Genomic DNA, 72,089 nt, shown 5'->3' with positions numbered 1-72,089 from the left:
AAGGGCCTGTGTTGTGGTGTGGAGAGATAATTTCACATTCATGGGGGGTTCCGGGGTACTGTAGGTTGTCGGCTAAAAAAGTGTGGGTCTTTGTCCTTTTAACAGCGATGTGCCGTCCCTGCAAAAGAAGGGTCCATCTAGCTGCTCTTATCTGACTAACTGTACCGTCCTTGAGTCGTCCTTCCAGTACAAGTTGGGTGGGGGGGTGTTCTGTGAGGATTGTGATGGGGTTCAGTCCAGTAATGCAAGAACAATACTGTACTGACCAAAAAACTGCGAGCAGGTGCCTCTCACAGGCTGAAAATCCCAGCTCCACAACATCTAAAACTCTGGAGGCATAAGCCATGGGCCTTAACTGTTCGTGCCGTTCCTGGAGGAGCACGGCCGAAAGGGTGCGGTCTGTGGTCGCTACCTCTATAGCGTAAGGGGAAAGCGGGTCTGGAACTTGTAGTGCAGGGTCTGCTATGAGTACCTGTTTCAAAGAATCCACAGCATCCGTATGCTGCAGAAGCCATTCCCAGGGGGCTCCTTTCTTTAGGAGGTCTGAGAGGGGTGCTGCCTTGCTGGCGAAACCATCAATGAGGTTTCGGCAGTCGCCAACCAGTCCTAAAAACGACCGGAGGGCTGAAACGTTCTGGGGAAGGGGCAATTTAGCAATCGAGTCAATCCTTTTATGCACGATCTCGCGTTTACCATGTGTGATAATTGTTCCCAAATATATCACCTTGTTTTCCAAAATCTGGGCCTTTTTGGAGTTAACTTTACATCCGATTGCTTGTAGGAGATCCAGGAGTTCGGACAGAAGCTCGATGTGCTCTTCCTTTGTGTCTGTCTGCAGTAGTAGGTCGTCTACGTACTGGACCAGACATTCGGGGGGAGAAAATTAGGCTAAACCATTTGCCAGCTGTCGGTGGAAAATGGAGGGGGAGTTGTGGAATCCTTGTGGAAGGCATGTCCACGTGTACTGTTGATTTTTAAAGGTGAAGGCAAATTTGTACTGGCACGCCTTTGCCAATGGAACGGACCAGAATCCATTACTGATATCCAAAACCGTAAAGTATCGGGAATTAAGTCCCTGCTTGAGCATGGTCTCGGGACTTGTTGCTACTGTGGGGGCTGCTGCGGGGGTGATTTTGTTGAGTTCCCGGTAATCGATGGTCAGTCGCCATGATCCATCGGGCTTTCTCACTGGCCAAATCGGGGCATTATTAGTGGAGGCTACTGATCTAAGTACACCCTACTCTAATAAGCAGTCGATAACGTTTGAGATTTCTCCCTCTGCCTCTTGGGGAAATCCATATTGCTTCTGGGGTCTAGGGTCAGGTCCTGTGATTTGTACTGAACCAGTCATCCGGCCACAGTCGTGTTTGTGGGTCGCGAATGCTGACCTGTTCTTTTGCAGAACAGCCCTAACCTGCTTGTCCGTGTTAAGCGTGGTCGGGTTAAACCAAAATTCGCCTACTGCGCTAATTTTGTTGGCGTATTCTCCTATTGTGAGCGTTGCGAGGGCTCTTGCAGATTTTGCCATTTTCCGGACACATTGATTGACTGGATCAAAGGAAAGGTTGTGGGAATTCATAAAGTCAATTCCCAAAATGTGTTCTGCTGTGTGGGGTAGATCGACTAAGACTACGGGGTGCTTGGTGGTGATGGTGCCGATTTGAATGGGTACAGGGGCTGTGATGTGTCCCTGCTGTGAGTGGCCTGTGAAGCCGCTGAGGGTGATGGTGGCTGTAGTGGGCCACGTGTCCTTTTGAAACATGGTGGAGGAATTTATTGTGGTGCGGGACCCTCCTGTGTCCCAGAGAAATTTGATGGGCTGTCCCCGAATCTTTGCTGCAACTACTGGTCATCCGAACCTATCCCAAAGGGTGTTGCAGACCCAACTGGGGAGCCCGAACACCGTCAGTCCGTTCCGTTCAGGTCCGTCTGATCTGAACGGGTGCTCACACTATGTATGGGCTCTGTCTTATTCTTACTTAGAGTGCCCATCTGCTGGGCTCTCTGTGGCTTTCGTGGGGCATTGCACTCTCTTGCAAAGTGTCCTAAATGTCCACAGTTGTAACACTCCTGTGACTTTTGTGGGGGGGCTGTTCTTGCCTTCATTTACCCAGGTGGGGTTCTGGTGTGTTTTAACTGCTTGTATGTCAGCTTCTGCCTGCTGTTCTTCGGGATTTTTGCCTGCGGGTTTGTTTTGTACAGACTGCTCCCAGGCGCGGGACAATCTTTTTACGACCCATTTCTCATTATGAGCCTCCTCTGAGGGATCATAATTCCCGCAACCTTTTTGTCCTGTTTCTGTGGCATGGGAGATAAGGGTGTGGGTCCATTTGTCTGGGGACAAATCACTAAAAGTCGTCACTAAAACAAATGGAAAATGTACTGCTGATAAACCAATCAGGCAGCTATCTGATAGAACTAGAGATTGGCCAGAAACATTGATCATAAATGGATCAGAGGTACAATTTAAATTGGTCACTGGTGCACACGCCAATCTGATCACAGAATCGGATTTGGGTAAAGTAGAAACCTGTCCAAAATATAAAAAGACACATTGTGGATTAACAGACTACAATGGAAATGAAATAGCAACAGAAGGTTCATGCTACCTCATAGTTCAGAGTGGTGCCATCAAAATTCCACTTGATTTTGAAATTGTGGATGACACAAAATCCTCACTTCTTGGAGTAGATGCTTATGTCCAGCTCAATTTGAGTTAAAAAATCCACACAGCCAAATGTTTCACTGGTTCCCTTAGCAACAACATTGTGAGAAAATTCAAGCATGTGTTTAATGGAATGGGGACATTACCATTTATCTACAACATCAAACTTAAAGATAGTGCCAAATCTGTCATTCATGCTCCCAGACAAGTACCAGTCCCTCTTAGAGAACGATTAAAGGAAGAACTAGATAGGAAGCAGCAGAATGGCAACATATCAAAAGTTACCGATCCAACAGACTGGGTAAGCTCAATGGTCTGTGTTAAGAAACCAAATGGCAACCTCAGAATCTGTATAGATCCCAAGGATTTGAATGAGAATATAAAAAGGGAACATTATCAGATTTCAAAACGTGAAGAAATTACAGCAGAAATGGCACATGCTTAATTCTTCACTAAACTTGATGCGTCTAAGGGATTTTGACAACTATGTTTGAATGAAAAGAGTAAACGACTCTGCACTTTCAACACTCCTTATGGTCGATATTGTTTTCATAGACTGCCCTTCGGCATCATTTCAGCTTCTGAAATATTTCATCGTGCCATGGAATCAATCATTGAAGGCATTCCAGGTGTACGTGTGTATGTGGACGATGTCATCATATGATCCAATACACAAGAAGAGCACTGCGAGAGACTACTAAAAGTTCTCACCAGAATTGACTCCTATGGACTTCAACTAAACAAAGAAAAATGCCTACTTGGCATTCAAAAACTAAAATTTTTGGGAGATATCACCTCAAAAGATGGAACGCAACCTGACCAATCAAAAGTCGAAGCTGTTGGTTAAATGACAACGCCAAAAGACAAGAAAGCCGAATTGAGAATGCTCAGGGTTGTCAACTTTATGGGGAAATTCATTCCGAACCTATCAAGTAGGGGAACTGAACTGTTAGGTAATTTGGACATTTTGAATTCTCCCTCTGTGTACCCGGACAGGCGCTGGAATGTGGCGACTAGGGCTTTTCACAGTAACTTCATTGCAGTGTTGATGTAAGTCTACTTGTGACAATAAAGAGTATTATTATTATTATAAACTAAGAAACCTGATAAAGAAAAATGTTGCATTCAGCTGGTCTACACAACATGAAGCGGTGTGGCAAGATCTAAAGTCATCTTTAATCACTGCACCAGTTTTAGCATTCTCGACTCAACACTAAAATATCAACACATGCAAGTCAAAATGGTATTGGCGCAGTTTTACTACAAAAAGCAAATGATGATTCGTGGAAGCCTATTGCGTATGCATCTCGCTCCATGATGCAAACTGAGCAAAGGTATGCTCATATTAAAAAATAGTGCCTAGGTCTCTTGACAGGCATCACTAAATTTCACTACTATGTCTATGGACTGCCACACTTCTTTATTGAGACAGATCACCGTCCGCTGGTCAATATAATAAAAAAAGGTTTAAATGACATGTCGCAGAGACTTCAATGCATGATGCTGAAGCTACATCGATATGACCTTGAATTAATATACACACCAGGGACAAATTTAGTACTTGCGGATACGTTACCCAGATCCACAATGCAGAGGATGACAAAGTTGTTGAAGTTGTACTCAGTAATGAAACATAAGCCAACTTCATCACAGCAATGCTATCTGTTACAGATGCAAAACTACAAATAATCAAGGCAGAAACTCTACGAGATGCGACACTTCAGCAAGTGGTACAATATCTACGTACTGACTGGCCCAAAGGAAAATGTGCAAACTTTCGCAACATCAGAGAGGACTTGACAATCATAGACGACTTTCTACTGAAAAGCGACCGTATAGTAACTCCATCTTGTCTTAGACAAGACATTCTTGCACAGATCCACAAAGGACATCAAGGCATTGAGAAATGTAGAAAACGAGCACGGCAATCAGTGTATTGGCCTGGCATCAACAAGGATATAGACAACTACATTCAACAGTGTCGGATATGTCAAACACACCAACCGGCACAATGTAAGCATACCTTAATGGAAAGCAAACGAGTTACTCAACCAAGGACTAACGTTGCAAAGGACATATTTTACTTTCAACGCTGAGATTATTTGTAATCATCGACTATTACTCAATTTTCCAGAAGTTATCAAGTTATCCGACTCAACAACACATTCAATTGTCAAGACAACAAAGGATGTATTTGCCAGACATGGCATATCCATTACTGGTGTCACAGACAATGGACCATGTTTTAGCAGCCGAGAGTGGTTACAAGTCACTAATAAATATAACTCCACACATGTAACTTCTAGCCCACTATACCTGTTGTGCTTTCTTTTCTTTACTCTTTTACTCTGTCCTTTCTGTGGCTCTTTTCCAATTATGGCAATCAGTGAGGTTGCCCTTCTTTCTTTGGATATCGATATTATATTGCTCAGGATGTGACTAGTGGGGTTATACACTGTTCGGTCCTTGGGCCTCAACTATTTACAAACAATATTAATGACTCAGATACAGCGATAGAAGGTTCAATAGAATTTGCAGATGACACTAAAATAGTTAGGAAATTGGGCCAAAATGTGGCAGATGGAGTTTAACATGGATAAGTGTGAGGTCATCCATTTTGGTCGGAAAATTTGAAAGGCAACTTTTTATCTAAATGGGGAGAGATTTCGGGGTCTGAGTGTCCACATGCATGAGTCACAGAAAACTAACACGCATGTACAGCAGGTAATAAAGAAAGGAAATGGAATGTCAGCATTTATAGCTCAAGGAATAGAATAAAAAAATAAGGAAGTGTTCTTGCAACTGTACAAGGCATTGGTGAGGCCGCACCTGGAGTATTGTACAGAGTTTTGATCCCCTTATTTGAGGAAAGATGTAGTGGCATTGAAGGCAGTTCAGAGGAGGCTCACTAGATTGGTTCCAGAGATGAGGGTTTGTCTTGTGAATAGAGATTGAGCAGTTTAGGCCTATACTCTTTCGAGTGTAGAAGATGAAAGGAAATCTAATTGAGGTACATAAGATGATAAAACGTATCGATACAATAGACGTGGAGCGGATCTTGTGGCGCATTCTAGAACGCGAGGTCATAGTCTCAGGATAAGGGGTAGCAAATTTAAATTAGAGCTGAGGAGAAGCTACTTCTCCCAAAGGGTCGTGAATCTGTGGAACTCGCTATCCCAGAGTGCAGTGGATGCTGGGACAGTGAGTACATTTAAGGAGGAATTACACAGATTATTCATTCGTAATGGGTTGAAGGGTTAAGGAAATCGGGCAGGATGCTGATATTGAGGCCACGATGGGATCAGCCATGATCTTATTGAATGGTAGAGCAGGCTCAAGAGGCTAAATTGCCTACTCCTGCTCCTAGTTCTTATGTTCTAAGAAAGAACTTATTCTGCCTAATTTCACCTTCCAGCTTTTGGTCTGCAGCCCAGTTGGTAACAGCACCTCAAGCACAAATCTGGTGTTTTTGATTAATAAAGGGATCAGGGACTATGGAGAGAAGGCAGAGAATGGGTGATGAGGAACATGTTTTTTTATTCATTCATGAGATGTGGACCATTGCTGGCTGGGCCGTCATTTATTGCCCATCCCTGAGGGCATTCAAAAGTCAACCACATTGCTGTGGATCTGAAGTCACATGTTGGCCAGACCAGGTAAGGATGGGACATTTCCTTCCTTAAAGGATATTAGTGAACCAGATGGGTTTTTATGACAATCGACAATGGTTTCATGGACATCATTAGACTTTTAATTCCACATGTTTTATTGAATTCAAAAGTTACCATCTGCAGTGGTGGGATTCGAACCTCAGTCCCCAGTGCATTACCCTGAGTCTCTGGATTGCGAGCCCAGTGACAATACCACTGCACCACTGCCTCCCCTATCAGCCATAACTGAATGGCGGAGCAGACTCGATGGGCCAAATGGCCGAATTATGCTCCTATATCTTATGGTCTTATGGTCTAAATGGCGTAGCTAATGATTGGGGATATGCAATTGTCAGTGGTGTCTATATCCCATTAAATAATTTTTTTCTACAGGCAACTTGCCTCAGCTGCAAACTTCTCTTTGGTCTGCGTTGAGGCAATGAAACAAAAATGACTCCTAGTCTTGAGAGTTTAGTGGGTAAGACAAAAAACAGAAATATTGGGAATCCACTAAACATAACAGTAATGAGCTGAGTGCTCCTTTAAATAATGCTTCCAGTCAATCAGTGCCTATGTCCTGAGGGCTCAATAGAATCCCTACAGTGCAGATGGAGGCCTTTCGGCCCATCAAATCTGCACAGACCCTTTGAAAGATCACCCACTTTCCAGCCTATCCCCGTAACCCCACATAAACGGCACATCCCGGGACACTAAGGAACAATTTTATCATGGCCAATCACCCTAAACATGTGGGGCTGGATTCTCCGCAGCCCTGCACTGAAATCGCGTTTGGCGTGGGGGCGGGGAATCCAATTTCAGGCCGCAATTGGGCTTGGCGCCGGTCTGGCGATTCTCCAGGACCCGGGAATCGACATGTTCACGGAGCACGCTGCGCAGCTGGGGCCCATTGCCAGAGGCCCGCCCAGCAATACTCCGCTCCCGACGGTGTGGTTCTAACCACCTATCACTGTTCGGGAAGCTCGTGTGGCGGCTGCGGACTCAATCCGCAGCCGCCCTGGTGGGGGGGCGGGGTGATTGGACTCCCGGGGGGCCTTATGGGCAGCCGGGGGACAGATTGGGCCAGTTGGATCTTCTGGAGTGCGGCCGATCGGGTCTGAGTCCTCCATGGCGTTCGGTGTGGCCGCTGGAGGCCGCCACCATGCTCATGCGCGGACTCGAAACCAGAAGTGCGGGGGCCCGTAGTGGCAGCTAAAACTGAGTGAATCACTCTGGGTCCCTGCTAGCCCCCTGCAGGTGAGTGAATCAGCTGATCTTTTTTATAGGAAACTCCGGAGTGAAACACCAGTGTTTTTACGCCGGAGTGGGGACCAAGCCCCATTTTGGGAGAATCCAACCAGGGACTGTGGGTGGAAACTGGAGGACCCGGGGGGAAACCCACGCAGATATGGGGAGAAAGCGCAATCTCCACACAGAGAGTCACCCAAGGCTAGAACTGAATACAGCCCCACTTCTACCTTGCTAGGCTGAATGAAAATAACCACATTGTGAATGCTGCCTTAAAGTTTGGTTTTCATTTGATTAAAATTGTGGCACACTATTAAATCCTTTGTAATTCATTTTTGCATCACCTCTTCCACAATGAACACAAAGACTAAATACATTGGCTGGGATTCTCCCTTTTGGGGATCAAGTGCCCACGCCTGCCGGAAAACGGGAGAATCAATCCGGACATTTTGCTCGAAGGTCTGGGTGATTCTCTGTTTTCCAGGGGGCTAGCAGGACCCCGGCATGTGTCCCGCAGCTCTGGCTGCCAGCGGGGCCCTGCTGTCCAGACCGCACAGCCACTCATGCGCACGGCGGCCGCAAGCGGGTCCGCGCATGCACGCAGCAGCCCACTTCTGCGTGGGCGCGGCCGACATGGCGGAGCCACACAGCAGGCCCGCGCGGAGTAGGGTAGGTTCCCCCCAGATTGCGATGGCCCGCCGATCGGGGGCCCCCGATCGCGGACCAGGCCATCGCTGAAGCCCCCCCTCCGGAGTCAGATTCCCCCGGCGCCCCTCCAGGACCGCTACCACGGCTGCGGGTCCGTGCTTCCGCCGGGTGGTACCAGATGTACACCACGCTGACGGGAGTTCGGCCGGTCGACCGTGGAGAATTGCCATGGGGACCTTTAAAGCGGACCACGACCGGCGCCACGGCGACCACGCGGGCGCGATTGGCGCAGATTCTCCGGTCGCCAGAGAATCGGCGGCCCGCTGTCGGAGTGGCGTTGCGGGAATTTCTTGCAACGCCGGCAATTCTCCGACCTGCCATGGGTTCGGAGAATCCCGGCCACTATCTATGACTTACTGAACTTTTGTAAGAATTTAGTGCCACTTTAACTGTCCCCTCCCTGATCTAGACCCCTCCCAATGTTTCCCCCCTATCCCACTAGAATATCTTGCCTTCTGACCTGTCAAAGCTGCCCCCAACCTGCCACCCCAACCCCCAAATCCCCTCCCTGCCCCAGGGGATACTCCTATCCCCACCAAGAGATGCCTAGACATAACTGCATCCTGAGCTCCTGCCATGTTGTCTGTGAGATTTGGTGTAGACCCAGCAATGATCTTGGCTCCCAATGGCACTACTGGGTCTAGCGGGCTGCCAGCTGACACAGCTAACACACTCCAGACCAACCAACATCCTGGTAACCTTCTTTGCACTCTCTCAAAAGCATCCGTGTCCTTCTGGTAGTGTGACAACCAGAACTGCATGCAAATGTGACCAAACTAAAGTTTTATACGACTGCAACATGACCTGCCAACACCTAAACTCAATTCTCCGGCCGATGAAGGCAAGCATGCCGTATGCCTCTTGACCACCTTATCCACCTGCATTCCCACTTTTGTGGAACTATAGACCTGAATGCCCAGATCCCTCTGTATGTCAATGCTCCTAAGGGTTCTGCCATTTACTGTATAATTCACACCTGAATTTGATCTTCCACAATGCATCTCGCATTTGTCCAGATTGAACTCCATCTGCCGTTTCTCTGCCCAACTCTTCAATCTATACATATTCTGCTGTATTTTCTGACAGTCCCTTTAGTATCTCCAAATCCACATATCCTAGTGTCATTTGCAAACTTGCTAATCAGACCATCAACATTTTCCCCAGGTCATTCTTACATATTACAAACAACAGTTGTCCGATCACTGATCCCTATGGAAAACCACAAGTTACAGATCTCCATTCTGAAAGACCCCCTTCCACTGCTACTCTCTGTCTCCTGTTGCCAAGCCAGTTCTTTATCCATCTAGCTAGCGCACCCCGAATCCCATGCGACTTTACCTTTTGTACCAGTCTGCCATGAGGGACCTTGTCAAATGCTTTACTGAAGTCCATGCAGACGATGTCCACAGCTTTTTCCTCATCAATTAATTGTGTCACCTCCTCAAAAAACTCTATCAAGTTGGTAAGACATGGGGCGGGATTCTCCGCCGGCAGGATTTTCTGTTTTTCGGCGCCCGGGGGTTTCCCTACGTGCCCCACAATGGGAAACCCCATTGACCGGCCAGTGTAACAGAGAATCCCTTGAGTGGGCCTACTCTTTTTCCTTGAGTGGGCCTACTCTTTCCCTATCTACCCTCTTGCTCCTTATGTATATGTATAAAAGACCTTTGGATTTTCCTTGACCCTGCTTACCAATGACATTTCATGGCCCCTTTTGGCCCTCCTAACTCCCCGCTTGAGTTTGTTCCTACTTTCCCTGTATTCTTCAAAAGCTTTGTCTGTTTTTAGTTGCCTAGACCTTATGTATGCTTCCTTTCTCTTTTTGACTCGTATCAAAATTTCCCCTGTCATCCATGGTTCCCTAATCCTGCCATTTCTCTTTCATTTTCGCAGGGACAAGCCTGTCCTGCACTCTAATCAACTGGCCTTTAAAAGATTCCCACATATCAAAGAACAAAGAACAAAGAACAAAGAAAAGTACAGCAGAGGTACAGGCCCTTCGGCCCTCCAAGCCTGTGCCGACCATGCTGTCCGTATAAACTAAAATCTTCGACACTCCCGTATCAAATGTGGATTTACTCTCAAAGATCCACTCCCAGTCCACATTCTCCAGGTCTTGCTGAATTCTGTTGTAGTTGGCTTTCCCCCAATTTAGCACCCTCACTCAAGGACCACTCTTGTCCTTCTCCATGAGTATTCGAAAACCTAGGGAATTATGATCACTATTCCGAAAATGTTCTCATACTGAATCTTTGGTAACCTGGCTGGGTTCATTCCTCAGTAGCAGGCCCAGTAAGACCCCTCCCTGGTTGGACTATCAACATGAAGCACGGACTTCCGGGTGCGGCGATGACCAGCTGAGTCGCACGTTTCGGCAGCTCCCGGTGGAACGGACTTTTGGGCTCTTAATAGGAGCCCCATCGGCAATTTTAACGGCTAAAAGCACTGTGCGGTAAACCATAAGGGAATCCCCCCTGGACACGGATGGAAAAAGGAGAGGAAAGTGGCCGGATTGCGGTGGATCCTTTAGAGCAGCGGCAAGGAAGGTAAGCAAAAACCAAGATGGCGTCGGAAGGTGGCAGTTTAATATGGGGCCCTGAACAACAAGAGTTCTTGAAGCGCTGCATGGAAGAACTTAAAAAGGAGATGAAGAAGGAGCTGCTGGCCCCAATATTACAGGCGATTGAAGGGCTAAAGGATGAGCAAAAGACCCAGGAGCAGGAGCTTCGGGCCGTGAAGGCAAAGGCTGCCGAGAACGAGGATGATATACAGGGCCTGGTGGTGACGACGGAGATGCACGAGGCACACCACAAAAGGTGTGTGTGAAAGGCTGGAGGTACTGGAGAATAATGCGAGGAGGAAGAATTTAAGGATTCTTGGTCTTCCCGAGGGTGCAGGGGGGGCGGACGTCGGGGCATATGTGAGCACGATGCTGCACTCGTTAATGGGATCGGAGGCCCCGACGGGTCCGTTGGAGGTGGAGGGAGCTTATCGAGTTATGGCACGAAGACCGAGGGCTGGAGAAATTCCCTGAGCCACAGTGGTGCGATTTCTCCGATATAAGGACAGAGAGATGGTCCTCAGATGGGCAAAGAAAACTCGGAGCAGTAGGTGGGAGAACGCGGTGATCCGCGTATATCAGGATTGGAGTGCGGAGGTGGCGAGAAGGAGGGCGAGCTTTAATCGGGCCAAGGCGGTGCTTCATAAAAGGAAGGTCAAATTTGGAATGCTGCAGCCGGCAAGACTGTGGGTCACACATCAAGGGAAACATCACTACTTTGATACGGCGGATGAGGCATGGACATTTATTGTCGAAGAGAAATTGGAATAAGTGGGTTATATAAAAAAAAGAACGTTTGAGACAAAGTGGTGGGGCGAATATGGGGGGCGAAGAGGGGGGAAAAAGGGGGGAGAGGAGAGATGATTTTTAAGTTGTTAATCCTGTGACCCAGTAACTTTTCTCTCTTCCCCTTGTTGTGGGGGAGGGAGGGAGGGAGGTGGAGGAGCTGGGGGCGTCGGCCATTGGGGGCGGGGCCAAAAGGGAAGCGCGGGCTTTGTTCCCGCACTGTGATAATTATGGCGGGAACAGGGAAGCAGGAAGGAGGGGGCGTTGCACAGTGCGAGCCGAGGTCACGGGGGAAGCCGAGGTCGGCCAGAGTTTGCTGACTTCTGGGAGCAACATGGGGGGTGCAATTACGCTAGTGGGGGATCTAGCGGGGGGTGGGGGGGTGGGGGGGGACTAACTGGGTTGCTGCTGCTGGGGAAAAGGGGGAGCTGGTATGGGGCGGGGTGGGCGGGGCGGGGGGGCGCCACCTGGGGGGGACACAGCTACGTGGGAACCGGGTGAGGAGCTGGTTAAAAAAAGGGGATGGCTAGTCGTCAAGGGGGGGGGGGGGGTAAAGAGCCCCCCAACCCGGCTGATCACGTGGAATGTGAGAGGGCTGAACGGGCTGATAAAGAGGGCACGGGTACTCGCACACCTAAAGAAACTTAAGCCAGATGTGGTTATGCTACAGGAGACGCATTTGAAACTGATAGACCAGGTCAGACTACGCAAAGGATGGGTGGGGCAGGTGTTTCATTCGGGGCTAGATGCGAAAAACAGGGGGGTGGCTATACTAGTGGGGAAGCGGGTAATGTTTGAGGCAAAGACCATAGTGGCGGATAGTGGGGGCAGATACGTGATGGTGAGTGGCAAATTACAGGGGGAGGCGGTGGTCTTAGTGAACGTCTATGCCCCAAACTGGGATGATGCCAACTTTATGAGGCGCATGCTAGGACGTATCCCGGACCTAGAGGCGGGGAAGCTGGTAATGGGTGGAGATTTTAACACGGCGCTGGAACCAGGGCTGGACAGATCGAGGTCCAGGACCGGAAGGTGGCCGGCTGCAGCTAGGGTGCTTAAGGACTTTATGGAGCAGATGGGAGGAGTAGACCCCTGGAGATTTAGTAGACCTAGGAGTAAGGAGTTTTCGTTTTTCTCCTATGTGCACAAAGTTTATTCACGGATAGACTTTTTTGTTTTGGGAAGGGCGCTGATCCCGAAGGTGACGGGGACGGAGTACACGGCTATAGCTATTTCGGATCACGCTCCACATTGGGTGGACTTGGAGATAGGGTAGGAAAAAGAACAGCGTCCACCCTGGAGAATGGACATGGGACTATTGGCGGACGAGGGGGTGTGCTTAAGGGTGAGGGGGTGTATTGAAAGGTACTTGGAACTCAATGATAATGGGGAGGTCCAGATGGGAGTGGTCTGGGAGGCACTGAAGGCAGTGGTTAGAGGGGAGCTGATATCAATCAGGGCACATAAAGGAAAGCAGGAGTGTAGGGAACGGGAGCGGTTGCTGAAAGAACTTCTGAGGGTGGACAGGCAATATGCGGAGGCACCGGAGGAGGGACTATACAGGGAAAGGCAAAGGCTACATGTAGAATTTGATTTGCTGACTACGGGTAATGCAGAGGCACAGTGGAGGAAGGCACAGGGTGTACAGTACGAATATAGGGAGAAGGCGAGCAGGTTGCTGGCCCACCAACTGAGGAAAAGGGGAGCAGCGAGGGAGATAGGGGGAGTGAGAGATGAGGAGGGAGAGATGGAGCGGGGAGCGGAGAGAGTGAATGGAGTGTTCAAGGCATTCTATGAAAGATTATATGAAGCTCAGCCCCCGGATGGGAAGGAGAGAATGATGTGTTTTCTGGACCAGCTGGAATTTCATAAGGTGGAGGAGCAGGGCAGCACAGAGCGGTGTCAACTCGATAAGTTGAATGATCTTATGTGCTGCAATAACCCGATGATTTGTGATTAGAGAATTTGGATTGTTCTCTGTTACATAAAAGAAGATTGAGACGAGATTTTGTAAAAGATGTTCAAAATCTTGAGGGGTCATGACAGAGTAAACCGCAAGGAGTTGTTCCCATTGGTAGAAGAGTTGAGAATCAGAGGACCCCGATACAAGGTGAATGGCAAAAGAAGCAACAGTGTCATGAGGGAAAACCTTTTTGTGCAGCAAGTGTTTCGGATCTGGAATGCACAGCCTATGAGTGGTGGAGAGAAATTCAAGTGATGCTTTCAAAAGGGAATTCGATAAACACCTGAAGAGCAAGAATTTCAGGGTTATAAGGGAGAAGATGGGGAAGTGAGACTAGATGAGTTGCTTTTGCAGAGAGCCTGTTCAGACATAATGGGATGAATGGCTTCCTTTTGTGCTGTGACTATTAAGTTATTCGTTAATGAATGGAGCTAGGTTAGCACACGGGCTTCTTTGATTTCTTGGAATGATCATCAGACAAATTTGGTGAAAGTTTCCTACATCTATCCTTTGACTCAGTGAACATCAGGATTGTATATTAAAGCAGTTCCTACAAGTTCCTTTTAAGCTTCAGTCCAAAACACGATCTGAAGTGCAACTTCCTAATCCCACAGATATCATTGGATGTGAACAGTTTTGGTCTCCTTATCTAAGGAAAGATATGCTGGCATTGGAGGCAGCCTGGAGAAGGGTCAGTGGGTTGATCCCGGGTATGAAGAGATTTTCAGAAGAGGAGAGGTTGAGTAGGTTGGGCCTATACTCACTGGAGTTTAGAAGAATGAGAGGCGACCTTACGGAGACGTATAGGATTCTCAGGGAGCTTGACATGGTAGCTGTTAAGAGGTTGTTTCCCCTTCTGTGAGAGTCTAGGATCAGAGGGCATAAACAAAGAGTAAGAGGTCACCCATTTCATAGAATTTACAGTGCAGAAGGAGGCCATTCGGCCCATCGAGTCTGCACCGGCTCTTGGAAAGAGCACCCTACCCAAGGTCAACACCTCCACCCTATCCCCTTAACACAGTAACCCCACCCAACACTAAGGGCAATTTTGGACACTAAGGGCAATTTATCATGGCCAATCCATCTAACCTGCACATCTTTGGACTGTGGGAGGAAACCGGAGCACCCGGAGGAAACCCATGCACACACAGGGAGGATGTGCAGACTCCGCACAGACAATGACCCAAGCCGGAATCGAACCTAGGACCCTGGAGCTGTGAAGCAATTGTGCTATCCACAATGCTACCACAAGACAGAGATTAGGAGGTATTTCTTCTCTCAGAGGGTACTGCAGAGAGCTGTAGAGGCTGGGTCATTAAGGATCAAGGAGGAGATAGATTTTTAATCAGTAAGGGAATCAAGGGTTATGGGAATAAGTTGGGAAAGTGAAGTTGAAGATTATTAGATCAGCCATGATCTTATTGAATGGCGGAGCAGACTCGATGGGCCGAATGGTCTACATCTGTTCCTGCATCTTATGGATGGGACGATTTATTGCCTTTGTGATGGTTGGGGCACACTACACTATCACTTGTGTTGTGTTAAATTGACAGTTGTATGTTGGAAGTGGAAGAATGCTCCATTTCCTAGTACTCCTACTATTCTCCCTGTTGAGTTCAAACATTGTGGGGAAAAAAGTCTCAATTCATAAAATTTTAAAAATGTATTTTGTTCAAGTTCTTTTGGAACATTAGAAACTTAAAGCAGGCACGGTGGCGCAGTGGTCTGCACTGCTGCCTCACGGAGCTGAAGACCCGGGTTTGATCCCAGCCCCGAGTCACTGTCCGTGTGGAGTTTGCACATTCTCCCCGTGTCTGTGTGAGTCTCACCCCCACAACCCAAAGATGTGCTGGGTAGGTGGATTGGCCACGCTAAATTACCCCTTTATTGGAAAAAAATAATTGGGTACTCTAAATTTCTAAAATTGAAAAAGAAACTTAAAGCAGTCCCAGCAGGTTATCTGGATTCTTCCTAAACTCAAAAAACATTCCTTTGGAAAAACAAAAGAATTTTCCTATAACTTATGTGACGTTTCCTTTACTTTATTATTTTTGATTTGTTCATTCAGGAGTTATGAGGACAGATTAACTTGTGGAATTTAAGCTAACAATGAATGTCCTGTGCAATATCCTGTGTTTGTCATGTGTAATTTTCCCTTTTTATTAAATGACAGGCCTTCCAAAACAGAACAGAAAGACTCAAAGAAGGAAAACCTGAAACCTAAAAGAGAGAGAAAGACAGACTTAAACAGGCATAAACCATTCGGTCTGACAGCTTGGGAGCCAGTTGATGATGTGTACCGGATCCAGTATTATCCAAAAAAAGTGCACGACATTGAGACAGCAATTGACATGCTGAAGAAGTTTCAGGAGTTAGACTTTACTTACCCCAGGCAACCTGTTTATATTGATCTTCAGCTTGTCATGAAGCTGGAAAAGAAGGTGAAGTTTGCAAGCCTGTGTTTTACATTTTTGAGTAGAAGCTTGGAGTTCTAGAAAACTTTACAACTTTAAAGAATCATCCAAATTACTTGATTTTAAATTAGCTTTTTGATAAGTAACTGAGTAAGTTTCTTCAAATGTGTCTGTGTTTTTGGGTGTGCCACGCGAAGATTAAGCTTGCTGCCATTAGGTATGTTTCATTGGAATACTTGCATTCAGAACAAGTTGAGGTCGCAATTTCTTCTATTTCCCAGACCATTCTGTTAAATACAAATATTTGGAAAAACTCCTGATGAATCCTGGTGCATTCTCTCAGGATTACTGTCTCAAGATCAGTCCCGATGTCTTCACATATCTGTAGAAACTCTTTGTGTCAGTCTTTATGTTCTCTGCATGCTTCCTTTCATACTGTACTTTCCCTTTTTTAATCAATCCCTCCGTCCTTCTTTGCTGAATTCTAAACTGCCCCCAATCCTCAGACCTATTATTTTTCTTGGCCATATGTGTGCTTCTTCCTTGTATCGGATACTATTTCTTATTTCCTTTGTAAGCCATGGATTGGCCCTCTTAGCCCCTTCGGTTTTGTGCCAGACAGGAATGAACAGTTGCTGTCGTTCCCCCATGCGTTCCTTGAATGTTAGCCATTGTCTATCCACTGTCATCCCTTTAAGTAACTCTCCCCAATCTATCAAGGCCAACTCACGCCTCATATCCTCATTAAGATTCAGCACCCTAGTCTCCGATTCAACTACTTCACTCTCCATCTTGATAAAAAATTCCATCATGTTATGGTTGCTCATCCCCAAGAGGTCTCGTACAGCCAGACTGGCAATAATTCCCATCTCATTACACACTACCCAGTCTAAGATGGCCTGCTCTCTAGTTGGTTCCTCCACATATTGGTCAAGAAAACCATCCCATATACACTCCAGGAATTCCTCCTCTACGGCATTGTGGCTAATTTGATTTGCCCAATCTATGTGAAGATTAAAATCACCCATGATCACCGATATTCCCTTATTACATGCATCACTAATTTCTTGCTTAATGCCATTCCCAACCTCACCAGTGCAGTTCGGGGGTCTATATATGACACCCACTAATGGTTTTTGTCCCTCTCTCTCCGCGCTCTTTATTGAAGTCTCGCCCCTCTCTCTCTCCATGCTCTTTATTGAAGTCTCGCCCTCTCTCTCTCTATGCTCTTCATTGAAGTCTTGCCCTCTCTCTCTCCATGCTCTTTATTGAAGTCTCTCCCTCTCTTTCTCTGCGCTCCTTATTAAGGTCTCGCTCTCTCTCTCTCCGCGTTCTTTACTGAAGTCTCACCCTCTCTCTCTCTCTGTGCTCTTTATTAAGGTCTCAACCTCTCTCTCTCCGCGCTCTTTATTGAAGTCTCACCCCTCTCTCTCTCCATGCTCTTTATTGAAGTCTCGCCCCTCTCTCTCTCCGTGCTCTTTATTGAAGCCTCGCCCCTCTTCTCTCTGCGTTCTTTATTGAAGTCTCGCCCTCTCTCTCTCCCTGCTTTTTATTGAGGTCTTGCCCTCTCTCTCTCCATGCTCTTTATTGAAGTCTCTCCCTCTCTTTCTCTGCGCTCCTTATTAAGGTCTCGCTCTCTCTCTCTCCGCGTTCTTTACTGAAGTCTCACCCTCTCTCTCTCTCCGTGCTCTTTATTAAGGTCTCAACCTCTCTCTCTCCGCGCTCTTTATTGAAGTCTCGCCCCTCTCTCTCTCCGTGCTCTTTATTGAAGCCTCGCCCCTCTTCTCTCTGCGTTCTTTATTGAAGTCTCGCCCCTCTCTCTCTCCATGCTCTTTATTGAAGTCTCTCTCTCTCTCCGCGTTCTTTCTTGAAGTCTCTCCCTCTCCGCGTTCTTTATTGAAGTCCCTCCCTCTCTCTTTCCGCGTTCTTTATTGAAGTCTCACCTGCTCCCACAGCAGTGTTTACCTGAGGTCTCCTAATTCCAGTTAAAGCTACAGGCTACCTTGTAGTATTCTCAACTTTTGTTCCCTTTTTGGACTCTTCCTTCTGAACTCCCACCAGTCCCATGGGCTTTTCTTGAAACTTCCAACATGTTGAATGAAGGTGTCCCTCTTTTTTTACAGCTAACACCTAGGATTCCGAATCTCACCTCGACACTCAGTATCTTATTTTATGGTCTAAGGAGAAGATCTCATGGCATTCCCAGCTTTCCATTCTTTACCTTGGCTTCTTGGGTGGCACAATAGCACAGTGGTTAGCACTGTTGCTTCACAGCGCCAGGTACCTGGGTTGGATTCCCGGCTTGGGTCACTGTCTTTGCGGAGTCTGCACATTCTTCCCGTGTCTGCATGGGTTTCCTCCGCGCCCTCCGGTTTCTTCCCACAAGTCCGGAAAGATGTGCTTATTAGGTAATTTGGACATTCTGAATTCCCCCTCTGTGCCGGTGTGTGGTGGCTAGGGGATTTTCACAGTTACTTCATTGCAGTGTTAATGTAAGCTTACTTGTGACAGTAATAAAGGTTATAATTGCCTTCCTTTCACTCTCCCACTTCCTATCCTTTTCAAAATGCTGGGGTGACGGAACAAAGATTTAAATCTATGGATTAGCTCATACTCGTCAGCCATTACTGCTGCCTGTCTGGCAATCGTCACCCTCTGGTCTTCAACATGGGCTGTTATTATATAAGGTTGGGAATTTTTAAATTTCTCTAAAAGAAGGACCTCTCTCAGAACCTCATAGGTAGTTGCTATTACCAATGTTCGTACCCATCTGTCAAAATTATTCTGCTGAACCCTTTCAAATTCGGCAAACATCTGTCCCGGCTGTTGCCTTAAATCCCAAAACGTTTGCCTATATGCTACGGAAATTACACCATATGCACGCAGAATATTCAAACTGCAACTAAATTCTCTCCAGCTCAATTTTCCCACCGGATAATGTCCTTGATGCTCCACTGCCTCATGTTCTCTCCTGCATTCCGAGCATCTCGTTCAACTTTAAATGCTACGCAATTGCATCAGTTAACTCCACCTTCCTGGCTCTAGCTAGTACTTCTACTTTTCATTCCCCTGCCAATTCGACTTGCTTTTCTTTTTGAAGCTCTTTTAAGTAAACCAGAAACAACTCATCCACCTGAAGAAAACTCTTAGCAGCTTCCAGAGCCATCCCGTTATATTGCTCTTTTTGTTTCAATTTATACTGTAACCCAAACTTCGCTGTCCAGCCTTCCAAAGATCCTGGAACCGAGCCCCTAAATTATGTGGCAACACCCTAGACTAGTGCATGGTCAATTCCAGCCCCACTTGCCCTGGAGTCACAACACAAGTCAATTAACCAATAGTTTTACCATACAATTCCAAAAGTGCGAAGCACATTCAATCACTATATTTTTTTCAATCTTAATTTCAGTTTCAACTAAAGTGTACTACTCTTTTCAGGTGTGGCGTAATTTATCACCCTTTTATTTAAAAACTGTTTCGATTAAGTTAGTTTTAATAATGGATCCAAGTCAATTTGAGAACCCTGGACTGATTTCTCTTTTAAAGCTTCTCATTAATATTTTCAGAAGAGGAAGTAAATAATTTTAAACTATTATCAACTGAAGAAATCCTAAGTGTTTAGATTGTGATTTGTTCAGTTTAATAATTAACAGTACAAAGTCTTACAACACCAGGTTAAAGTCCAACAGGTTTGTTTCGATGTCACTAGCTTTCGGAGCGCTGCTCCTTCCTCAGGTGAATGCAGAGGTCTGTTCCAGAAACACATATATAGACAAATTCAAAGATGCCAAACAATGCTAGGAATGCGAGCATTAGCAGGTGATTAAATCTTTACAGATCCAGAGATGGGGTAACCCCAGGTTAAAGAGGTGTGAATTGTATCAAGCCAGGACAGTTGGTAGGATTTTGCAGGCCAGATGGTGGGGGATGAATGTAATGCGACATGAATCCCAGGTCCCAGTTGAGGCCGCACTCATGTGTGCGGAACTTGGCTATAAGTTTCTGCTCGGCGATTCTGCGTTGTCGCGGGTCCTGAAGGCCGCCTTGGAGAACGCTTACCCGCAGATCAGAGGCTGAATACCCTTGACTGCTGAAGTGTTCCCCGACTGGAAGGGAACATTCCTGCCTGGTGATTGTTGCGCGATGTCCGTTCATTCGTTGTCGCAGCGTCTGCATGGTCTCGCCAATGTACCACGCTTCGGGACATCCTTTCCTGCAGCGTATGAGGTAGACAACGTTGGCCGAGTCGCACGAGTATGTACCGCGTACCTGGTGGGTGGTGTTCTCACATGTAATAGTGGTATCCATGTCAATGATCTGGCACGTCTTGCAGAGATTGCCATGACAGGGTTGTGTGGTGTCGTGGTCACTGTTCTGAAGACTGGGTAGTTTGCTGCAAACAATGGTTCGTTTGAGGTTGCGCGGTTGTTTGAAGGCAAGTAGTGGGGGTGTGGGGATGACCTTGGCAAGATGTTCATCGTCATCAATGACGTGTTGAAGGCTGTGAAGAAGATGACGTAGTTTCTCCGCTCCGGGGAAGTACTGGACGACGAAGGGTATTCTGTCGGTTGTGTCCCATGTTTGTCTTCTGAGGAGGTCGGTCCGGTTTTTTGCTGTGGCGCGTTGGAACTGTCGATCGATGAGTCGAGTGCCATATCCCGTTCGTACGAGGGCATCTTTCAACGTCTGTAGATGTCTGTTACGCTCCTCCTCGTCTGAGCAGATCCTGTGTATACGGAGCGCTTGTCCATAGGGGATGGCTTCTTTAATGTGTTTAGGGTGGAAGCTGGAGAAGTGGAGCATCATGAGGTTATCCGTGGGTTTGCGGTAAAGCGACGTGCTGAGGTGACCGTCCTTGAAATGGTCACCTCAGCACGTCGCTTTACCGCAAACCCACGGATAACCTCATGACGCTCCACTTCTCCAGCTTCCACCCTAAACACATTAAAGAAGCCATCCCCTATGGACAAGCGCTCCGTATACACAGGATCTGCTCAGACGAGGAGGAGCGTAACAGACATCTACAGACGTTGAAAGATGCCCTCGTACGAATGGGGTATGGCACTCGACTCATCGATCGACAGTTCCAACGCGCCACAGCAAAAAACCGGACCGACCTCCTCAGAAGACAAAAATGGGACACAACCGACAGGATACCCTTCGTCGTCCAGTACTTCCCCGGAGCGGAGAAACTACGTCATCTTCTTCACAGCCTTCAACACGTCATTGATGACGATGAATATCTTGCCAAGGTCATCCCCACACCCCCACTACTTGCCTTCAAACAACCGCGCAACCTCAAACGAACCATTGTTTGCAGCAAACTACCCAGTCTTCAGAACAATGACCACGACACCACACAACCCTGTCATGGCAATCTCTGCAAGACGTGCCAGATCATTGACATGGATACCACTATTACACGTGAGAACACCACCCACCAGGTACGCGGTACATACTCGTGCAACTCGGCCAACGTTGTCTACCTCATACGCTGCAGGAAAGGATGTCCCGAAGCGTGGTACATTGGTGAGACCATGCAGACGCTGCGACAACGAATGAACGGACATCGCGCAACAATCACCAGGCAGGAATGTTCCCTTCCAGTCGGGGAACACTTCAGCAATCAAGGGCATTCAGCCTCTGATCTCCGGGTAAGTGTTCTCCAAGGCGGCCTTCAGGACCCGCGACAACGCAGAATCGCCGAGCAGAAACTTATAGCCAAGTTCCGCACACATGAGTGCGGCCTCAACCGGGACCTGGGATTCATGTCACATTACATTCATCCCCCACCATCTGGCCTGCAAAATCCTACCAACTGTCCTGACTTGATACAATTCACACCTCTTTATCCTGGGGTTACCCCATCTCTGGATCTGTAAAGATTTAATCACCTGCTAATGCTCGCATTCCTAGCATTGTTTGGCATCTTTGAATTTGTCTATATATGTGTTTCTGGAACAGACCTCTGCATTCACCTGAGGAAGGAGCAGCGCTCCGAAAGCTAGTGACATCGAAACAAACCTGTTGGATTTTAACCTGGTGTTGTAAGACTTCGTACTGTGCTCACCCCAGTCTAACGCCGGCATCTCCACATCATTTAATAATTAAGGTATAACATCCTTTCAATTAAAATATTTTACAATATCCATCAAGTACTTATATGCTGTCATGAAGCAAAATACCAAGGTTGTTTAATGCCAAAAGTTATAACTGCCTCTGCAAAATGACATAGAATAATATTGATTTCCCTTGGTTTAGTGAGTCTCTAAACCAAAGGAAATCAATATTATTCTATGTCATTCCAGGAATTAAAAAGGAATTTTCTTTAACTGCACATTTACTGGAAGGAAACTGGCAAATAAATCAAAATCGCTTAGTAGGTGTTTTTGCTTTCGGTTCAGACAGATTTGCTAGCCTTTCTTTCAGTTTAGGGTTCTGTCTATTATGGTAAGCCATAGAACATAGAACAGTACAGCACAGTACAGGCCCTTCAGCCCACGATGTAGAGACATTGCAGGGAAGCTGCCAACTCAATACATTGATGGTTGAAACTGATGGTTCAATACAGAGGGCAGAATGTTATGGTCCCTTTCCATGGATTTGTAGGCAGGGGCTGACTGTAAATGATGCCCTTAAGTGGGAGTGGGCGGCATGGTGGCACAGTGGTTAACACTGCTGCCTCACAACGCCAGGGATGCAGGTTCAACCCCAGCCCTCAGTGACTGTCTGTTTGGAGTTAATATGTTCTCCCTGTATCTGTGTGGGTTTCCTCCGGGTGCTTTGGTGTGAATCCACGAGTCCCTGCGCCAGACGATAGTGGGGCTGCTGAATCTCACTCCACCCGCCTCTCTATCCCATGGAGGAACACAGAGGTCCTCTGTAGGGAAGAGGATTGGCAGCCTGGGACCCTCTACCCAGGGAGTCCTGGGTAAGTCCAACATGAATAAATTGATGTTTATTTACAAGTGTATATTTACAGTGTTGAGCCATCTTAACCAGTGCCAACCCCCCTGACTCCCCCCTCCTTGTGAGCTACCCACCTTCAACACCCCACACCAAGGATGGCAGCATGCAACACCTGTGCAGCCAGAAAGTGGTCCCGGAACATTAAGGTCCAGGTCACCAGGAGACATGTGCCAAAGTCATCACAGGTAACAGAGTGTGGAAGGCAGCAGACTGGGGGGTACATCTGGACATAGTGGGAGGTTGAGGAAGAGTGAGAAAATGTAGGCACGTGGAGGGCATGGTGAACACAGGCACTGGTTAAGATGGCTCAACTCTGCAAATAGACATTGTAAATAAACATCACTTTATTCAACAGCAAATCCTTCGCCCTGTCATTTCATGGCACCATGCTCCCAAACCCTTGCATACATACACTCAGAGCTTCATCCATGTGCAGTGTGAGAGTGGCTGCAATATGATCCACCCGGAGGTTAGTTGGAGGAATGCAACAGGACCCCTGACCTTGAAGGGGGCTGTTGCAGCTGAGAGCTCATCCTGTGTCCCTAAATCCCACGATAAACTCATTCATTGGCAGGACATGTTCAGCTCTCTGTCAGGCAGGGGTCAGGCATATCACTGAGGACGAGAGGAGCAGCTCTCTGTCCTCAATGCAAATCATCACCACACCTGAAAATTGAGCCTCGTCTCACAAACATCTGCTTTTGCAGAGCACAGTGTATTTCCTGAATCATTTATTCCGCTGCCAGGATTTCCAAACTCGCCCCCCGATGTTTCCTACTAATACTCATAGCATAACTGAACAGAACGGTTTAATTATTAAGCTACGTTATTGAATGTTGGCTGAACGGAAAGACTGATCTGCAACTTTTACAGGGTAGCAACAGTCTCCACAACAACAGGCAGGTGGCAGACTGGGTTCGGTTGCTCCTCCAGTGATGTACACTGGCAGTTATCATTGGATGGTTTCATCTCAGCCGCTCAATGAACCAGCAAACATCCTTTTGGAATGCTCCTTCTTCCTGCTCTTAAACGCTTAACTTCGCCGAGGTGAAGGCTTTGGAATCGAGCTTTCTTTTACCAGTCTGTCTCTCATCATGACTCAGTGTCGGACAAATTGCATTGAGAAACACCTCCGCAGTGCTTTTTATAAACTTGGACATTCCGTGAGTAAATACGTCTGGTGTTTCTTCACAATCCCGCTGATACTTTCTGCAGCTCTGGGTTCAGGTTTTTATTTTTTATCGGTGAACGAAGCCAATGACATAGAAGAGCAATTTACACCCATTCACGGACCAGCAAAGTCTGAGAGAGCGTTTACTGAAAAACACTTTCCAACCACCGGATCTGAATTCTCTGGACAGAGGCTTTACACAGAGGGGTCATTTGCTTCTCTGATTGCTGTATCGAAAGATGACAACATCCTTACGAAGATTGCATTTCAAGAGATTTTATCACTCGATGAGTTCGTGAAGCAGCTTAACATTACTTATCCCCATAATGTCACGGTCAGGTATGATTCGCTTTGTGTACGGAAAGCAGACTCTTGCTTTCCAAATAAAATTTTAGATTTTATAAACCACAGTTTGGTCACCAGAACTGAGATTTCATATCCGGTGATGAATGGAACTTTTATTGGTGTAGTTGTTGGAGGCGTAAAGCTAAATCAAAACTACATCACAAAAGCAAAGGCGATTAAACTTGATTATTATTTACAAGAAGATAACGATGAAATGAAACAGCGCAATTTGCTGTGGCTGCAGACATTTCTTCAAGTTTTTCCAAATGAATTGCAGAATCAGAAGAATATCACGGTGAGTTTTTTTAAACTAAATTTAGAGTTCCCAATTATTTTTTCCCAAATAAGGGGCAATTTAGCATGGCCAATCAACCTTTTTTGATTTGATTTATTATTGTCACATGTATTAGTATACAGTGAAAAGTATTGTTTCTTGAATGCTGTACAGACAATGCGTACCGTACATAGGTGTGATGAATGATATCTGTATACATACGTACCTTTAATGCGTAGGCCCCTTTAAGACCGGGTTTGGAACCCTGGGGGACTCTGCCTCCGGCACCGTTCCCAGGAAGCTGTATATAAGGTCCAGACTCGGCCACACTTCAGGCCTGCGCCGCGTGGCATCCCGCTCACACCGTAGGCCCCCAATGCTATTTCTGTGGGCAAGGCCAGCATTCACGCCAGCGTTGCCCGGCCCACTCCGCTATCTAAGGCGAATGCGGAAAGAAGGGGCACTTCGCGAAGGCCTGCCTGGCTGGGCCCAAAGGCTAGAAACAAAAGTCTCATTGGGCCCAGAAATCGAAATCCCGGGACCACAGGCCCCGCAACGCGGCCGCGCGGCGGCCGGACACGCCTACTTCCGACGCGTCATCGGCCTCGTGTGAGTCATGGGGTGGCCATCTTGGTGGCGGCCATCTACAAAACTCAAAACGTGCGACCGACGGCAACCGCCATTTTGCGAGTCCGATTCAACCGAGGACTCTGACTGCCCGCAACTAGGAGCGATCGCGCTCAATCAATCTCGGCCGAAGCACCTGCGAAGCTCAATGATGCAGGTTCAAATCAACGGCCGCGATACCCCCAGCCTTTTTGACTCCGGGAGCACGGAGAGTTTTATCCATCCAGACACGGTAAGACGCTGCTCCCTGCGCACCTATCCCGCATCCCAAACTATCGCCCTCGCATCTGGGTCTCATTCGGTCCAAATCACGGGTTATTGTGTCGCGAACCTCGCTATCCAAGGCGCCAAATACGCCCGTTTTAAACTTTATGTCCTCCCTCACCTCTGCGCCCCCCTGCTGCTCGGTCTGGACTTTCAGTGCAGCCACCGAAGCCTGACACTGAAGTTCAGCGTTCCCCTGCCCCCCCTCACGGTATGTAGCCTGGTGACACTCAAAGTTGCACCACCTCGCCCCCCCCCCCCCCCCCCCCCCCCGCCCCCCTGCGGTACAGTGCCCAAGACATGACTTTCATCAAGTCAGAGGTTCAGCGGCCACTAAAAGAAGGGGTCATAGAGGCTAGCAACAGCCCTTGGAGGGCACAAGTACTGGTAGTCTGCTCCAGGGAAAAACAACGTATGGTGGTGGACTATAGCCAGAACATAAACCGCCTGACGCAACTCGATGCGTACCCACTCCCTCGCATAGCAGAAATGGTGAACCAAATCGCCCAGTATCGAGTATTCTCCACGGTCGACCTGAAATCGGCCTATCATCAACTCCTTATCTGCCCAGAGGACCGCCCCTATACAGCCTTCGAAGCAGCCGGTCAGCTCTTCCACTTCCTCAGGGTTCCTTTTGCTGTCACAAATGGAGTCTCCATTTTCCAAAGGGCAATGGATTAAATGGTGGACCAGTACGGCTTACGGGCTACATACCCGTACTTGGACAACGTCACCATCTGCGGCCATGACCAGCAGGACCATGACGAAAACCTGAGGAAGTTCCTCCAGAACGCCCGGGCCCTCAATCTGACATACAATAAAGAGAAATGCATGTTCCACACAACCCGGCTAGCCATCCTCGGCTACTTCGTGGAAAAGGGGTCCTAGGGCCAGACCCCGACCGCATGCACCCTCTTAAGGAACTTCCCCTCCCCCGTAGCCTCAAGGCACTCAAACGGTGCTTGGGGCTCTTTTCCTATTACGCCCAGTGGGTCCCCAGATTTGCGGACAAAGCCCGACCACTCATTAAGACCACGGTCTTTCCCCTGACGGCTGAGGCTCAGTCAGCCTTCAGTCGTATCAAGGGCAATATCATCAAGGCCGCCAAGCACGCGGTGGACGAAACCATTCCCTTCCAGGTAGAAAGCGACGCATCAGACGTCGCCCTGGCTGCTACCCTCAACTAGCCGGGCAGACCGATAGCATTCTTCTCCCGAACCCTCACCGCCTTGGAAATTCGACACTCTGCAGTCGAGAAGGAGGCACACGCCATAGAACATAGAACATAGAACATTACAGCGCAGTACAGGCCCTTCGGTCCTTGATGTTGCGCCGACCTGTGAAACCACTCTAAAGCCCATCTACACTATTCCCTTATTGTCCATATGTCTATCCAATGACCATTTGAATGCCCTTAGTGTTAGCGAGTCCACTACTGTTGCAGGCAGGGCATTCCACGCCCTTACTACTCTCTGAGTAAAGAACTTACCTCTGACATCTGTCTTATATCTATCTCCCCTCAATTTAAAGCTATGTCCTCTCGTGCTGGACATCACCATCTGAGGAAAAAGGCTCTCACTGTCCATCCTATCTAATCCTCTGATCATCTTGTATGCCTCTATTAAGTCACCTCTTAACCTTCTCTCTAACGAAAACAGCCTCAAGTCCCTCAGACTTTCCTCATAAGATCTTCCCTCCATACCAGGCAACATTCTGGTAAATCTCCTCTGCACCCTTTCCAATGCTCCCACATCCTTCCTATAATGAGGCGACCAGAATTGCACGCAATACTCCAAATGCGGCCGCACCAGAGTTTTGTACAGCTGCAACATGACCTCATGGCTCCGAAACTCAATCCCTCTCCCAATAAAAGTTAACACACCATACGCCTTCTTAACAACCCTCTCAACCTGGCTGGCAACTTTCAGGGATCTATGTACATGGACACCGAGATCTCTATGCTCATCCACACTACCAAAATCTTACCATTAGCACAGAACTCGGTCTTCCTGTTATTCCTTCCAAAATGAATCACCTCACACTTTTCTGCATTAAACTCCATTTGCCACCTCTCAGCCCAGCACTGCAGCATATCTATGTCCCTCTGTAACTGTAACTCTGTAACATCCTTCCGCACTGTCCCCAACTCCACCGACTTTAGTGTCATCTGCAAATTTACTCACCCATCCTTCTACGCCCTCCTCCAGGTCATTTATAAAAATGACAAACAGCAGTGGCCCCAAAACAGATCCTTGTGGTACACCACTAGTAACTGGACTCCAGTCTAAACATTTCCCATCAACCACCACCCTTTGTTTTCTTCCAGCGAGCCAATTTCTGATCCAAACTGCTAAATCACCCTGAATCCCATGCCTCCGTATTTTCTGCAGTAGCCTACCGTGGGGAACCTTATCAAACGCTTTACTGAAATCCATATACACCACATCAACTGCTTTACCCTCATCCACCTGTTTGGTCACCTTCTCAAAGAACTCAATAAGGTTTGTGAGGCACGACCTACCCTTCACAAAACCGTGTTGACTATCGCTAATCAAATTATTCCTTTCCAGATGATTATACATCCTATCTCTTATAAACCTTTCCAAGATTTTGCCCACAACAGAAGTAAGGCTCACTGGTCTATAGTTACCTGGGTTGTCTCTACTCCCCTTCTTGAACAAGGGGACAACATTTGCTATCCTCCAGTCTTCTGGCACTATTCCTGTAGACAAAGATGACTTAAAGATCAAAGCCAAAGGCTCAGCAATCTCCTCCCTAGCTTCCCAGAGAATCCTCGGAAAAATCCCATCCGGTCCAGGGGACTTATCTATTTTAACACTTTCCAGAATTGCTAACACCTCCTCCTTATGAATCTCAAGCCCTTCTAGTCTAGTAGCCTGAATCTCAGTATTCTCCTCGACAACATTGTCTTTTTCCTGTGTGAATACTGAGGAAAATTATTCATTTAGCACCTCTCCTATCTCCTCGGACTCCAAGCACAACTTCCCACTACTGTCCTTGACTGGCCCTACTCTTACCCTATTCATTTGTTTATTCCTGACATATCTATGTAAAGCTTTAGGGTTATCCTTGTTCCTACCTGCCAAAGACTTCTCATGTCCCCTCCTGGCTCTTCTTAGCTCTCTCTTTAGGTCCTTCCTAGCTAACTTGTAACTCTTGAGCGCCCTAACTGAACCTTCATGTCTCATCTTTACATAAGCCTCCTTCTTCCTCTTGACAAGTGTTTCAACTGCTTTAGTAAACCACGGTTCCCTTGCTCGACCATTTATTCTCTGCTTGACAGGTACATACTTATCAAGGACAGGCAGTAGCTGTTCCTTGAACAAGCTCCACATTTCCATTGTGCCCATCCCATGCAGTTTTCCTCTCCATCCGATGCATCCTAAGTCTTGCCCCATCGCATCATAATTGCCTTTCCCCCAGATATAACTCTTGCCCTGCGGTATATACCTATCCCTTTCCATCACTAAAGTAAACGTAATCGAATTGCGGTCACTGTCACCAAAGTGCTCACCTACCTCCAACCAAATTTAACACCTGTCCTAGTTCATTACCCAGTACCAAATCCAATATGGCCTTGCCTCTCGTTAGCCATCTACATACTGTGTCAGGAAACCCTCCTGCACATATTGGACAAAAACGGACCCATCTAAAGTACTCGAACTCTAGCGTTTCCAGTCAATATTTGGAAAGTTAAAGTCCCCCATAACAACTACCCTGTTGCTTTCGCTCCTATCCAGAATCATCTTTGCAATCCTTTCCTCTACATCTCTGGAACTTTTCGGAGGCCTATAGAAAACCACTAACAGGGTGACCTCTCCTTTCCTGTTTCTAACCTCAGCCAATACTACCTCAGTAGACAAATCCTCATCAAACGTCCTTTCTGCCACTGAAATGCTGTCCTTGACTAAGAATGCCATCCCTCCCCCTCTTTTACCACCTTCCCTGAGCATACTGAAATATCTAAACCCCGGCACCTGCAACAACCATTCCTGTCCCTGCTCTATCCATGTTTCCGAAATGGCCACAACATCGAAGTCCCAGGTACCAACCCATGCCGCAAGTTCACCCACCTTATTTCGGATGCTCCTGGCATTGAAGAAGACACACTTTAAACCACCTTCTTGCCTGCTGGTACACTCCTGCAACTTTGAAACCTTACTCCTGACCTCACTACTCTCAACCTCCTGTATACTGGAGCAACAATTCAGGTTCCCAAGCCCCTGCTGGAGGCTGTGTGGCCCTGGAGGCACTACCTAACCGGTAGGAGGTTCGCCCTCGTCACCGACCAACGGTCAGTCGCCTTTATGTTCAATAACGCACAACGGGGCAAAATAAAGAATGATAAAATTCTGAGGTGGAGGATCGAACTCTCCACCTACACGTACGATATTACATATCGTCCGGGGAAGCTCAACGAGTCCCCAGATGCCCTGTCCCACGGCACGTGCGTCAACGTGCAGAAAGACCGTCTGCAGGCCATCCACGATGACCTCTGCCGCCCATTTCATCAAGTCCCGCAACCTACCTTACTTCACCAAGGAGGTCAAGGCCATGACAAAGGCTTACCAGATCTGTGCGGAGTGCAAACCGCACTTCTATCGACCAGACAAGGCTCGCCTGGTAAAGGCCTCTGGGCCCTTTGAGCGACTAAGAGTGGACTTCAAAGGGCCCCTCCCATCCACCAACCGCAACACCTACTTCCTCACTGCCATCGACGAATTTTCCCGCTTCTCATTCGCTGTCCCCTGCCCCGATATGACCTCGGCCTCCGTAATCAAGGCACTGCACAGCATCTTCACCCTGTTTGGTTTCCCCGCTTATATCCACAGTGACAGGGGTACATCGTTCATGAGCGATGAGCTGCGTCAGTATCTGCTCAACAAGGGCAAGCTATAACCCGTGGGGAAACGGGCAGGTGGAGAGGAAGAACGCAACAGTTTGGAAGGCTGTTCTTCTAGCCCTACGGTCAAGAGGTCTCCCAATCGCCCGGTGGCAGGAGGTCCTACCCGATGCCCTACACCCCATAAGGTCGCTCCTCTGTACGGCCATGAACGAGACCCCCCACAACCGTTTGTTTGTCTTCCCCAGGAAGTCCACCTCTGGGGTCTCGCTTCCACGTTGGCTGATGACTCCGGGACCACTTCTACTCCGGAGGCACGTGAGGGGCCATAAGACATACACTGGTCGAGAGGGTCCAACTATTACACGCAAACCCTCAATATGCCTACATCGAGCACCCCGATGGCAAGCAGGACATTGTCTCCCTGCGAGACGTGGCACCCGCTGGCTCGCCCACCGATGCCCCCCCTTCCACCGACGCTCCCCTCCCCGCACCGGCTGTCGACTCCGACAGCGCCCTCCCCATAGCGCCCCCCTCCCCCAGCCGGCGTCTGCACCAATCACCCTCGTCACCCCGGATACCCCCCCTGCTCTAACGTCGGCAAAGGTTCAGACAACCATTGCTCCCGGATATACCACCACCGAGGACGACCGTATCCGCCGCACCACCGCCGGAGCTGAGAAGGTCAACACGGGCAATCAGACCACCCAAAAGACTGAACTTGTCATTCCACTTCACCCCCGACGGGCTATGTGTTTTTTTTAAACAGGGGGTGAACGTGATGAATGATATCTGTATACATATGTACCTTTAAAGCGTAGGCCCCTTTAAGACCGGGTTAGGAACCCTGGGGGACTCAGCCTCCGGCACCGCCCCCAGGAAGCTGTATATAAGGTTACGTTCAGTAGGCAGCGTGCAGTGAGCACACTTCTCGGCAGCTGTCTGGTTTTCTGGTTATTAAAGCCTTTGTATTATCAAACTTCTCTCCTGAGTCGTAATTGAGGGTATCTCAATAGGGAAGGAAGGAGAGACTACATAGCTAGGGTGGAGAGAAAAGATCAACTTAATACGAGATAGGTCCATTCAAAAGTCTGATGGCAGCAGGGAAGAAGCTGTTCTTGAGTCGGTTGGTACGTGACGGAAGAAGGTGGAAGAGAGTATGTATGGGGTGTGTGGGGTCCTTAATTATGCTGGCTACTTTTCCGAGGCAGCGGGAATTGTAGACAGAGTCGATGGATGGGAGGCTGGTTTGCGTGATGGACTGAGCTACATTCACAACCTTTTATAGTTTCCTGCAGTCTTGGGCAGAGCAGGATCCATACCAAGCTGTGATACAACCAGAAAGAATGCTTTCAATGGTGCATCTGTAAAGGTTGGTGAGAGTCGTAGCTCTCATGCCAAATTTCCTCAGTCTTCTGAGAAAGTAGAGTCGTTGGTGGGCTTTCTTACCTATAGTGTCAGCATGGGGGTCCAGGACAGGTTGTTGGTAATCTGCACACCTAACAACGTGAAGCTCTCGACCCTTTCTACTTCGTTCCCATTGATGTAGACAGCGGCATGTTCTCCACTATGCTTCCTGAAGTCGAAGACAATCTCCTTCATTTTGTTGACATTGAGGGAGAGATTATTGTCGTCACACCAGTTCACCAGATTCTCTATCTCATTTCTGTGCTCTGTCTCACATTGTTTGAAATCCGACCCACTACGGTGGTGACTACCCTGCACATCTTTGGGTTGTGGGGCTGAAACCCATGCAGACACGGGGAGAATGTGCAAACTCCACACAGATAGTAACCCGGAGCCGGGATCGAACCCGGGTCCTCAGTGCCGTGAGTCAGCAGTGCTAACCATTGCACCACTGTGCTGCCCACATGATGAGTTTTTATTCTGTGCCTGCATTAAGTTTATTCCTTGAATTGAAATTAGCCAGTCATATTAGTTTGTCAAAGATTTTTTGCCATCAATCCTGGCCTGCGGCAATGAGCGAGGAGTCTTTTTACCATTTTTGTTTTGTACCAAATTCTATGTTAAATACAACAAAAACAAATTGTATTTATTTAGCCTTTAATATAATCAATTGTCCCAGGGGGCTTCATTGGGACATTATTAAACAAAATGTGTCACTGAGCAACATGAGGAGAAATTAGAACAGGTGGCAAGAAACTCAGTCCAAGAAGTAGATTTTGAGAAGCGTGTTGAAGAGTAGTGGGTCAGTGAGGTTGAGGGAGGGAAATCCAGAGATTGAAGACAGCGGAAGACAGAGTCAGCAGTGGCAGAGCGAATAAAATCACGATGCTCATGAAACCAGAAGTGGAGGAGCACAGATATTTAACAGGGTTGCAGGACTGAAGGAGATCACAAAAGGAGACACCATGGTCGGGTTTGAGAATGATGGTGAGAATTTAAAAATTTAGTCTATTTTCAGAAACAAATTCCATCGATAGATCGGAGGCCTTGGGTGGCCTAGTCAGCAGTCTTAAAAGATCACTGAAGACATCTCTATAAATGACCCAGATACATTTTTAGAATGATTGTTATGTGTCAGGGAGGAGCATTAATGTTCATCTCAGCACAGGGCCTTCCCCAGACTGCATCCCCAAATTGAATTTATGAGTTCAGTTTCAGCTCCTGGACTTCCCAAAACGTTAACCGTGATTGGTCAGCTACCTGTGAGTGATCCACCTCCTGCTGCTTTAACCACACTCCTATCAAACTGTTAACCATCTTCTCTTTCTGCCCCCATTGGAATTAATATTGTTATTATTCCTTTTTACAAGTACTGTCCCCTTCTCTTCAACTTTGCCATCATCATTCCCTTCCTCAGAAACCCACCGCTGGCCATCTCCAACATTTCTTTTCTCTCCCTGCCGAAACATTAAAATGGCCCTTATTAAAGGCACAAATTGCATCCTGCATCAGTGTGACCATGGTAAATTATCCCTCCTCATGTTCCGAACCTATCTCCAATCTTTCACAGAGCTGACAACACCTGCATTCTCCAACACATCTCCTCTGTCACCAGCTGGAGGGGCTGCGCTTACCTGATTCTATTCTTAATTATCCAGTCGTAGCCAGAGAACCTTCTGCAATATTTTGCTTCCAGCTGCCACACCCTTTTCTGGCCCCTGATCCTCCCACAGTGCTGAAGGAGGCCAGTCAGCATATGATGTCTGCACTGGCTTTCCAAATGTGCAATGTATTATGCGCCATACTCTTGCCCTCCGCCCATAACCCTGAACATTCTTCCTGTTCAATGAACAGTCTGGATACCTTTGTAATAGGGTCTCCCTATTACAAGTCCCTGTGGGGGATCTCCCTATTGGAGGGGTCCCTGTGGTTGGTCTCCCTCTTACAGGGGTTCCTGTGGGGGGTCCCTCTATTACAGGGGTCCATGCGGGGGGGGGGGGCGGTCCCTCTATTACAGGGGTCCCTGTGGGGGTCCCTCTATTTCAGGGGTGCCTGGCAGGGTCTCTCTATTACAGGGGTCCCTGTGGGCGGTCTCCCCATTACAGGGATCCCTATGGAGGGCAGGGTAGGCCACTCCGTACTTGGGAGTACATAGAACATAGAACATACAGTGCAGAAAGAGGCCATTTGGCCCATCGAGTCTGCACCGATCCACTTAAGCCCTCACTTCCACCCTATCCCCATAACCCAATAACCCCTCCTAACCTTTTTGGTCACTAAGGGTAATTTATCATGGCCAATCCACCTAACCTGCATGTCTTTGGACTGTGGGAGGAAACCGGAGCACCCGGAGGAAACCCACGCAGACACGGGAAGAACGTGCAGACTCCACACAGACAGTGACCCAGCGGGGAATCGATCCTGGGACCCTGGTGCTGTGAAGCCACAGTGCTATCCCCTTCTGCTACCGTGCTGCCCATGAGTAGGAGGGGCACCCAGTTAATTGGGGGGCTGGGGGCTACTGGGTAGTGCGGGGGAAGTGCAGTGGAAGGGTCTGGGGCTGTTTTGTGGTCTGGGGGTGGGGGTGTGGGGGGTGTGGACAGCCGCGGGACCTCGCTATCGAACCGCCCGCTCACAGGGGGATCGTAAACAAGTTGCAATTTACCTCCAGCGGGAGAGCAAAGGGCAGGATTCTCCACTTGCCGACTCTGAAATTGCGGAACGCGAATGGGCGGAGAATAGCTTTCAATGCCAAAACCAGGGTATGCGTTGGTTAGGCAATAAATCGGGATGCTCCGGCCCCCCCGAGAATTTTGCAAATGTGTTTGCTCATCACATGGGGCTAAGGTACAGTAGGCATATCATGGACTGGATCTCCGATTTTGAGACTAATGCTGACATCGGCGTGGGAACAGTGGTGTTCTATGACAGGAGAAACGGCGTAACAGGTGCATCAATTCAGCATCTCTAAATGGGCTAACACCATCGCCACGTGGAACGCAACCTGTTCCATGCAAAACTGCGCCGGATTAGCCGGGTCCGTGATTGGCTCACATGTGGCTCACACGCCACAGCCGCACTTAAACGATCCATCTCCCCACACACACCAGTCAACAAGAGAGAAGGATGGCCCTGTACCCCAGCCCGGGAAGAAGGCTACCAGGCACCACCATTCGCCGTGTCTGGGCGCAGTTGGCAGAGGCAGTCAGCGCTGTGGGCAACATTATCTGGACTGGCCAGCAGTGCCGGAAGAAACTCCACGACCCCCTCAGGGCGGCCAGTGTGAGTTGACACACACCCATCCCACACACCCGTAACCCTATCCCCCCTTCCCCTTATCCGAATCCCCACCCTGCCACACATGCCAGCATCCATGCCAGCCACAATGGCCGGGTGCCCTGGCCACTGATGCCATCACCTACCCAACCTCTGGGCTGTATGTGTCGGACCGTCTAACAGTGTCATTGCTTGTGTTGCACCCCCCCCCCCCCAACATGGGTTGGGGTTCGGCCATCCCCTGGGGGGGGGAACGGTTACGGGTGTGTGGGTGGGGGAGGGGTTAGTGCCAAGGGCACGAAGCAGCCAACTCACCTTGGCCCCCCTCAGGAGCTTGTGCAGTTTTTCCTGGCACTGCACGCCTGTCCAGGCGCTGGCCGCTTCTGCCACCTGCGCCCACGCACAGCCAACGGCGGCATCATACCCCTGTAATAAAGGGACACCTCCGCAAGGACCCCTATGATAGGGAGACCCCCACATGGACCCCTGTAATAGAGGGATCCCCCTGCAGGGACCCTTGTAATAGGGTGATGCTCCACAGGGACCCCTGTGATAGAGAGACCCTCCGCAGGGACCCCTGTAACAGAGGGACCCCCCACAGGGACCCCTGTAATACGGAGACCACCCACAGGGACCCCTCCAATTGGGAGATCCCCCACAGGGACTTGTAATAGGGAGACCCTGCCAGGCACCCCTGGAATGGGAGACCCCCCCACGGGGACCCCTCCAATAGGTAGACCCCCCCACAAGGACCCTTCTAATAGGGTGATGCTCCACAGGGACCCCTCTAATAGGGGGATCCCCAGGACCCTCTTAATAGGGAGATGCCCCATGAACCCTCTGCCTAAAGGGAATACCCCACCACAGATACCCCTCTCCCTCAGACAGACCCCCCCCCTCCCCCAGAATACAGACCCCTGTCTTGACGTTAGAGAAAAGGGCAGTGAGAAGAATTACAGCTGTAACACTTAGCTTGCAATCCACATGTCTGTTCCTCTAAGTGGAACAGCTGTGACCTGCCTCTGGTTCCCACAGATCCATTAGCTACAAGCCATTCTTAGCTTTAGTGGTCTGATTTGACAGCTTCTACAAACTATCTGCAGCTTTGATCCATTCATCTCCCTTCATGATTCATTGCCTAAGTGGTGAAACCCCAATGTTTGTAAACATTGACCAGTTGAAAGAGAGGTAAGTGCAGTGCAATCATGTGCTTGAGTGTTGGGAATGCACTTACATCTCTTTGATGTTGTCCATGTTTGTAAACATTGGGGTTTCACCACTTAGAGTTACTGATCCATGAAGGGAGATAAATGAATCAAAGCTGCAGATGGTTTGTAGAAGATGTCAATCACAGACCACTGCTGGAAAGCTATGAATAACTTGCAGCTAATGTATCTCTGGGAAGCAGAAGCAAGTCACAGCTGCTCTCCTGGAGGATTGAGAACTGGAGCGTCACCATTAGTGTTACTGTTGAAATTCTTCTCACTGCCCCGTCTGGACTGCTCTCTTGCTTCCATAAGACCAGAAGACAGAGGAGCAGAATTAGGCCATTTGGCCTATCGTGTTTGTTCCATCATTCGATCATGGCTGATATGTTCTTCCCTATTCTCTTGCCTTTTCCTCATAAACATTGATCCCCTTATTAACTAAGAAAACTAGATTTGTGGTTGAGGTGCTGTTACTTACAGGGCTATAGGCAAGAGCTGGAAGGTAGAATTAGACAGGGTGTCAAGGGGCGGGTGTCCTGTAGAGGGGGAGTTGGCAGGCAGTGCATTGTGGGGAGGAGTTCTCAGTTAGGCTCGGATAGTCTCTGGCGTGTGTCCCTGGCATGGTGGACCTCGTACTGGCCAAGGTGGTAAATCCACCATGCCAGGGCCACGCTGGTAGAGCAAGTGAACGGCGCCGCGTGATTCTTGATCCCGGAGACTGAAGAATCACGGGGGACCGGAGCAGAGGATCATTGTGACCCATTTGTATTCATTTATATCCCTTACCGGGCACAGGCATGGACCTCGCTCCCACACTAGCGGCGGGGGGGGGGCGGTGGCGGGGGGGGGAGAGGGGGGAGGGGGCGACGGAGCATCGCAATCGGGTTGGTGGCCAGTGTCGATCCCCCATTTTCCCTGACGCCCAATTATCCGTCCTATCGGGGAACGTGATCCAGGTGTCCCTGGACCTAGAATCCCGCCCAATATCTTTCCTGACATAAGGGGCCCAAAACTGCTCACTGTATTCGAGATATGGCCTCATGAACACCTTGCACAGTTGCAGCAAGACTTCCCTATTCTTATACTCCAACCCCCTTGAAATTAGGGCCAACATTCCATTAGCCTTCCTTATTACCTGCTGTACCTGTGTGCTGGCTTTCTGTGTTTTGTGCACAAGTACCCCCACGTTGCTTTGTGCTGCAGCTTTCTGAAGTTTTTCTCCATTTAAATAATGCTTGGTTCTTTTGGTCTCCATTCCAAAATGAACAACTTCACAGGAGCGATTCAACAAAAAAATGTCAAAATCCGTTTTTGGGTGTGTTTGGGGGCTGTTTCATGTCGGCCACGTTGGCGAGGTCGCAGCCCGTACGCAACGGCACTTCATGCCCAAAATGAGCTCCCGCAAGATTCTTGACATTACTGCCTCCTGAGCCATCTGATTCGCCAGACTCGCTCCTCAGCAACTCGTCGCTATCAAGGGGGAGCTGTGTTTAAAGGCCCCTTTACCACTCACTCGCTCACAGTCAACATGCAGGCATGGCAGTTCGCAGTCCTGCCCCTCGCTTTGGTGATGCCAACCAGGCCAGGCTTCTCGAAGCTGTGGTTGAGATAGGACCACAATTTTCCCCCGAGGGGGTCGGAGGACCAGCAGCAGGGTCAACAATGCCACCTGGGAGGCAGTAGCCTCCGATGAGCTGCAAGGGTGTTGCCTTTTTTTTTACCTGCTATAAATACGGCAATCAATAAGGTTGCCCTTCTTTCTTTGGATATCGATATTATATTGCTCAGAGTCGCCGGGTATCAAATGATACCACCACAAGATTCAACCGGATATCGATCAAAGAGCTAAGCACCAATTAGTTAGTTGAAGATCAAGGGTACTTTATTTACACACACAATTAATCATACAACATAGACACTACTAGTTAAATTACACCTATCAACTATGACAACCTGTACTTAACTTCAGGCACCCGGCTTAGGTCAGAGGCACAGTGGCCTTTGCTCAAAACTGGATCTATCGGGTCTGGAGAAGTAACTGCTGCTCAGCTGGGCTCATCCATCTGGTAGCGGGCGTTGAACTTGAACTTGCTTCTGGTGGTGCTGCAATTAGAGGTAGACATTGCCGGAGCGCCAGGTCCAAGAGAGGCCGAACACATGGTGGTCTCTCTCTTTATCCTTGGGGAGTTTCGCGCTCTTTTGGGTGGTCCTTCGGTTTGGACCCCATTAGTTGGGCAGTTCTCGATCACTGGATTTGATTTGAGCCAATAAAGGGGTGGGTGGTTTGATGGCCGGGCGTGTCCTAAGCGGTCATTGACCCTGTTGTTGATGCTTCCTGGGTACAGGGAGTGGCGCTGAAATGTCTGGGATTGTATCGGTTGCTCAAGTATCAGTCTTTTGTCTGACGGAGGTAGGCCATCAAAATGCTAATCGGTTGGGGATTTCGATACTGTCTGGATTCTTCGCTCACAAATATACATTCAGGATCTGAACCTGCCTGAACCTTGCGTTGTCCATTTTTCCCGTTATGCTTTGCGACCGTCCATGTTTCTTATTGTAAGTGGCCATCCCAGATGGCTACAGTCCGTCCTCTTGATCCTCAGCGTGAAGCGTGAAGGATTACACTACTAAATCTTCTCCTGTTCACTAATATGCCGGGTACCCTCAATCAAGGACAGGTTCTACCCTGCTCTGTCCTATGGGTCAAAACATTTACCTAAGTTTTCCCTAATACAACATACATCTCTAAAAATTCTAAGAGGCGCTATAACATTCGAACATACATTTCAGTTTCTTTACACAAAAAGGGGAACCTCTAACTGTCCTTAACTAAACTACACTCATGCTACTATCTAATGACCAAAGAACTTATCTTACAATACAAAATAAACAATAGCACCATCACATTCCGACTTAACACTAATGTCAATTTACAGAGAAGGTAACTTTATTAAAAAAACAAACCACAGAATTTATTAGGGAGGAAAAGTTCAGAAGGAGTGTGGGGTTTGCTGAAGTCTGAGAAAGGGGTCTCTGAGTGTGTATACTGGAGGGCGGGAGGCTCTCCTTCGCCATTTCCAAAGTCTGATCGTCTGGATGATACTGCAAAGTATAGCTTTCATCAATAGGGCTTCTACTGTGTATGAAATGGAATACCACTCTATGATATTGTCACACCATGTGGATGTATCAGTGGCTGTGTCTATGTATGGTGTAGTGTCCGGGCTAGGGATGTTGTGTTGGGTGGTCATGTTTAGGGCCTGTGTGGTGAGGGGTGTAGGGGTGGGTAACGCGCGCAACTGTATTGATCCAACGGCAATCATGATGCAGACCATCAGGTCCTTGGGGAGTTTTGCGCTCTTTGGGTGGTCTTTCGGTTTGGACCCCATTAATTGGGCAATTCTCGATCACTGGATTTGATTTGAGCCAATAAAGGGGCGGGTGCCTTGATGGCCGGGCGTGTCCTAAACGGTCATTGATCCTGTTGTTGATGCTTTGTGGGTACAGGGAGTGGCGCCGAAATGTCTGGGATTGTATCGGTTACTCAAGTATCAGTCCTTTGTCTTACGGAGATGGGCCATCAAAATGCTAATCGGTTGGGGGTTTCAATACTGTCTGGATTCTTCGCTCACAAATATCCATTCCAGCTTTGAGCCTGCCTGAACCTTACATTGTCCATTTTTCCCGTTATGCTTTGCGACCGTCCATGTTTCGTATTGTAAGTGGCCATCCCAGATGGCTACAAGGGTATGTCACCTCCTCTCTCCTGGCACCAGTTTTGCTTGTCACCTCTCCCTTCAATTCACTGGCTGACACCTCGCAGCCTCCCCACATCCGATCTCCATGCTTATTCCTCAAAACCCCCTGGCAACCACCAGCACAACCCCTTCTTGTCCAGGTGTGGCGTCCACAGATGCCCCCTGCTTTAGAGCCCCCGACCCATCAAGCGTGTGGCTCAAAATGTTCTCTCTTTGTCCCCAGGGGAGGAAATAGCCCATAATAAATAATAATAATCTTTATCGTCACAAGTAGGCTTACCTTAACAGTGCAATGAAGTCACTGTGAAAAGCCCCAAGTCACCATATTCCGGGGCCTGTTCGGGAGAATTCAGAACATCCAATTCACCTAACAGCACGTCTTTCGGGACTTGTGGGAGGAAACCGGAGCACCCGGAGGAAACCCACGTAGACACTGCGAGAACGTGCAGACTCCACACAGATAGTGACCCAAGCCGCGAATCGAACCTGGGACCCTGGAGCTGTGAAGCAACTGTGCTAACCACTATGCTACCGTGCCCTCCTAGGAAAAGGCCAAGATGGAGGCAGAGATTTGAGTCCTCACCCCCTCTCCATGAGGAACAGACCCTGGAAATTGCGGGGTTGCCCAAGGAGAGAGCAGTCACTGACAGAGAGGTTGACCTGCACCAGTGAGGTGAGGATCTACTGCCCCTTCATCCAGATGACCTGTCTCAAGGGAATGGTTCATCTCAGTCAAAATGGTCCTCTCACTGACCACATGTCCATTGTCTCACACGATCTCCATCTTATGAGGCTGAGCCATCTGGAGTAATTTTCGCCCCCCCCCAGCCGCCACCCAAGAGAACACCTCAGAGGAGAGCTCTGTGGAGACCGCCATTATGGCATTATACATAACTATCACCTGCACCTTCCACCAACGCAGAGACACGCACCTTGTGGGTGACATTAGTGGACAAGCTTCTGGGACACAATCTGGTGAGCACCACATAGTTGCTGATGCACATCGAGGTGGAGGTAGAAACATCCAAGTGAGACAGGAGTCGGAGGTCTGCTGGATCCCAGATACAGCTGGGTCCCAGCCAGGTGCCACGCCCCTGGACAAGGTTGTCCCAGAGCTGATGCAGATCATAGGACACAACCGTGACATTCAGGAGAGGGTGTCAGCGACATTCCAGTGACTGAAAAGTGAATTGGAGGAGTCCCAAAGACTGCAGATGCAGGAGTTGGTGCCGACAATGCGTGGCACCGAGACCAACACTGCTAGGGTGGCGACTGCAGTGGAAAACCTGGAGCACGACGTCCCCGTTTTGAGTGGTGGTGTCCAAGGCGTGGCTCAGTCTGTGACAACCATGACTGAGGGCCTCAACATCATGTCTCAGTCACTGAGGGAATGTCCCAGATGCAGGTGGACATTTCTGAGGCACTGCAGAGCGCAGCCCAGTCACTGAGGACGATCGCTGAGGGAACCAACACCATGGTAAAGTCAATGGGAAGCCTACAGTACTGGCAGTGCCAGATGGCTCTGAGGCCTCTGGGGCTCACTCCAACTGTCCCCCATTCCATGGAGTCCCCCAGGGCCCCAAGTGCGGTGTCCAGGAGGAGGAAGCCCTGGAGGCCTACCCAGGGCCTGTCACAAAGAAAACGACGGCGGTCTCCAGTTCTTCCAAATGCCGCCTTCTGACACCACCGCATCTCAAGGGCAGCGGACAGAACAGGGTGGCACGGCCTCGCCAGTGACACCAGTAAGTCAGAGGCTCCAGGCCCTCCAAGGGCATTAAAGGGCATTGGTTGCAGAAAGCAGCAGGCTGCCTCCGCCTCTGATGTGCATCCTGGGGACATAACTGGACGTAGCACGAGACCACGAAAGATCAAGAAGAGGGAGAAGCATTGAGTGAGCACTGTGCGGGGAGGGGGGGGGGGGGGGGGGGGGGCGGGGGGGGGGGCATTATCAGTAAGTAGGGGGAGTGGAAATCTGTCACAGTAAAATGTTCACTATTGAAACATATAACACCTGATATAATGTGAAGCCTCTGTCACATTAATCTTCACAGTGGGCCAGCTGCACCCCCACTCCCCAACCCCCTTTCCCCCAGCGCAGTGGTCCGAGATCAATGTCCTGATGCAGATCCCGTTCAAGGACAGGAGTCAGACTTTTACAGAAACTGGGGAGTGCCAGAGCTTTCCTCACAGCGGGATATCAGCACTCTCCCGCCTTCTATGGTGATCTGCAGAAAATGCCAACACAGGCCTTTCCATGTCAATATACTACCTCCAACACATGGGCTTATCTTATGACTTAACCTTTGTGAGGTACCTTGTCGAATGCCTTCTGGAAGTCCAAATACAATACACCTACCTGTTCCCCTCCATCCACTCTGGTTGAGATTTCCTCGAAAAACTCTAATAAATTAATCGGACACTATTTCCCGTTCATGAAGCCATGTTGACTCCGTGACAACATCCCATGAATCAACGCAAATAAAATGTAAATGTCCTTGCACTGTACCATCTCCACTTTAAAGGTAGCCTGTTACAGTTTTGTCTGTCATTTTTGATTCCAAATTACCTGGGCCAAATCTTGTTCTCACCCCCATGAAATTGGCCCGATTTCAGCTTAATATTTTTACTCTAAATTGCCACTTCTCCCTTTCCACAGCTAACCAAAACCTCATGATGCCAAGGTCACTGTGGGAGTCTGGCCCCTTTAAATGGTGATACATCGCGTGACCCATTACGGGCCTAGAGCATACAGAGACACAGCACTTGAACATAAGCTGATCAGGAGTTTCAGTGTGACCCTGGTCGTTGGGGCTTGGCCAGATTTAGCCCAGAAGTTGTGGGAACAAGACCTGTGTACTAGTTGTGCTGTCCAGTGTATATAGTTTGCCTTAGTTAAATAAACCTCTTATGTGTTTCAACGTTGCCTCGTCAATCGCCTTGCAATATAACAGTCACAGTTCCCTAAATGCTCTTTGTGGTAGTCGGTATTAGGGGTTTAAGGTACCCAGGTTGATGCTGTAAGACCATTGGTGTGGGAGGTACCTGAGACAGCAATATCATTGGTGAAGCCTGCCTGCTGGTTCCGCCCAGTAAGGTGGAGTATAAGAGCCTGTGTCTCCCTAGCAGCTGCATTCTGTACCTGCGCTGCTAGGGGAAACATCTAGTCCAATAAAGCCTTCAATTGTCTTCCAATCTCGCTTCTGGAGTTATTGATCGAGCATCACTCTTAGATGCCATACTTCGCAAAATGGGGCCTTGATGTCAAGGGCAGTCAGTATCACCTCACCCCTTGAAGTCAGTTCTTTGTCCAAGTTTGAACCAAGCCTGTCCACCATCCACAAGACACCAGCCTGGACTGTGATGGAATAGTCTTTACTTGCCTGGCTGAGTGCAGTTCCAACAATACTCAAGAAGCTTGACGCCATCCAGGAAAAACAACCCATTAGATCAGAGCCCCATCCACCAACCTGAACATCATTCTTTCCATCACTGATGTACGGTAGGAGAGGATTGTACCATCTGCAGGATGCACACTTGCAACTCGGCACAGCTGCTTCACCAGCATCGTGCAGATCCACAATCTCGACCACCTGACAGCAGAAGCATGGGAAAACCTCCAAGCAACCTACCATTCTGATTCACAACTGTATCGCCATTCCTTCACTGTCACTGGGTCAAAATCCTGAAGCTCCCTTCCTACCAGCACTGTGGATGTACCTACACATGTAGACTGCAGCGGTTCATGAAGACAGCTCACCACTACTTTCTCAAGAGCAATTATTGATGGGCAATAAATGTTGGCCCAGCCAGTGATGTTCACATCTCATGAAAGAAAATAAACTCCGCCATATTTTTTGCATTCTGAGGAAGTGCAAAATGCTCTAAATTTAGGTGCTATGATGTCAAATTCTCTTCAGTTATTGCTGAATTATGACTTATATGATTTGGCTATGCATCTTAATTGCGTGACTGTTCAAACAATTTGAATGTTCAGTGCTATGCTCCGGCTCTCATTATATGAAAAGAAAACTTAAGAATGTGAGGGACTCACATTTTTTAAGTGTTGCGTACTGCAGTGTTTTTCAAACTTTTTCTCCCTGCTTTGCCAACTGGCCAACCTTCGCAACGCATGTAAAGCGACCTTTGTGATACACGACGACCAACCTTCACGACACCCACCCTGTTTGCTTACCTTTTAATGCAAAGGGGGGTGATCTCACTTGAATGCAGTTCAAAGCATCAGAGGTCAATGAGCATATCAGGTGCTGAGTTCAGCCAGTTTCTTTGTGCCGCCTTTATCTTCATGAAAACGGACGATCCAACCTTACCCATGTCTGTTGTCGTGAAGGGCAATTGCAACAAAACGCTTGTTTTACTCAGCACTGGATACTCATGGGAGATGCTACTTCAGAATGCTGACAGCATTATGGGCTTTTGGCATGTTTTAAAGTGGTATTACAGGTGAGCTGCAGCAGCATCGTCTTTTAATTTGGAGTCAGGCTAAGTTAATAACAGACTCTGGGATCTCAACCTAAAAAGGAATTTTTCGCACACCACTTCTCTTTCATATTCTGAAACTTCTCCACTCATTTGAATATAACACACATGAGGCTGAATTCTCCGATTCTGAGACCACCGATTCCCCGTTTTGCTGGGGGCTAGCATGGCGGCAGCAGAGAGCATCTGGCTTGAGTTGCCGATACGTCTCAGAGAATTGCCGAGTCCATGGCCGCGCATGTACACAGTGGCAGCCTATAGCGGCTGCGTCGTGCTACATGGCAGGGGCCATTCGTGCACCCAGCCCGCAAAATAGTGCCCCCCCTTAGGCCGGCTTGCGCGCCCCGGACCACTCCCCACAGTGCCCCAGTCCTGAATAATGTCCACCCCCCCCCACCCGCGAATCGTCCCTCTCCCGACTGTCGTAGCACTGGACTGAGTCTGCAGCCGCCACATCGAGGTCCAGACAGGCTGGGACCACACACGGCGCACGCCGTCGGAAACTCGGCCGGTTGAGGATGGAGCATCGGGGGGGCGGGCCTCAGGCAAAGTCCTGAAGCCATCGATACATTACGCAGCGTACACCTAGAGTACGCCGCTTTGAAGGATTTTCCGACCGATCGCCGAACGCGGCTTTGTCTCCTTATTTGCATTGTCACAATTGGCAAAACCATACCTCAAGAAATCATATTTATACTTCTTTGTTCCGAGGTAAGTTTATTTTTTCAGGGCCGTTAACTAGAGACGCTGGAGCTCTTAACACTTCCACTGCTCTGTCCTGCCCTGGACTCTTGTGAGGTTCTCTCCAATAGGTAAACTGCCTATTTGAGTTTCCGGCTGTCTCTTACTTTTAAAAAACAGACATTGATCTTCGCAGTTCACTTGCCTTGCTTTCCAGCAGCTGCAAAATCGAAGCAGCTCTGCTCCCTGCATTGGTGCCAAAAGAACGTCTATGGACAGAGTTTCAAGTCAATTTTACATGCAGGGCACTTGACCTACTCTCTGCTGCCGCTTCTGGCCAGAAGACTCCACACAGTCTAATCTGTATCTCCATTTAAAAGGTGCAGCAGCCGCAATTCTCCATGTAAAAGCCAGTTGCGGTGGTTCGCCGCTTCTCCCACGATCGGGAACAGCGGGACCGATCGCTCCATGACTCTCCTGACACCTGCCCGCTATCCACCAGCCCTGACTTTGAAAAACTATTATGTACAACATCATGTTCCTATGTGTAATTGTAAATTAAGGATTACAGCATTGTTCTGAACTAAAGGGCACCCAATCTGGACAATGATTTCTTTGCTGTCTTTTTAATGCATATGTTGCTAAATACTTTAAAATAAACTTCTACCAATGCTGCAACATGCAGGAATGCACACCTTATATTTATTACTAATTAATGTAATTCTTTTAAGAAAAGTAAAAGCGAGCAACACTTTAGAATCTGTCAATCAGTTATTGTTGTGCTCAAAAACAATGTTTGAAAATAAGAATTAAACATTGTTTTGGTCGCTGATTATGTCAAATAAATAATTGAATATTTGAGAGGTATGAATGAACAACAGGATGCAATTATCTAAAAATAACTTAACTGTGTATTTGATAATCTATAATCTTTATTCCTGAATTTCAGGTCTCTTATTTCTCATCACTATCAAGACAAGAAGAATTTGAGGGAAATTCAAAAAAGATTATTCCTTTGTTCTCTATCACATATTTTCTTTCAATATTCTTTTCCATCACATCTTGTATGAGGTAGGAACTATATTTTCACATTTATTTGTAATGCACTTTCATTGAAAACTTCATACAAGAAAGTCTGTTGTGTTATAGAACGTGATCACATTTAATTTCAGGTTTGACTGTGTGAGAAATAAGGTCTGGGTCGCTTCTCTGGGAGTTGTATCAGCTGGATTAGCCGTGCTGTCGGGATTTGGACTACTTTTGTTCTGCGGGATGAAGTTTGCCATCAATACAGCAAATGCACCTTTTCTGATTCTCGGTCAGTAATATGATTTTCCCAATTAAAGTATGATCAAACTTCAGATGATTGTCCTCTCAAATTTGTCTGCTTGGATTGCAGATTATTCTGACCCCGACCATCATTCAGAAATCCAGTGCAGACATGACGGGCCAAATGGCTCTTTCTGCACTGTAACAATTCTGAGGTTCTGATTCGCTCTGGCATGTTCTACTTTGTACACTTGACCTAATTCCATCTCTCTCATTTCTCTTTTAAAATTTCTTTCTCTGCTGCCCAATCCCAAATTTCACACTTATTTGTAACACACCTTCACTCCTTTCCTCCCTGCACTGAGCAACTACCCATTCTTGGTGACTTCCACCACCATCCTCAATCACCTCACCCTCCTGTCCTCTCACAACCTTTCCCACCACAAAGACTGCTTCTCATATTCATGACCACCTTTGCCATCCCACATGACCTCTCTATCCCCATCATCTCAGTCATAAATAAAGCCATCTCTGATCACTTCCTTGTATTCTTCACCTTCATCCCCACTTACTTATGTGCCTGTACCTGGAAAACCTCTCCTCTGAGTCACCTATGCTGACAAATGTCCTGACTTATGTGGTGAACCACTGTAATAGGAGATGTAAGGTAGGACCTGCACTACAGGTTCACCGGTAGCTCCTGCCGGCTGGCTCCGCCCACGGAGAACTGTATAAATATGCGTGACCTCCAGTGCCCTGCCATTTCGCCAGCTGCAGCAGGAGGCCACACATCTGACTGTAATAAAGCCACAGTTGTACCCAACTTTAGTCTTTGTGCAATTGATCGTGCATCAATTTATTACAGTCAGATTTTCCACAGAATGGATATCAGAATTAAGCCCGATCACCTGCAGCTGGATCCGCACTCGCCCGACACCAGGAAAGACTTTACTCACTGGCTAGCATGTTTTGAGGCCTACATCAAGGCTGCGGACCCCGTGCCAACGGAGGCTCAGAAGATAAAGGTCCTGTACTCCAGACTGAGCTCCAGCGTGTTCCCGTTGAACCAAGACGCCACGAATTACACAAAAGCAATGGAACTCCTTAAGGAACACTGTGCGCAGAAGGCGAACACTCTCTTCGCCAGGCATGTACTCGCCACCCGCTCGCAACTACCTGGTGAGTCCATCGAATACTTCTGGCGGGCCCTAATTCCACTCATCCGGGACTGCGACTGTCAGGCGGTTACGGCCGCTGAACACGCAGATCTCCTCATGCGTGATGCCTTCGTGATGGGGATTGCGTCGGACCGCGTCTGAGAACGAATACTGGAAGGGGCCACGCTCGAACTGGCAGAGACGAAAACCATGGTGCTCTCCATGATGGTCGCATCCCGTAACGTACAATTGTACACCTCCCGCCGCACTGCCCACCCTTCTACTCCTTTCTACCCCTCCTGGACACCGCCGACGATCTCCTCAGCCGGGGCCCTGCCTTCCCAATACGCCTGCGCCGCACGCTGATCTGCGCACCCCGGGGGTCCCCGCTGCTACTTCTGCCCGTCAGCAGAAGCACCCCATCCAACACTGCCCGGCCCGCACTGCAGTTTGTAAAGCCTGCAGTAAAAAGGGCCACTTCGCGGCGGTGTGCCAGGCTCGCGGAGTCTCTGCGATCGCACGCGCTATCGCCCCGTCCCCCACGCCAGGCACACAATGGGAGCCGCCATCTTCTCCTCCCAGGTCCATGTGCGACCAATGGGTGCCGCCATCTTGTCCCCCTTCGGCCACGTGCGCCCCATTGTCGCCGCCTTCTTGTCCCGACCCCGCAATCTGCGCACCATGGGCGTCGCCATCTTGTCCCCCACAGGGTCTCCGGACATCCCGACATCGGAACTGTACACGCTCGCTACCCGAAGCATCCGATGGCTACTCGCAGCTCGCTTCGATGACGCTGGACCAATCTCGCCGCACAACCTGGCCACCGCGTCGACGACGGTTAAAATCAACAGCCATGCAACCTCGTGCCTGCTGGACTCCGGGAGCACCGAAAACTTTGTTCACCCAGATACGGCAAGGCGCTGCTCCCTCGCGGTCCACCCTGCCAATCAAAGGATCTCCCTGGCCTCCGGATCCCACTCCGTCCCGATCCGAGGCTTTTGTACAGTCATCCTCACGGTCCAGGGCATAGAATTTAGTAACCTCCGCCTCTATGTCCTTCCTAATCTCTGCGCTACACTCCTGTTGGGCCTGGACTTCCAGTACAACCTCCAGAGCCTCACCCTCAAATTCGGCGGGCCCTTACCCCCCCTTACCGTTTGCAGCCTCGCGACCCTCAAGGTCGATCCCTCTCCCTTTTTGCCAATCTAACTGCGGATTGCAAGCCTGTTGCCATGAGGAGCAGACGGCACAGCACCCAGGACAAGATCTTCACCAGGTCCGAAGTCCAGCGGCTGCTTAGGGAGGGTATTATCGAGGCCAGCAACAGCCCCTGGAGAGCCCAAGGGGTAGTGGTTAAAACTGGGGAGAAACACAGGATGGTCGTGGACTACAGCCAGGCCATCAATCGGTACACGCAACTCGACGCGTACCCTCTCCCACGCATATCTGATATGGTCAATCAGATTGCGCAGTACCGGGTCTTCTCAACAATTGACCTGAAATCCGCCTACCACCAGCTCCTCATCCGGAAGTCGGACCGGCCATTCACTGCCTTCGAGGCGGACGGCTGCCTCTACCACTTCCTTAGGGTCCCTTTCGGTGTCACAAATGGGGTCTCGGTCTTCCAAAGAGAGATGGACTGAATGGTCGACCAATACGGTTTGCGGGCCACCTTTCCGTACTTTGATAAAGTCACCATCTGCGGCCATGACCAGCAGGACCACGATGCCAACCTCGATAAATTCCTCCGCACTGCCACTCTTCTCAACCTGACCTACAACAAAGAGAAGTGTGTGTTCAGCACGACCCGGTTAGCCATTCTCGGCTATATCGTCCAAAACGGACTTCTCGGGCCCGATGCCGACCGCATGCGCCCCCTCATGGAACTTCCCCTCCTCCACTGCCCCAAGGCCCTCAAACGCTGCCTGGGGTTCTTTTCCTACTACGCTCAGTGGGTCCTAAACTATGCGGACAAGGCCCGCCCACTCATTCAGTCCACCCAACTCCCCCTCGCGGCCGAGGCACAACATGCTTTCGCCCGCATCAGAGCAGACATCGCCAAGGCCGGGATGCGCGCAGTGGACGAGTCACTGCCTTTCAAAGTAGAAAGCGACGCTTCAGACGTCGCCCTTGCCGATCTTCTAAACCCGGCAGGCAGACCCGTGGCATTCTTTTCCTGCACCCTTCATGCCTCTGAAATTCGACACTCATCCGTCGAAAAGGAGGCCCAAGCTATCGTTGAAGCTGTGCGGCATTGGAGGCATTACCTGGCCGGTAAGAGATTCACTCTCCTTACGGACCAACGGTCGGTAGCCTTCATGTTCAATAACACACAGCGGGGCAAGATCAAAAATGATAAAATCTTGCGGTGGAGAATCGAGCTCTCCACCTATAATTACGAGATCTTGTATCGCCCCGGTAAACTCAACGAGCCCCCAGATGCCTTCTCCCGAGGTATATGTGCCAGCGCACAAGCTGACCAACTCCGGGCCCTACACGACAGCCTTTGTCACCCGGGGGTCACTCGATTGTACCATCTGGTCAAAGCTCGCAATCTGCCCTACTCCGTCGAGGAAGTAAGGACAGTCACCAGGGACTGCCAGGTCTGTGCGGAGTGCAAGCCGCACTTCTACCGGCCAGACCGTGCGCGCCTGGTGAAGGCTTCCCCTTTGAACACCTTAGCATGGATTTCAAAGGGCCCCTCCCCTCCACCGACCGTAACATGTACATTATCAGTGTGGTCGATGAGTACTCCAGATTCCCCTTCGCCATCCCATGCCCCGATATGACGCCTGCCACCATCATCAAGGTCCTCAGCACCAGCTTTGCTCTGTTCGGTTTCCCCGCCTACATCCACAGTGACGGGGATCCTCATTCATGAGCGATGAGCTGTGTCAGTTCCTGCTCAGCACGGGTAAAGCCTCCAGCAGAACGACCAGCTACAACCCCCGGGGAAACGGGCAAGTAGAACAGGAGAATGGGACGGTTTGGAGGGCCGTCCAGATGGCCCTACGGTCCAGGAACCTCCCAGCCTCTCACTGGCAGGAGGTCCTCCCTGACGCTCTGCACTCCATCCGGTCACTATTGTGCACCGCCACTAATAACACACCCAAGAACGTTTTTTTACCTTCCCCAGGAAGTCCACATCCGGGGTGTCGCTCCCGACCTGGCTCGCTGCTCCAGGACCGGTCATTCGCTGTAGGCACGTCTGACTCCACAAGGCGGACCCCTTGGTGGACAGGGTTCACCTACTCCATGCCAACCCTCAATATGCCTACGTTGAGTTCCCCGACGGTCGCCAAGGTACTGTCTCACTCAGGGACCTGGCACCGTCAGGTTCCACCCCAACAGCCCCCCCACCACCAATGCGCCCCCACCTCCCACCGCGCCGCCAATATTGACCCCGCCAGATCACACCCCCCCCTTTTCCGCACAAGAGGACGAAGAGGATTTCTGCACGCTCCCAGAGTTCCCCGATGACTGGCCAGCATCAGCACCGCCACCACCGCCATCAGTGCCACCTCCACCACCGCCAGCACCGACTTCGCCGCCACCATTACACCACTCCCAACGAAGCACCAAAGCATCGGACCGGCTGAACCTTTGACGGACTCCGGACCGTCAACATGGACTTTTCTTTCCCTACCACTGTACATAATTGCACTAATTGTATATAGTTTCACGTCACCCCCGCCAGATTCATTTGTAACAGGGGGTGAATGTGGTGAACCACTGTAATAGGAGATGTAAGGTAGGATCTGCACTACAGGTTCGCCGGTAGCTCCTGCCGGCTGGCTCCGCCCATGGAGAACTGTATAAATATGCGTGACCTCCAGTGCCATGCCATTTCACCAGCTGCAGCAGGACTGTAGTAAAGCCACAGTTGTACCCAACTTTAGTTTTTGTGCAATTGATCGTGCATCAGCTTACACTGTCTCCTGGATTTCCAACACACTGATTTTAACATTTTCAACTTAATGTTTATATACTTCCATGACTTTGCATTGCCCTATTTATTTACGTTTCTCCAGACTTACAACTTTCCCAAAACTCCATGTTGTTTGTGAAGTTCAATTAATAATATTAATCTTTATTAACATCAACACTGCAATGAAGTTACTGTGAAAAGCCCTTCGGTGCCTAATCAGGTAAACTTGGAGAGAATTCAGAATGTCCAATTCGCCGAACAAGCACGTCTTTCAGAACTTGTGGGAGGAAACTGGAGCAACTGGCAGAAACCCACGCCGACATGAGGAGAATATGCAGACTCCGCACAGACAGTGACCCAAGTCGGGAATCGAACCTGGGACCCTGGTGCTGTGAAACAGCAGTGCTAACCACTGTGTTACCATGCTGCCCTCAAAGTCTGGAATGAAGTACAGAAACCTGTGTCTAAGTGCTGAAGCCAACGAGGATGCGTGGTGTTTCATGACGGAAAAACCGGCGCCACTCCCGCACCGATTCTGCTACCGGTGAGGGGCTAACATCGGCGCTAGAAACACCCGCGAAACATGCGGAAAACGTGGGAGAATCACCGGGTCCATGCTGGACATGCGCAGAGCTGACAAGCTGCAGCCGCACGTACGCCTAGAGCCCCCCACACTCGCACCAATCACGCCGGAAAAGTTGGTGCCAGTTGTGCTGGACCGCGCACCCATCCACCCCAACCCCACAGCCCACCTCCTGGCCACCCCCCACTACTTCCCCAGCCCTGGCAGAAGCCCCCCCCCCCGGCCAGCAGCACGGTTCTTGGCTGAGTATGGCGCTGCTGGAATTGTCCGCACGCCCCCCTCTCTCTGCAGCCGCCACGCCAGGCTCACGACCGCTGAGACCACATGTAGCCCGCGCCATCGGGAACTCAGTCCACCGGTGGCGGAGCATCACGGGTGGACCGGAGAATGACATTCATTCAAATGCGGTAGTGACTGCGCGCAGCGCAGATCTTGATGATGCCAATTTGGAGGGGGCGGAGCATCCAGACCCAGCATCAAACCAGCGCCTGCCGCAATTTCGGCGTCGGGAGCCATTCTCCGTCCAATTGCCTTTCTCGATTTCAGCATCGGGCAACGGCGAATCCCGCGCGTGGTTTTTCCATATCCACTTGTTTCAGGCACGCTTGCAGACAGCCATTAAATCAGAGCAATTGTTTATTTGGCTGTAACTGCTCATAATTCCTATATTGTGCAGCCTATAATTCTAATGCAGAATTATGTCTGCATATCAGCAGTAATGTTGCAGAATACTGCTATTAACAGGTAAAAAATATAAAAACAGTGCAGATATTGCTGCAGGGGCTGGTTTAGCTCACTGGGCTAAATCGCTGGCTTTTAAAGCAGACCAAGGCAGGCCAGCAGCATGGTTCGATTCCCATACCAGCCTCCCCAAACAGGTGCCAGAATGTGTCGACTAGGGGCTTTTCACTTCATTGAAGCTTACTTGTGACAATAAGCAATTTTCATTTCATAATTTTCATAATTGCTATTCATTGAAATCTAATATTTTGCAGCAGTATTGATTCCATCAGATACATCATTCAAATGGGAATGCTAACTTTATTAACTTCCATTTGTGATCATTAATTAATAATAACTAGAGTATTAATTCACCATATCTCACATTTCTAGGTATTGGTGTCGATGATATGTTCATTATGCTGTCCAGCTGGCAAAAGACAAAGGTCAAAGATAAAGTTGGAGATCGCCTGGCAGAGACGTACGCTGAAGCAGCTGTTTCCATTACAATCACCACTCTGACTGATGTTTTAGCTTTTTATATTGGCATTCTGACACCTTTTCGATCTGTGCAGTCATTTTGTGTTTACACAGGTACAACTGTTCTGTTCTGCTTCCTTTACAACATTACGTTTTTTGGAGCTGTTCTCGCACTGAATGGGAGAAGAGAAGCCAGTAACAGACACTGGCTGACATTCAGAAAGGTTGAACATGATCCTAAACCAGATGAATCGAAATGCTATGCAATGTGTTGTGTAGGTGGGGCTTCTGATCAGGAATCAGGTGCAGAATCAGAGCATCCAGTTTATTTCTTCTTTAAGAAATATTATGGTCCATTCCTTACAATCAGATGGACCAAGGTATTTGTGGTGCTCCTGTATGCTGGATATTTGGCTGGCAGTATTTATGGCTGTTTAAACATCAAAGAAGGTATCGATATTCGAAATCTGGCCTTTGATGATTCATATGTGATTCAATTCTATGACGACCAAAGTGATTTTTTCTCGAAATATGGGCCACGAGTCATGGTTTCTGTCACTGAACCTGTGGAATATTGGAATTCCACCATTCAGAATGAAATTGAAATCTGTATGGACCGATTGGAAAATAATTCATATGTCGATCGTACCCTGTCAGAGTCCTGGCTTCGAACGTACATTAGTATTTCCAAACAGATGCAGATAGATATAACGGAGAAAAATACATTCTTAGACAATTTAGCTTTACTGTTTCAAATTGTTCCTTTATTTAAACAAGATGTTGAATTTTCAAAAAATAATCAAAGAATCATAGCTTCACGATTTTTTATTCAGACCATTTATGTCAATAATTCGATTGCTGAGAAACAGATGCTGATTGAATTAAGAAAGCTGGCACAAGAATGTAAAATCCCTTTGCAAGTTTATCATCCTGCGTTCATCTACTTTGATCAATATCTTGTTATCGTAACCAACACAATACAGAATGTCGCCGTGGCTGCTGCTGCAATGCTGGTTGTTGCCTTATTGTTCATACCTAATCCAATCTGCTCTCTGTGGGTAACATTTGCGACTGCGTCAGTTTTAGTGGGTGTGACTGGTTTCATGACTTTCTGGGATGTCAACTTAGATTCTATATCTATGATTAATCTGGTCATTTGTATTGGATTTTCTGTGGACTTCTCAGCTCATATTTCATACGCATTTGTATCAAGCGAGAAAGAAAGTGCCAATGAGCGAAGTATTGATGCATTGTACTCTCTCGGTTATCCTATTATCCAGGGAGCTCTTTCAACGATACTGGGTGTGGTCGTGTTGGCCGCTGCAGAAAGTTACATATTCAGGACATTTTTCAAAATCATGTTTCTCGTCATAACTTTTGGGGCGGTTCATGGTCTCATATTTCTGCCTGTGTTCCTGACATTCTTTGTAACCCACAGAAAGTTGAATAGTGTAAAATCAGACACAGCAGCAAAATTCTCAAAAAAGCAAACCTATGTCAATGAAACATTCAGTGAAAAGGTGATAAGCAACCCATATGGAAATGGTAGAATTTCAGATGAGTAAAACCCAGATTCTACCAGTTTATTTTCTTCGCCTTCTCGGAATTTAGGAGGCTAAGGGGTGATCTGATCGAAATATTTAAGATATTAACAGGGGCAGATAGGGTGGATAACGATAAACCATTTCCACTGGTTGGAGATTCTAAAATTAGGGGGCATAATCTAAAAATTAGGGCAAGACCGTTCAGGAGAGATGTTAGGAAGAACTTCTTCAATCAAAGGGTGGTGGAGGTTTGGAACTCTCTTCTACAAATAGCAGTTAAAGCTCAGACAGTTATTAATTTTAAATCTGAGATAGATATATTTTTGTTCAACAAAGATATTAAGAGATGTGGGACAAAGGCAGGTATATGGAGGTAGGCCACAGCCATGATCTCATGAAATGGCAGGACAGCCTCGAAATGCTGAATAGCCTACTCTGTTCCTCTGTCACTGAAGTGGGGGACTGTGGGGAGAGCTGAAGATGGACTGAGTGAGGTTACAGGGGGGACTGAGGGGGTGGGCTAAGAGGATGCCCTTGCCAGCGATTGTGTGTGTGGGGTGGGGGGTATTGCCAGCAGTTGGGGGGGGGGGGGGGCTTGCCAGCGATTCGAGGGGCCTGAAACTTAATAAGGGTGCTCCGATTTCAGAGAACTAGGAACCATCAGTGGCTTTCGGACCTACCTCTCTCAGGTCCAATGTAGAACCAGAACCACGATTAAAGTGCCAATTAATAACATGATGTGGAGATGCCGGCGTTGGACTGGGGTGAGCACAGTAAGAAGTTTTACAACACCAGGTTAAAGTCCAACAGGTTTGTTTCGATGTCACTAGCTTTTGGAGCGCTGCTCCTTCCTCAGGTGAATGAAGCGGTATGCTCCAGAAACATATATATATAGACAAATTCGAAGATGCCAGACAATGCTTGGAATGTGAGCATTAGCTGGTGATTAAATCTTTACAGATCCAGAGATGGGGTAACCCCAGGTTAAAGAGGTGTGAATTGTGTCAAGCCAGGACAGTTGGTAGGATTTCACAGGCCAGATGGTGGGGGATGAATGTAATGCGACATGAATCCCAGGTCCCGGTTGAGGCTGCACTCATGTGTGCGGAACTTGGCTTTAAGCTTCTGCTCGGCGATTCTGCGGTGTCGCGCGTCCTGAAGGCCGCCTTGGAGAACGCTTACCCGGAGATCAGGGGCTGAATGCCCTTGACTGCTGAAGTGTTCCCCGACTGGAAGGGAACATTCCTGCCTGGTGATTGTCGCGCGATGTCCGTTCATTCGTTGTCGCAGCGTCTGCATGATCTCGCCAATGTACCACGCTTCGGGACATCCTTTCCTGCAGCGTATGAGGTAGACAACATTGGCCGAGTCGCACGAGTATGTACCGCGTACCTGGTGGGTGGTGTTCTCACGTGTAATGGTGGTATCCATGTCGATGATCTGGCACGTCTTGCAGAGATTGCCATGGCAGGGTTGTGTGGTGTCGTGGTCACTGTTCTGAAGGCTGGGTCGTTTGCTGCAAACAATGGTTTGTTTGAGGTTGCGCGGTTGTTTGAAGGCAAGTAGTGGGGGTGTGGGGATGACCTTGGCAAGATGTTCACCTTCATCGATGGCGTGTTGAAGGCTGTGAAGAAGATGTTGTAGTTTCTCCGCTCCGGAGAAACGGAGTTTCTCCGCTCCTGTGACACAGTCACAGGGTTGAAAGTGGAAAATTGCCCCTTTTTCTCCACAACTCTTAATCTTGTGCCAAAATGAAGCAGTTTCAGAAAAACAATGTTGCTCATTTCAACATGTTACTTCTTCAGAAATTCCATAAGGTAATTTGTTCAGACTAATCTGTTAATAATTATAGTACTTTAAAATCCAGTCCGAATAAGGTTGATTTGGGGTTTTTATTATCATGAATGTGTGAAAATAGGATTTTATTAGTGACGAGTGTACAGATTAGAGAACAATTTCATAGAAATGATTGAAATGCTTGTTCAATTCAATGAATATTTACTTATGTGTATGATATTTTTATGACGTTACAGCTTTTTAAAATGATATATTACCAAAATTAAAATGCACTATCCTCAACAATGCTGTACAATACATGGATATGTTAATTAAATATAATTCAAACATTTTCAAAGTACAATTTACAATTATGTTACCTGATAATATGATTCCAATTCAGCAGTAGTCCATGGAGTGTGCTTAGAAATGTACACTGCACTTCCTCCAACACCAGTATATCCTTCCTAAGGTGTTGTACTCAGAAGTATTCTCAGAGCTCCAAGCTTTGTAGAGTTCCAGCATGACTTCTAAATCTTTGTCTCTCAGTCCATTAGATACAAAGGTCAGCCTTTCATTTGCCTTTTTGATTGTTGTTGTACCTGTCCATGACATTTTATTTACAAACCTCCATAATTGTCTTTGGATTGTCTTCTAGCCTCTCATCATTTAGAAAGTATTCTGATATTTGCTTTGGTCCAGAGTGGATGATCTCACACTGGCCTAGTATATTCTACCAATTTGTGTTCCTACTTTTTACCTCTACTCCATGGCTCTAGCTACTCAATAATTTGCCATCAATATATCATCATTCAACTTTAGCTAGCAGTCTCTAATGAGGGTTGGCACTGGAAACAGGCTGACAAGACACATAAACTGCCACATGTGGCCCTAGCTGAATTGATACTGGCCGGCTGCAAGAGAATTCAAGTCAACACATAAACACGTTATTGCTATATGGATTTTGTGATTAGCCTTTCACTTTTACACAAAAGAACATGGCCATGCTATGCATACGTAATGAGCTTCCAGACATAGTTAATCGACTTTGTAGCAGGACAAACAAAAGATGCCACCAGACTCCATAATGGGCTGATCAGACAAGTGTTTCAGAGGACAATGAATCTTGATTGAATCACCCTGGCTGAGCAGGACTATCCTTTTTATTCCCATTAACCAGTTTAAGTCTGGATGGGACAATAGAACTCAGGCCAGTTGTGGGCATATACCTATGACTCAGTGCTAGCAGACCAGTATAAAAGAAGGAACATTGGAGCAGATCTTCGGCGATAACCTGAGAGACCCCAGGTGCAACCATCGCAAGAAGAAGGGACCCTGGGTTTCGAAGCCCAGTGAAGATATCCACATCGGGTGATCGTAGCCTGGGCAGCCTCCTTCAGAATTGTGAATAAAATTGTGTTAAACCGTGAGCCTGTTTTGTCATAGATGCATAGAATATAGGAGCAGGAAGAGGTATTTTGGCTCTTCGAGCCTGCTCCGCCATTTAGCATGATCATGGCTGATCTCCCAACTCAATAGCCCAATCCTGCTTTCTCTCCATTACTTTTGATCCCATTCTCCCCAAGTGCTATATCTAGCCACCTCTTGAATATATTCAATGTTTTAGCATCAACTACTTCCTGTGGTAATGAATTCCACAGGCTCACCACTCTTTGGGTGGAGAAATGTCTCCTCATCTCTGTCTGAAATGGTTTACCCTGAATCCTCAGACTGTGACCCCTGGTTCTGGACACACCCATCATAGGTAACATCTTCCCTGTCTAGTCCTGTCAGAATTTTATACGTCTCTATTAGATCCCCCTCATTCTTCTGAACTCCAGCGAGAACAATTCTAACCTTATCAATCTCTCCTCACATGACAGTCCCGCAATCCCCGGAATCAGCCTGGTAAATCTTCGCTGCACTCCTTCGTGAGCAAGAACATCCTTCCTCAGAAAAGGAGATCAAAACGGCACACAATATTCCAGGTGTGGCCTCACCAAGGCCCTGTATAATTACAGCAACACATCCCTGCTTCTGTATTCAAAAGCTCTCGCTACGAAACCAAAATACAATTAGCCTTCTTTACCACCTGCCGCACCTGCATGCTTACCTTCAGCAAATGGTGCACAAGGACACCCAGATCCCACTGCACACTCCCCTCTACCAATTTACTACCATTCAGGTAGTAATCTGTCATCCTGTTTTTGCTTCCAAAATAAATAACTTCACACTTATCCAAATTATACTGCACCTGCCATTGATTTGCCCACTCGCCCAACCTGCCCAGATCATGCTGTAGGATCCCTGCATCTTTGTCACAATTCACCATCCCACCCAACTTGGTATCATCTGTTAACTTTGAGATGTTACATTATGTTGCCGCATCCAAATCATTAATATATATTGTGAATAGCTCGGGTTCCAGCACCGATCCCTGTGGCATCCCACTGGTTATTGGCTGCCAATTTGAAAAGGCCCCATTAATTCCTACTCTTTGCTTCCTCTCTGCAAACCAGTTTTCTATCCACCTCAATACACTTTCCCCGATCCTACGCGCTTTAATTTTTTTAACTGTACTGGTTACATTTTCAAAGAATTCCAATAGATTTGTCAAGCATGATTTCCCCTTCATAAGGCCGCACGGTAGCTCAAGTGGATAGCACTGCGGCTTCACAGCACCAGTGTCCCAGGGTCTATTCCTCACTGGGTCACTCGTGTTGAGTCTGCACGTTCTCCCCATGTCTGCGGGGGTTTCCTTTGGGTGCTCTAGTTTCCTCCTACAGTCCAAAGACGTGCAGGTTAGGTGGATTGGCCATGATAAACTGCCCTTAGTGACCAAAATGTTTAGGAGGGGTTATTGGGTTACGGGGATAGGGTGGAAGTGAGGGCATAAGTGGATCGGTGTGGACTTGATGGGCCGAATGGCCTCCTTCTGCACTGTAAGTTCTATGTTAAATCCATGCTGACTCTGACTGATCCTGCCACTGCTTTCTAAATGTTTTGCTATAAAGTCCTTGATAATGGATTCAAGAATTGTCCCTATTACTGATGTCAGGCTTACTGGTCAATAATTCCCTGACTTCGCCCTATCTCCCTTTTTGAATATTGGAGTGACATGAGCTACCCTCCAAACTGCAGGGACTGTTCCAGAATCTGGAGAATTCCTGAAGATGGCCACCAATGCATCCACTATTTCCAGAGCCACCTCCTTAAGCACTCTGGGATGTAAATTATCAGGCCCTGGGGATTTATCTGACCTTAATCCCATCAATTTTCCCAGCATGATTTCACTATTAATATTGATCTCCCTCAGTTCTTCCCTCTTACTAAACCTTTCATTCTCCAACATTTCTGGGATCTGGTCCTTTATTCATCTCGCAAATAAGGGTACCTGGATGTAACGTTTGAATAATAAACTGGTCAAAGTGTCTGAGATTTTACAGACACAACAAGGGACTTTATCAGGTGGCTTCTGGAAATCCATAAAAATAACATCCATACACATCCCCCTATCCATTACTTTATTCACAAAAAATAGAAGGAAGTGGGCACTTACTGACCATTACTCAGAGAAAATTAATCTAATTTGAGATTATACTTCACCCGCATTCCACCCAGTTTCTGGGTGATCTTTAACCCGACTTCAGCACAAGCATGAACCTCCCTGAACTACATGATTTTTTTTTTTGCTCTAATGTCAGACCAGGGAACCACTGTGTGGTAGTATGTATTGGGGGTCATGTGGGACTGGAAGCCCTAATGTCATTGGCTGACAGATCCCGGGTCCTGGTTGGCCGTTGACTTCAAGCTCCGCCCTGAAGGCGGAGTATAAGAAGCCAGAGTCTTCCCCCGCAGGCCAGTTTACTATCGAGCTGCGGGGGAACAGACACGCTTAATAAAGCCTCATCGACTTCACTCTATTCGTCTCACGGAGTCTTTGTGCGTACACTGTTTATATGGAACAAAATGGTTAGCACTGCTTCTTCACAGTGCTTGAGACCTGGGTTTGATTCCTGGCTTGGGTTCTGTCTGTGCGGAGTCTGCACGTTCTCCCCGTGTCTCTGCGGGTTTCGTCCGGGTGCTCTGGTTTCCTCCCACAATTCCCGAAAGATGTTCTTGATAGGTGAATTCTCCCCCAGTGTACATGAACAGGCGCCGGAGTGTGGCGACTGGGGTATTTTCACAATAACTTCTTTGCAGTGTTGATGTAAGCCTACTTGTGGCACGAATAAAGTTTTTTTTTTTTTGAAAAGATTTTATTAAGGCATATATAATTTTCACAATTTTCAAGAGGACAAAACAACAGAACAAATAACACCAACCCAACTAACAACCAAACCCAGTAACGTGGCTTACATGCACACTTCCCCAGTCCACCTTTCCCACTAACTATTCCCCACCTCAACCCCCAGGCCTCCCTCTTTCCCTTTACCAGCCCCCTGCCCCTCCCCCCTTATATCTGCTGACAGCTTAATTTTCCCCAAAGAAGTCGATAAAAGGCTGCCACCTCCGGGCGAACCCTAGCATCGATCCTCTCAGGACAAACTTGTTCTTCTCCAGCCTGAGAAACCCAGCCATGTCACTGACCCATACGCCCGATTTCGGAGGTCACAATTCCCTCCAGGCCAATAAGATCCATCTCCGGGCTACCAGGGAGGCAAAAGCCAAGACATCAGTTTCTCTTGCCCCCTGGACTCCCGGGTCTTCCGACACACCAAAAATCATCACCTCCGTGCTATGTTCTCTATTCTGCTTTACCTGGATGGCTCGGATGCGTAGTGTTGAATAAATAACACAAAGTTTTGTTAACGAACAAAGCTATAAATTTATTACACTACTAACTAAGATTCGTTCACATTCCTAAAGTAGAAGGTTATTGTACAAAACTATGCTATCTCTAATTTACAGAACTCTCAAGTATACAACTATTCTCTATGCCTGACCCTCTTCCAGCTCTCTCCTAACTCTTAACTCCTAATCATCTAATCATTTTCTAATCTAATCCCAGAATCCCCTAGTCACATGATATTTATATGACAGTTCTGTGGGTCCCTCAAGTGGGTTCCTCGAGTGGTAAGCAGCATTATCATTAACTTATTAACTCTTTACATCCCAGTCAATATACATATCATGGGCAGCATGGTGGCGCAGTGGGTTAGCACTGTGGCCTCACGGCGCTGAGGTTCCAGGTTCGATCCCGGCTCTGGGTCACTCTCCATGAGGAGTTTGCACATTCTCCCCGTGTTTGTTTGGGTTTTGCCCCACAACCCAAAGATGTGCAGGGTAGGTGGATTGGCCACACTAAAATGCCCCTTAATTGGAAAAAATGAATTGGGGACTCTAAAAATTAAAAAGAATATATACATATCATTACACTCTGGACATGGAACCACCCATGCCTTCAATATCTACTTGACATCAGCAAATCCCTGCCAAAACCCCCTAAGGCTTGGATATGCCCAAAACATGTGCACATTATTTGCGGGCCCTCCCACACAGCGCCCTCACCTATACTCCACCCCTTCAAAGAACCTGCTCATACAGGCTACAGTCATAAACGCCCTCTGGACCACCTTGAATTGTAATAGGCTAAGCCTGGCACACGACGAGGACGCGTTGATTCTACTCAGGGCACCCTCCCACAACCCCGCCTCTAACTCCTTGTCCAATTCATCCTCCCAATTACGCTTCACTTCCCTTATTGGGGCTCCCTCCCATTCCATGAGCTCTTTATAAATTTCCGAGATCTTCCCCTCCCTCACTCCCGTTTTCGACACTACTTTGTTCTGTATCCCCTCAAACGGTAGGTGCGGAAAGATTGAGACCTGCCTCCGCACAAAGCCCCTCACCTACAGGTAGCAGAACCCATTCCCCCAGCTCAAACACCTCCTCCAAGCCTCCGAGCACGGAAAGTTGCCGTCAATAAACAGGTCCCCAATTCGCTCGATCCCAGCACGCTACCACCTCCAAAAAACCCCATCCAGCTCCCCCCCATCGCAAACTGGTGGTTGCCACAAATAGGTGTCCATACCGACACCCCCTCCACTCCCATGTGCTTGCCACTGTCCCCACACCCTCAAGGCCGCCGGTGACACCGGGCTTGTGGAGTACCGAGCCGGCGAGGACAGCAAAGGTGCCATTACCAGTACCCCTAAACTTGTGCCACGACATGAGTCCACCTTCACCCGCTCCCACACCGACCTCTCCCCTACTACCCACTTCCTGACCACTGTTAAGTTCGCCGCCCAGTTGTAGTTCCTGAAATTCGATAGGGCTAGCCCCCTCCCCTCAACCCCGCTCCAGCAGCAACTTCTTTACCCGTGGGGTATTACCCACCCACGCAAACAAAGAAGAAAGAACAAAGAAAAGTACAGCACAGGAACAGGCCCTTCGGCCCACCAAGCCTGCGCTGACCATGCTGCCCGTCTAAACTAAAATCTTCTATACTTCCGGGGTCCGTATCCCTCTATTGCCATCCTATTCATGTATTTGTCAAGATGCCCCTTAAATGTCACTATCGTCCCTGCTTCCACCATCTCCTCCGGCAGCGGGTTCCAGGCACCCACTACCCTCTGTGTAAAAAACTTGCCTCGTACATCTCCTCTAAACCTTGCCCCTCGCACCTTAAAACTATACTCCCTAGTAATTTACCCCTCCACCCTGGCAAAAGCCTCTGACTATCCACCCTGTCTATGCCCCTCATAATTTTGTAGACCTCTATCAGATCACCCCCAACCTCCGTCGTTCCAGTGAGAACAAACCGAGTTTATTCAACCTCTCCTCATAGCTAATGCCCTTCATACCAGGCAACATCCTGGTAAATCTCTTCTGCACCCTCTCTAAAGCCTCCACACCCTTCTGGTAGTGTGGCGATCAGAATTGAACACTATACTCCAAGTGTGGCCTATCTAAGGTTCTATACAGCTGCAACATGACTTGACAATTTTTATACTCAATACCCCGGCCAATGAAGGCAAGCGTGCCGTATGCTTTCTTGACTACCTTCTCCACCTGTGTTGCCCCTTTCAGTGACCCGTGGACCTGGACACCTAGATCTCTCTCACTTTCAGTACTCTTGAGGGTTCTACCATTCACTGCATATTCCCTACCTGCATTAGACCTTCCAAAATGCATTACCTCACATTTGTCCGGATTAAACTCCATCTGCCATCTCTCCACCCAAGTCTCCAGACGATCTAAATCCTGCTATATCCTCTGGCAGTCCTCATCGCTATCCGCAATTCCACCAATCTTTCTGTCGTCCACAAACTTACTAATCAGACCAGTTACATTTTCCTCCAAATCATTTATATACACTACAAACAGCAAAGGTCCCAGCACTGATCCCTGTGGAACACCACTGGTCACAGCCCTCCAATTAGAAAAGCATCCTTCCATTGCTACTCTCTGCCTTCTATGACCTAGCCAGTTCTGTATCCACCTTGCCAGCTCACCCCTGATCCCGTGTGACTTCACCTTTTGTACCAGTCTGCCATGAGGGACCTTGTCAAAGGCCTTATAGACAAGTCCATATAGACAATATCCACTGCCCTACTTGCATCAATCATCTTTGTGACCTCCTCGAAAAACTCTATCGTTAGTGAGACACGATCTCCCCTTCACAAAACCGTGCTGCCTCTCGCTAATACGTCCACTTGCTTCCAAATGGGAGTAGATCCTGTCTCGAAGAATTCTCTCCAGTAATTTCCCTACCACTGACGTAAGGCTCACCGGCCTGTACCCTGTAACCCAGAGATCACCGCATTTGTCCTCTTAAAGAAAACCTTGGGGATAAAAATAGGCAGGCACTGAAATACGAACAAGAACCTCGGGAGAACCGTCATCTTTAATGTCTGCACCCTCCCCACCAGTGACAATGGGAGCATATCCCACCTTCTGAAGTCCCCTTTCATCTGCTCCACCAACTGAGCCAAATTCAGCTTGTGTAGCTGCTCCCACTCCCAGCCACCTGGATACCCAAATACCAAAAGCTCCCTCCCACCACCTTGAACAGTATTCCCCCTAATCTCATCTCTTGCCCCCTCGCCAGAATCGCAAAGACCTTGCTCTTGCCCATATTCAATTTGTACCCTGAAAACAGCCAAATGCCCCTAGGATCCCCATAATCTTTCCAATCCCCCCCCAGGGGTCAGAAATATACAAAAGTAGGTTGTCCGCATCTCGCAGGACCCTGGGTAGGATTCTCTCAGCCCACTCCGGGCCAGAGAATCGTTGGGCCGGGCGCGAATCGTGCAACGCCGGCCCGACTCCGGTCCACCGATTCTCCGGTGAGAGGAGAATCACCGCCATTGGCGCTGCCACGGTCGGCGCAAGGTCGGTTGGGGGCCGCTCTACCCCCCCTCCCCCCCGCTGGTTCTCTGCCCGGGATGCGCCGAGCGGCTGCAAAAGAAATCCGAGTCCCGCCGGCGCCATTCATATGTGGTCTTTCCTGCCGGGACCTCGGCGTGCATGCATCTGGGGGCAGCCTGGTGGGGCGGAGGGGGGTCCGACCCCACGGGGAGGCCTTCACTGTGGCCTGGCCCATGATTGGGGCCTACCGATCGGCAGGCCAGCCTCTTGGGCTGGGGGCTTCTTTTGCTCCGCTCCGGCTCCTGTACCCTACGCTATGTTGTGTCGGGACCGGTGCGGAGAAGGGAGCCACTGCGCATGCGTGCATTGCCGCTGGTCGCAGTGCGCATGCGCAGACCCGCGGCACTCATTTGATGCCAGCATTGGCAGCTGGAGCTGCGTGGGTCGCTCCAGTGCCATGCTGGCCCCCTGTAGCGGTCAGAACCGCTGCTCCTGAGGGCATGTTGATGCCGTCGTGAAACGAGGTGGCGTTTATGAAGGCGTCAACACTTAGCCTCAGGATCAGAGAATCCCGCCCCCTTTGCTCAACACACCTCGTACTATCCCCTGCCAGACCTTTGACACTCTCAGCGCCATCGCCAGTGGCATTATGGCTTAAGCAAACAACAGTGGGGAGAGGGGACATCCCTTTCTCGTTCCCCGGTGCAGCCTTAAATAATCCGAGCCCACTCGGTTCGTCCGCACACTTGCCGTCGATGCCTGGTACAGCAACCGGACCCAGTGCACAAAACCCTACCCAAACCCAATCCTCCCCAGGACCTCCCACAGATATTCCCGTTGTACCTGATCAAAGTCCCTCTCCGCACCCATGTCGACCACCTACTCCACCTCCCTTCCCTCAGAGGCCATCAGAGTCACATTTAGCAGCCTTCTAATACCCAAAAGGCCGCTAAATGCCTCCCTTCACAAACCCGGTCTGCTCATCCCCGATCACCCCTGGCACACAATCCTCTATTCGCGAGGCCAAGATGTTGACCAGTAGCTTGGCATCTACATTTAGAAGGGAGATCGGCCTGTACGACCCGCATTGTTCCGGATCCTTATCCCGCTTCATGATGAGAGAAATCGAGGCCTGTGACATTGTCGGGGCGAGCACCCCTCGCTCCCTAGCCTCATTAAACTCCCTTACCAGCAGGGGTCCCAGCACTCCTGAAAACCTTTTATAAAACTCCACCACATACCCATCCGACCCCGGTGCCTTGCCCGACTGCATCGCCTCCAACCCTCCACCACTTCAAACAGCCCAATACAGGCCCCTAGACCCTCCACCAGCTCTTCTTCCACCCTCGAAAACTCCAGTCCCTCCAAAAACCGTCTTATCCCCTCCAACTCACCTGGGGGCTCTGACTCAGATAACCTGCTGTAAAAGTCCCTAAACACCTCGTTCACCCCCACCGGGTCCAAGATCGTATTCCCCCCCTTTGTCCTTCACTTTCCCAATCTCCCTCGCTGCCTCCCATTTCCTTTGCTGGTGTGCTAGCATCCTGCTAGCCTTCTCCCCATATTCATACACCGCCCCCCTCGCCTTTCTCAACTGCTCCACCACGTTCCCTGTAGATAGCAACCCAAATTACATCTGCAACTCTGCCACTCCTTCAACAACCCCGCCTCCGGGACCTCCAAGCAAGAAATTAGCACTCTTTCGCTCTCGGCCACCTAAACCTCTATGGATCTATCCCCCCATCTGATTCATAAACCCCTTTAGTTCCTTCACAACCGCCGACACCCTCCCTGTCCTCGAACTCGACTGATCCAGCCTTGGATCTACAACCATATTAAAGTTCCCCCCCCCGCCCCCCCCCCCCCCGCCATAATCAGCCGATGTGAGTTCAGGTCAGGGATCTTCCCCAATACCTGCCTCATGAACTCTATGTTGCCCCAGTTCGGTGCATAAATGTTCCCAGCACCACCGGCATCCCCTCCAACTTCCCGCTCACCATAACGTATCTTCCTCCCGGGTCCGCCACTATACTTCCCACTTTGAATGCTACCTGTTTTTTAATCAGAATCACCCCCCCACCCCCCCTCCCTTGTTTTCGATTCTAGCCCTGAATGGAATACCTGCCTGACCCACCCCTTCCTCAGCCTAGTCTGATCCACCACCCTCAGGTGTGTCTCCTGTATTATTCCTACGTCCGCCGTTAAACTTTTCAGATGTGTGAACACGGGCCCTCTTCACAAGCCCATTCAACCCTCTCACATTTCATGTGATCAACCTGGTCGGCCCTCCTTCCCACCCCGTTGATCAACGATAGCCCTTCCTGGGCCAGCCTCCATCCCACGTCCCGCACCTCCTCAGGCCTGCCTTCGGGCGCCCACCATCATCAACCCACACTGTCACCCTTCAACAACCCGCCCCTGTCAGCAGACCTCTATCCCCCCTCCCTCTCCCCTCCACCCCATGACAAAATAACAATCCCAAACCCCATCAACACACTTACCACCTGCTCACCCCCCACTGTGCTTCCGTGAGCTAGCCCGCCCAGCTAGCGTGGTATCACCCGCCCATGATGCCTCGCATCCTACCCCCCACTGATGCCGCCCCCCCCCCCCCCCCCCCCCCGGGCTCAACCATCCTCCCAGTGCAAACTTTACAATCTCACCAAACACAAAGGGAAAAGAGCAACCCACCATCCCCCGTCAAAAACAAAACAAACCCAAAACAGAGCAACGGCCCCAAATACAGAGCAGAAGTGGTTCATACAAACCAGAAGAAAACCAGAATACAAAATAGGAACATCCCCTCCAGAGTTCAATGTCCTCATTCTCCTGCCAGTCCATTGTCTCTAACAAATTTCATCATCTCCTCTGGCGAACCAAAGTAGAGTTCCCGGCCTTCATACGTTATCCACAAACACACTGGGTATAACATGCCGAACTTCACCCCCTTCTTGAAGAGGGCCGACTTCATCTTATTGAAGCTCACCCTCCTTTTGGCAGCTCTGCACCCAGGTCCTGATAGACGCGCAGCTCGCTGCCTTCCCAAGTACAGCACCTCGTCTGCCTGGCCCACCTCAAAATCCGTTCCTTATCCAGGAACCGGTGCAGCCGCAGCACCATCGTCCTCGGCATCTTGCTCCCTTGCGGCTTCCTCAAAAGGGCCCTGTACGCCTGGTCCATCTCCAAGGGCCGAGCAAAAGCTTCTTCACCCAGCTACTTCTCGAACATCCGCGTCACATAAGCACCGACGTCCGTTCCCTCACTGCCTTTCGGCAGGCCCATGATCCTCAAGATCTGCCTGCGTGATCTATTCTCCACATCCTCCACCTTCTCCTGCAGCCTCCTCTGTTGATCTCTCATCAACCCCATTGCCGCAGCCATTGAAGCAACCTGCTCCTCGTGCTCCCCCACAGCCCCCTCCACCTTCTGGATCGCCTGGCCCTGGGTCTCTAACTTCGGGCGGGATTCTGCCGTAATCGGCAGGGCGGGTAACTCCGGCGGGAAGGAGTGGCGTGAACTACTCCGGCATCGGGCCGCCCCAAAGGTACGGGATCCTCCGCACCTTCAGGGGCTAGACCAGCCCCGGAGTGGTTTGCGCCCCACCGACCGACGAGGAAGGGGCTTGGCACCTCGGCAAACGGCGCCGAATGGCCTCCGCCAGCCGGCACGAGTTAGCGCATGCGCGGGAGCGTCAGCGTGTGCTGGCGTCATCCCCGCGCATGTGCGGGAGGGTTCGTCTCTGCATCGGCCATTGTGGAGGACCACAGCGGCCGATGCGGAGGAATAGATTGCCCCCCCATGGCACAGGCCCGCCCACGGATCGGTGGGCCCCGATCGCAGGCCAGGCCACCGTGGGGGCATCTCCCGGGGCGAGATCCCCCCGTCTCCCCCCTGTCATGATATTCATATAAACATATCATGGTGCAATCACACACACACAGTGATGGACAGATCAATGGACCAATCAACACACACGCAACATCACAGCCAATCACCGGTGAGAGCACACGCACTATAAAACAGGGAACACCACAGTTCCCGCTGATTCCAGCAGGAGATAGCTCAGAGCACAGAGCTCACAGCGCGCCACTCAGACATACACCATGTGCTGAGTGCCTCTCTAAGATAGTGTTAGAGCTGGGTCCACAGGTTAACGGGTAAAGTACGAACCACAGCCATGAGTTAATAGATGTTGTTATCAAGAGTAATAAAACAGAGTTGCACCATCTACAACTGTGTTGGTTCGTTTGTATAGCGGAACACCCAACCCGACACCCCCGAGAACCCTGGAGGCCACCCGCGCCACCAGGTCCCGCCGGCAAGGACCTACTCCAATTTACGCTGGCGGGACCGGCAAAAAAAACGGGGGGCCACTCGGCCCATTGCGGGCTGGAGAATCGCCGGGTGGGCCGCTGCCAGGCAACCGGCACGGCGCGATTCCCGCCCCCGCCAAACCCCCGACGCCGGAGAATTCGGCAGCCGGCGGGGGCGGGATTCACGCTGACCCCCAGCGATTCTCTGACCCGGCAGGGGGTCGGAGAATTCTGCCCCTCATCTCCATGTGGTCAATCCCCACACTTATCGGATTCAACACCCTGGCCAGATCCTCTCAGTTCTCCTTCCTCTGCTGGGCAAACGTCTTGTGGAGAAGCTCACTCGATGATCCATTGACCACTGCACCGGCAGGCTCGGACCCTGACTGTCGGCCATCTTCCATTGTGATGTAGGTTCCACACCAGCGTTCAGCAATTGTTCCCTCCTTTTTCAACCACTTCTGGTCCACAAATCCATACACCGGTGGGACACTCTCTTCTTCCAACCCCCCTGCACCTTTTACAATCACTCAGTTCAGCCATTAGCCAGGGAAATGGTCCAAAAAGTGCACCACGAGCGGGAGCCACCAAATGTGCGACCACTCACACATGCTCACCACTGGAAGTCAAAGATTATTATTATTATTAATGTTGAACAGCATCAGTCAGTTTCCAAGAGAGTCACTCAATAATGGATACTTTGGCGAGAATCTTTTGGATGGTAGGATTTCCCACCCATCATTAGAAAGGTCAGCTGGGAACATACCTCCATTCCTGACAGCTGTCCTTACAGCCATTTAACATTTGTATGCATGACTCACAAAATAAACATGCATATACAGCAAGTAATTAGGTAAGCGAATAGAATGTTGGCATCTATTGAAAGGTGGATGCAGTATAAAATAGGGAAATCTTGCTATGACATACTGCGTGACGATGAGACCACACCTAAAATACTGTGCACAGATTTGGTTTCATTACTTAAGGAATGATAGACTTGCTTTGCAAACAGATTAGAGAAGAGGCATAGGTTGGCTCCTGGGATGAAATGGTTGGGTGAGATTTTCCAGTCGTGCTTCATGTTGATAGTCCAACCAGGGAGGGGGTCTTCCTGGGCCTGCTACTGAGGAATGAACCCAGCCAGGTGACCAAAGTTTCAGTTGGGAAACATTTGGGGAATAGTGATCATAATTCCGTAAGTTTTCGAATACTCATGGAGAAGGACAAGAGTGGTCCTTGAGTGAGGGTGCTAAATTGGGGGAAAGCCAACTACAACAGAATTCAGCAAGAGCTGGATATTGTGGATTGGGAGTGGCTGGTTGAGGGTAAATCCACATTTGATATGTCTCTGTGAAAAAGAAGGACAGAAAGAGCAGGATTAGGGAACCATGGATGACAGGGGAAATTGTGAGACTAGTCAAAAAGAGAAAGGAAGCATACATAAGATCGAGGCAACTAAAACAGACAAAGCTTTTGAAGAATATAGGGAAAGTAGGAACAAACTCAAACGGGGAGTTAGGAGGGCCAAAAGGGGCCATGAAATGTCATTGGTAAGCAAGGTCAAGGAAAATCCGAAGGCCTTTTATACATATATAAGGAGCAAGAGGGTAGCGATGGAAAGGGTAGGCCCACTCAAGGAAAAAGGAAGGAAGTTATGCGTGGAGGCAGAGGAAGTGGATGAGATCCTTAATGAGTACTTTGCTTTGGTATTCACCAAGGCGAGGGACATGATGGATGTTGAGGTGAGGGATGGATGTGTGAATACTTTAGGACATGTCAGCATGATGAAGGAGGAAGTGTTGGATATCTTAAAATGCATCAAGTTAGACAGGTCCCCTGGGCCGGATGGGATATACCCCAGGTTACGGTGGGAGGCAAGAGAGGAAATAGCCGGGGCCTGAACAGATATCTTTGCATCATCTTTGATGAGGTTCCAGAGGACTGGAGAATCACTGATGTTGTCCCTTTGTTTAAGAAGGGAAGCAGGGATAATCCAGGTAATTATAGGCCGGGAGCCTGACGTCAGTGGTGGGGAAGCTGTCGGAGAAGATACTGAGGGACAGAATTTATTCGCATTTGGAAGGGAATGGACTTGTTAATGATAATCAACATGGTTTTGTGCGGGGAAGGTCATGTCTTACAAACTTGATAGAGTTTTTGAGGATGTGACAAAATTAATTGATGAGGAAAACACTGTGGAAGTTGTCTACATGGACTTTAGTAAAGCATTTGACAGGTCCCTCATGGCAAACTGTTACAAAAGATAAAGTTGCATGGGATTCGGGGTGCGCTAGCTAGATGGATAAAAAACTGTCTTTGCAACAGGAGACAGACAGTAGCAGTGGAAGGGAGTTTTTCAGAATGGAGATCTGTAACTAGTGATGTTTCACAGGTTTCAGTGTCCGGACTACTGTTGTTTGTAATATGTATAAATGATCTGGAGGAAAAGATGGTCCGATTAGCAAGTTTGAAGATAACACTAAGATAGGTGGAGTTGCAGATAGTGAAGGGGACTGTCAGAGAATACAGCAGAATATAGATAGATTGGAGAGTTGGGCAGAGAAATGACAGATCGAGTTCAATCTGGGAAAATGCGAGGTGATGCATTGAGAAGATCAAATTCAGGTGTGAATTATAAAGTAAATGGCCGAACCCTTAGGAGCATTGACATACA

At 48.8% G+C, this 72,089-nt stretch overlaps 1 protein-coding gene across 1 annotated transcript; it reads left to right on the top strand.

Annotated features, from left to right (window-relative positions):
• The first annotated feature begins 23,870 nt into the window (after window positions 1–23,870).
• Window positions 23,871–55,545, top strand: LOC140424869 (patched domain-containing protein 3-like). The gene is made up of 4 exons (XM_072508407.1): window positions 23,871–24,771; window positions 46,282–46,403; window positions 46,505–46,650; window positions 53,383–55,545. The coding sequence occupies exons 1-4, from the start codon at window positions 24,055–24,057 to the stop codon at window positions 55,032–55,034; spliced, it is 2,637 nt and encodes an 878-aa protein (XP_072364508.1). The 5' UTR covers window positions 23,871–24,054; the 3' UTR covers window positions 55,035–55,545.
• The last annotated feature ends 16,544 nt before the right edge of the window (window positions 55,546–72,089 follow it).

This window comes from Scyliorhinus torazame, chromosome 6 (genome assembly GCF_047496885.1).
Source record: "Scyliorhinus torazame isolate Kashiwa2021f chromosome 6, sScyTor2.1, whole genome shotgun sequence".
In the NCBI taxonomy this organism is placed as follows: domain Eukaryota; kingdom Metazoa; phylum Chordata; class Chondrichthyes; order Carcharhiniformes; family Scyliorhinidae; genus Scyliorhinus; species Scyliorhinus torazame.
This window is presented reverse-complemented; position numbering and strand designations above follow the sequence as displayed.

Bases quoted from the DNA above. Each gene is read 5' to 3' on its own strand.
- LOC140424869 (XM_072508407.1), top strand. From the start codon at position 24,055: ATGACTCAGTGTCGGACAAATTGCATTGAGAAACACCTCCGCAGTGCT. The intron at 46,404-46,504 runs GTAGGAACTATA...ATTTAATTTCAG, and splicing joins TCCATCACATCTTGTATGAG to GTTTGACTGTGTGAGAAATA. The intron at 46,651-53,382 runs GTCAGTAATATG...TCACATTTCTAG, and splicing joins TGCACCTTTTCTGATTCTCG to GTATTGGTGTCGATGATATG.